The sequence below is a fragment of the Vidua macroura genome, chromosome 2, assembly GCF_024509145.1.
Source record: "Vidua macroura isolate BioBank_ID:100142 chromosome 2, ASM2450914v1, whole genome shotgun sequence".
Classification (NCBI taxonomy): Eukaryota; Metazoa; Chordata; class Aves; order Passeriformes; family Viduidae; genus Vidua; species Vidua macroura.
Genome location: NC_071572.1, coordinates 59,852,502 through 59,924,590, shown reverse-complemented (window position 1 = coordinate 59,924,590; position 72,089 = coordinate 59,852,502). Strand labels below are relative to the sequence as shown.

At 41.3% G+C, this 72,089-nt stretch overlaps 1 protein-coding gene and 1 long non-coding RNA gene across 2 annotated transcripts; both read left to right on the top strand.

Annotated features, from left to right (window-relative positions):
- The first annotated feature begins 1,489 nt into the window (after positions 1-1,489).
- Positions 1,490-5,264, top strand: LOC128804287 (uncharacterized). Its single transcript, XR_008435999.1, has 2 exons — positions 1,490-1,874; positions 5,098-5,264. It is a non-coding gene; the product is annotated as an uncharacterized LOC128804287 (long non-coding RNA).
- Positions 5,265-30,262: 24,998 nt separating this feature from the next.
- Positions 30,263-54,069, top strand: OLFM4 (olfactomedin 4). The gene is made up of 6 exons (XM_053970788.1): positions 30,263-30,343; positions 32,602-32,679; positions 36,264-36,416; positions 42,391-42,603; positions 43,494-43,647; positions 51,852-54,069. Exons 1-6 carry the CDS (start codon positions 30,263-30,265, stop codon positions 52,643-52,645), a joined length of 1,473 nt encoding a protein of 490 aa, XP_053826763.1. The 3' UTR covers positions 52,646-54,069.
- Positions 54,070-72,089: the final 18,020 nt, after the last annotated feature.

Here is a 72,089-nt window from a genome sequence, read left to right as displayed (position 1 = left end):
TTAGTTAGTCTGGCTCTTATTTAGTTGAAGAAAGACCTGAGATGGGACTGTTATGAGTAAGAAATTGCTTATTTCTCAAAAGTTATAAAGTGTTACCTTATGGCTGGTCATTCATCCCCTGTTAATTACCTATTGCTCATCTCCTGTTAGAAATCCCTTTCTGTCGGGTTGGGTTTCACCCCTACTGCTTCCTAGAAAATGGTACCTGGGACTGTGAGGAGGAAGTGATATGAATGCAGCACTAAAACCCCCTAAAACAGCAAGCCACAATGAAATTGAAGGATTCAAACTACTGCAAAGGGTGAGCAATTAGTCCTAGTGTCCACAGGAACCTTTCTAATGTCTCACTCTAACCAGATGCCGGCTAGAATGAGGACCCCTGACCACAAGTCAGACTGTGGAATTCTGCCGCTCCCGTGAGGATGGAATCCCCAGCTCTGCCTGTGTGCAAAGCGGACAAAGCTGCACTCCTCCTCCTCCATGCCACTCTGGGAAGCAGCGTCAGCGTGCGTGTGACCTGTTGGGCCCCCACCCGAGCTGGTCACTTTCTAATACAGGCATTTTAAAGGAGTACGATCTCTTGCTCTTTTTATATCAGGACAGCATGAACAAAACCATCCATGCATACCCTCTTTACAAGATATGAAGGTTGAAGAAGGTCTGTCATATATGCTCCCTTTGGCTGCTTATTTCTTCCCTGGTCTAATGAGAAAGTGCTCAGGAGGCAAAGAAGGATTAGTTCCCTGTGGCAGCTGCCTGCTATACAACCTCAAGCAGTTGAAAAGCACTGGTTAGCGCTGCCTATGTGGTCGAATGGCCGCCACGTGAGCGGGCACTCCAGGGTTATGTAAGCATCTGCCTCCCTGATAGTGCTGAGCATTGCAGCATGGGTAACGCAGCTTTGGTAGCTTCATGCTGAGAGGGAGCGAAGGGATGAGAGAAGGACACTTGTTTGCTGGTCCAAGGAACTTTTATTCCCCCATGTGTGGTGGGATGCTATCTGGATTGAACGCAGTGCAAAGGCTGCTGGACAAAGACCTTGCAACAGATTAAGTAAGGGGTGGGTGGACAGGGGTGGAAACCTGGTTTGCCCAATAGGGACAAATGACAGGGGAGTGACGTGGATTATGACAACCTATGGTAACATAACAGAGGTGGGTATTGTAATAAAAAGGTCTTTGTTCATCAAAACGAACATTGAAAGAAAATAAGAATTTAAACTGAATAGAGAATTTCAGACTGTGAGAAGAGAAAGAGGAGAAAAAAAAAAGGGGGGGGTTTGATAAACAACAAGTATTCTGCTTAAGAATTGTGCAAATGCAGCTAGCACAGAAGACTGTGTAACTAACTATATACAAGCTAACTTTTAGACCAAGGACAACCGGCAAAGAAGATAAGGAGCCTTCATCCCTATGATCACCAAGGGCAGAGAGAAAAAGGACCCCCCTAGCAACCAATTGCACCGGCGCAGAGTGCATCGAGAGAAAATACGTCAACCGAAAAAGAGGGGGGACTATAAAAACAAAAAGGTCAAAGGGGGAAGGTGCGCCGTGGCAGAGTGGAAACTCCCCGGCCGCCCAGCGCTGTTTTTTGCTTAATACCGCTTGCTTAATAAATTCTTGTTAATTGATTTATCTATAATTAGCCTCCCCAATTGACTTTGTCCATAACAAATTTGGTGCCGTGACTCGGATAAGGGCAAACGGGCAGGAATTCCTAATCAGGGAGGCGCCCCGCTGCCTTTTCAGCGGCCCTGGTGCAGGCTTTTCCTTCTCGGGCCCTTACCGACGAACCTAAATTCGGTATTAAGCAAAAGGGATACCGGTAACCCCGTAATCTTTGTGCACGAAGCCCGGGCGAAGACGCAGGACAGCGTGAGTATAAAAGTGGGATCCGCTCGGTTGGGGTTGGGATCCCAGGACATAACGTACGAGACGTCCTTTTAGGATGAGGCAAGTGTGGACCTCTAAGTAGTGCGGTTTCCAGACCCCGAGAGGGGCTGGGCCACGAACAGGGGGCCGCGAGTGTGTGTGTGTGTGAAGGTGTCCTGGAAGATGGGACAGAGGAAAAGCAAGCCCTCTGATTCCATGGGGACGGGGACCCCAGTAAAGTTTCCCCAGATACCACCTGACAGTCCGTTAGGTTTAATAATAAAATCTTGGGATGAATACCCTTCAAGAAAAGGGAAGGATAGGGCAAAAATGATACATTATTGTATGGAAGTATGGGGAGGGAAACAAATCTGTGGTGATAATTTATTTTGGCCAGTGTTTGGAAGATTCGAGGACTGGATTTGCCAGGCATTAAACATTTATGTAAATTCTAAAGAACCTTTTGATATGGAAGAGCGCAAGTACGCTGCTCTCTGGATAGTGGGGGAAACAAGAGCAAAACTTTTTGCCTTAAGCACCCAGGGAGAAAAAAAAAAAGAAGAAAAATAAAAAGCCTGAGGAGGTTCCAACTGCACCCCCTCTACCATACATACCTCCCCCTCCTCTACTTCCACCAGCACCACCAGTAGTCTACCCCAATTTAGATCAAGGGGGGGATCTTGAAAACCAGGAAGTAGAAGTCCTGGAACCGATCCCTGAGGAAAATCGTCGTGTTACTCGTAGCCTAACAAGGGGGAAAAGCGAGAGGGAAAGGCAAGCTCTATATCCATTAAGGGAAGTAGCTTTGGGAATGATCCCTAATCCTAATGCTGGTCAGCAGGGACAACCAGCCCAAATTCCGGGAATAGGTTATGTGGAGGTACCTCTTAATTCAGGAGATGTGAGGGAGCTCAAGAAAGAAATGGGACATCTATTGGAAGACCCCCTCGGAGTTGCAGAGCGGGTGGATCAGTTTCTGGGGCCCAATGTGTATACGTGGGACAAAATGCAGTCAATACTGGGGATTTTATTCACATCTGAGGAGCGAGGGATGATCAGGACGGCCGGTCTGAGGATTTGGGATAGAGACCATCAGGCAGGACCCCAAGCAGATACTAAATGGCCTTTACAGCGTCCTAATTGGGATAAGTAGGATCCCCTGCATAGGACACATATGGCAGACTTAAGAACAATTCTTATCCAGGGGATCAGAGAATCAGTCCCTAAGGGGCAGAATGTGAATAAAGCTTTTTGTGAGAGTCAAAAGAAAGATGAGGACCCCACGGAATGGTTAGGACGGCTCCGGAGATCTTTTCAGCTGTACTCCGGAGCAAACCCTGACACTCCGGAAGGACAGATGTTGTTAAAGACCCAGTTTGTGGCCAGAGCCTGGCCTGATATTAGGAGAAAATTGGAAAAGATTGAGGATTGGCATGGTAGAGGCCTGGATGAATTGTTGCGGGAAGCTCAGAAAGTGTATGTACGGAGAGAGGAGGAAGGACATAGGAAACAAGCAAGAGTGATGATGGCTGTGGTACGTGAAGGGCAGAGGGGAACGTTTAGTCAGTTCCAGGGAAGTAAGCTGAAGGGCCAGAAGGTAGAAGAAGGGAGAAGAGAAAAGGAGAGTGGACAAGGAAGCTGCTTTTATTGTGGTAAGAGAGGGCATTTTCGGCGGGAATGCAGAAAAAGGTTGGCAGATGAAAAGCAATTCAAGGAAGATTGAGGGGGTCAGGGGCTCTATTTGCTGGGGACCCAGGAAAAAACAGAGCCCCTGGTAAAACTAAAAATTGGTCCCCAGCAGCAAGAATATGAGTTTCTTGTGGACTCAGGAGCTGAGAGATCAACGGTTCAAACCCTTCCCTCAGGGTGTAAATTATCAAGAGAAACAATACAGGTAGTTGGGGCAAAAGGGGAAGCCTTTAAAGTGCCTGTAATCAAAGACGTGATTTTTGAAACCAGCTCCAAAATAGGTATAGGGTCACTGTTGTTAGTTCCAGAGGCTGACTATAACTTACTGGGACGAGATTTGATGATTGAATTAGGAATTGGAATCGACATAAATGACAAGAAGCTAAATATTAAATTATGTCCTCTTCGGGTAGAGGACGAACAGAAAATTAACCCTGAAGTGTGGTATACCCCAGAAAAAGCTGGCCGATTGGACATAAAACCTTTTGAGATAATATTAAGAAATCCTGAAGTCCCAGTTAGAGTTAAGCAGTACCCAATTCCAAATGAAGGAAGGAAAGGGGTCAAACCTGAAATTGAAAGATTAAAAGCACAAGGGTTATTAGAACCCTGCATGTCCCCTTTTAATACTCCTATCCTTCCTGTTAAAAAACCCGATGGGAAATACCGTTTGGTACATGACTTACGAGAAATTAACAAAAGGACTGTAGAAAGATTCCCTGTAGTAACTAACCCTCATACTTTATTAAGTCAGTTAGGCCCCGAAAATCAGTGGTATAGTGTTATAGATTTAAAGGATGCATTTTGGGCATGTCCCCTTAAAGAAAGTTGTAGGGACTATTTTGCCTTTGAATGGGAAGACCCAGACACCCACAGGAAACAACAACTCCGTTGGACGGTACTCCCACAAGGGTTTACAGAGTCCCCTAATTTATTTGGCCAGGCACTGGAGCAGCTGCTTACAGATTTTCAGTTGAGAGAAGGGGCTGTCCTGATTCAGTATGTAGATGACTTGTTAGTAGCTGGGAAAGAAGAGGAAATTGTCAGGGAAGAGAGTAAAAGATTACTCAATTTTCTAAGCCTGAAAGGACTCAAAGTGTCAAAATCCAAATTACAATTTGTGGAAAAAGAGGTGAAGTATCTCGGACATAGACTGAATCAAGGAACGAAGAAACTAGACCCAGAAAGGGTTAAGGGAATCTTAGCTATGCCAGGGCCAAGGACAAAGCGGGAGGTTAGACAGCTGTTAGGACTGTTTGGGTACTGTAGACAATGGATAGAGGGATTTAGCGGGAAAGTAAAATTCCTATATGAGAAACTAACAAAAGAAGGCTTGCTTAAGTGGACTTGGGAAGATGAGGAAAAACTACAGGACCTCAAGGCAGAATTAGTAAATGCACCGGTTCTCAGTCTTCCTGATTTAAAAAGGCCCTTTTATAATATAAAACCAGGTGATAAGGTGTTAATAAAAAAACCTGGAAAGAAACCTCACTAATCCCAAACTGGGAAGGCCCCTATGTTGTTTTACTTACTACAGAAACTGCAGTCAGAACCGCCGAGAAGGGATGGACACATGCGAGCCGAATAAAGGGACCGATTACTGCTGCTGCTGCCGAAGACCCCTGGAGAATAACCAGCCAACCCGGAGATCTTAAGGTCACATTTAAACGGACTTAATGGACTCAGTAAAAATTGTACAAACCAGCTGGTATAGTGAGATATTGGATTATGGATATCCTGTAACTGATGATTTTAGAGTCTATTGTACAAATAAGGATTGTGATTGTTACCCTTTTGTATGCTATATTTGTAAAATCTGCCAGGAACGGTGGTGGGTCCATAGTTATAGAGGTACCCCTCCTAGGGGTATTTGTAAAGGGTGTTACCAATTAGAAAGAGAACTGACAAAGTCAGTCCTAAAGATTGGAGAAGAGAACGGGACCCTACCAAGGGAATCCCAAGAGTGGTGGGAGGTGTTTACTAAGGGGGCTAGGCCTGAAAATTGTTGTTACCACTCTAATGAACCAATTCCCCTAATTGTTCAAATTATAAAAGGGAATTGCCTGAAGACTTTACCTGGAATTCAGTGTAATTCACCGCAAGTGAAGGATAAGAATTGGGAATCATTCAAAAAGAGGCAGCAAAAAACAGAGTAAGGGTCCTCCTGAAGAATATCCTTGCTGCCGAGAAGATGGTACACCTCGCGGCTCGAAGCAACCGGGTCGGCGAGCGAGGCAGAGGGATAAGAAGCAGTGGAGGAAAAAGCCCTCAAACTGGGACAATTCAAAGGTATTTCAAGAACTGCCTCAAGGGTACTGATCTCCCAAGGGTAAAGGTGAGCCCGGCAATAACATGTCAAACCAAACAGCGGGAAGGGGGAAATAATGATAATCAAGTTCTGGGGCGGTTTGGACTCCACCCTTGCTGGCAAATTCTGTACATATTAGTTATATGTTGTACCTGGCCTGTACAAGGGGACTATGCACACCAGCCATTTAATTGGACTCTGACCAAAATAGACCAAGGGAAAGTTGTTAAGCAAAATGCCACCACTGTAGCTCCTACTTTTTTAGTTACTAATGAGGACTTGGTGAACTCTGTGTGGGGATGGAGTAAACCTGACTTCCACGCTATCTATTGGTGTCCTAGCTCCAATCCTGGGAGGGGATATTGTAATTACCCTGGGGAATATCTATGTGGATATTGGGGCTGTGAAACCATAGCAACTGCCTGGGCTGTCACCCATCCAGATAAATTTTTACAGGTCTCATGGTATCCTAAAGGATGCAAAGTTCCATGGTATGGCACTCAAGGAGAAATTCTGTATATGGGGAATTGTAGGTCCTTGAAAAATACAGGTGCTCAACCCCCTGGACCCAGGATGGCTGGTAGGAAAAACTTGGGGAGTAAGGTGTTGGGAACCGGGTAAGGATCGTGGAGGGTACATTCAAATAAAAAAGGAAATCCTACCACATGATCCTCTACCCATAGGCCCTAACTCTGTAATTGCTGAGGAGAAGTTAACCGAGACAGCTATAGGGACCAGTGACACCACAATGCCCGGAAACGGGACCCTCATACTCCCGACCCCGGATCCCCAGCAAAGTACCCTTTGGAAACTTATGCAGGCAGCGTACCAAGTCCTCAATGTAACACGACCTAACGTTACTGAACAATGCTGGCTGTGCTTTGATATTAAACCTCCTTTCTATGAGGCAGTAGGGCTCAATGAGAAACCCAAGCGAGTTAATGGGAGCAATCCGCCACAATTTAACTGGAAAGACCCCCAAACCCAAGGGATAACGTTAGCAGCAGTAACTGGAAAGGGACGATGCATAGGGAGAGTCCCGTGGCAAAAGAAACATTTGTGTAAAACAGTCAGTAAAGCACAGCATAGGAGTAACCCGGCAGAATGGTTGATTCCAGCCAAAAATACTAAATGGATATGCTCCAGAGGGGGGCTTACACCCTGTATTGCTCTTGACCTATTCAACGAAGTCTCTGAGTTTTGCATACAAGTGGTAATAGTCCCTAAAATCATTTATCATCCTGAGGAATATGTGTTTAATGCTCAAGTCACTTCTGAACATCACTTATCAAAAAGGGAACCCTTCACAGCCTTGACAGTGGCTACCCTAATGATTGTAGGTGGAACAGGTGTTGGCACCGGGGTGGCATCATTAGTAAAACAGAATCAAGAATTTAATTCCTTGAGGATTGCTGTAGATGAAGACTTAGCCCGTATTGAACAGTCGATCTCAGCCCTTGAAAAGTCTGTAAGATCCCTGTCAGAGGTAGTATTATAAAATCGTAGAGGATTGGACTTAATATTCTTGCAACAGGGAGGATTATGTGCTGCCCTTAGGGAGGAATGCTGTGTGTATGCAGACCACACGGGAATTGTGAGAGATACAATGACTAAACTAAGGGAAGGCCTCGAACGGAGAAAGAGGGAGAGAGAGTCACAGCAAAGCTGGTATGAGACTTGGTTCAACAGCTCCCCTTGGCTTACCACGCTACTATCAACACTTGCAGGTCCTGTGATATTGTTGTTACTAGGTTTAACTTTCGGACCTTGCATTTTTAATAAAATCATAGACATTGTAAAAGGAAGACTAGAGGCAGCTCATCTAATGCTTATTAGGGAGAGGTACGAAGCATTGCCCAGGGACTCAGAAGTAGATGAAACCCTGGTCTTAAGCCACCAAGAGTTAAAGCATTTTAATGAACAAATTGGTAAAGAGAAAGAGGAGGGATTGTAATAAAAAGGTCTTTGTTCATCAAAACGAACATTGAAAGAAAATAAGAATTTAAACTGAATAGAGAATTTCAGACTGTGAGAAGAGAAAGAGGAGAAAAAAAAAAGGGGGGGTTTGATAAACAACAAGTATTCTGCTTAAGAATTGTGCAAATGCAGCTAGCACAGAAGACTGTGTAACTAACTATATACAAGCTAACTTTTAGACCAAGGACAACCGGCAAAGAAGATAAGGAGCCTTCATCCCTATGATCACCAAGGGCAGAGAGAAAAAGGACCCCCTAGCAACCAATTGCACCGGCGCAGAGTGCATCGAGAGAAAATACGTCAACCGAAAAAGAGGGGGGACTATAAAAACAAAAAGGTCAAAGGGGGAAGGTGTGCCGTGGCAGAGTGGAAACTCCCCGGCTGCCCAGCGCTGTTTTTTTGCTTAATACCGCTTGCTTAATAAATTCTTGTTAATTGATTTATCTATAATTAGCCTCCCCAATTGACTTTGTCCATAACAGGTATAGTGTTCTGGGACAAATAGCAGGTGGGGTGATTGATGCAGAACTCTCATGAAGAAGCAGGGAGTGGTTATTACAAGATTGACACCCCTACAAGGAGTGAACAAACCTTGACTGACAGAACCATGTAAGGAGAAAACTGGGAGAGGTGAGGAGATTGACAGGTCTGAGTTACAGGAACTCCTGTGGTAAACAACTTGGAGCAAACCACTGTGAGGGAAGAATAGGGGTACAGGGAACAACCTAACTAACATTGATAAAATCCCTGACTAAATCAATCCAACCTACAACATTTCCCCTTTGGCATTGGTAGTGAGAATATGTGGTGGAACTGTAAGTCGCTGAAAAGCATCACTTATTTTGTGAACCATCTTCTCTGCTCTGTAGAGATAAGGTCAAGTGTTCAGTCTTTTCAGTTTCCTACTGAATTCCTTACAGTGACATCTTTTTGGAATCTTTTATGAAGGTTAACTGTCCCTTAAGAATACTATAAACTTCTAGACTCATTGCAATAGAAGATCTCCAAGTTTACTGTCTTTTGGTATTTTATACCCCCTAAATCCTAGAAGCTTTTTGTGTGACCCAAACTGCAGATATGTAGCAAGTAAAGGGTGGGACACACAGGCCCGAAGAATGTTGGTAGCCGAAGATGCAAGGCTTCCCCTTGAGGGCTAGTTGAGTAGCATCTGCTTGAGAAGGGCTAGAAAGCTACCTGGTCAAGGAAGGTTTAAAAGGATGAAAGAACAATTTAAAAGAAGTTAAATTTAAAAGAAGTATTATGAAATGCCCAGGAGAAAAGAAGACTCATACACTTATGGGCCTTTAAGGCTCTGTGGAGCAAGGGCCAGTCATCTTACACACTCTTCAGGAGGCACAATATACAGCCTTGTACATGGAAACACACATAACAAATCTTACCATTTTTATATGAGTACTTTGATTATTTGTTGTATCATGGATGAGAATAAGCAATTAAGATGAAATCTAAATGTAGGTTTTATTTGCACAGATACTGAAAAGTATCTATCTTCAGCAAAGCCTTTTACTATTGCTCTTTGCACCCTAGGGAGTCTTCAGATGCCTGATTATTTCCCTTGGCTCCCTATCTCTGGGGAAATCGTATCTTTTTGTTGGTTCTCTTGGCTTCCCAGGCAATGTGAGGAGCTGGTGCAATGTGGGATGTGAATGACAATTCATTGCCAGAAAGAAATTATTTTTCAGGCCTTCTCCCCTTTTTTTCTTTCTGTGAATGTAATAGTACACTCTGGAAACATTACTGTGGTAATCTGAAAACAGCAATGCTGTGAGAATTCAGACAATGCCTGATAGAACTGATCATTCACTTAGCTATGATGTTTAGAATTGCTGTACATATTTTATTCTTCACTAGCAGTATAAGAGCACTATAGGCTGGATGTTATTTTTCTTCTTCTTCCTTCCTGTCTGCTTTTTTTTTTTTTTTTTTTTTTCCTCCTTTTGTCTGTTTTCCAAAAAGCTGCTTTGTGTTGCAAAGATCATCAGATGAAATGAATGCAGCCCAGCTGGGCTTTGCTGGAAATCTGTTCAGCTTGGCAACACCTCTCACAGAGTAGCTGGGTCCCTAAAAGTTTTGTTTAAAATGATGAAATGAAAACAAAGGAGACATAATTAGCTGCTGTGTAATAATAGAAAAGGCTTATATCCAGTTACTGTAAAAGTCATTTAATGAAGGGTAATCTGGACATAAGCCTGCACACTATAGCTGTAAAATATTTAAGCTTTTCAATGAGAGGGAAAATGGAGAGAAGGGTTTGCTAACATGATTAAGAAAAATGACTTTCATAACCATTTTTACAGGGGTTTGCATTTCCTAAACTGAGGTTTGAAGCTTTCTTCAAGCCAAAGCAGCAATAAAACTTTTATGCTGCACCAACACTTAAAAGTTACATGCATGATATTGGTTTTATATGTCTGAGTAGGAACATCAGTGTACTGCTTTTTATGTCTGCTAAGGGCTACACTGGCTATTGAGTAGCAGCTCCAGTTTCTTCCACTTACTTCAGATTGTGGAGTGCCTGTGGATGAGCAGCCATTAATCTTAAACTGCAGTAAAAGTTACTTTCAGTGATGCTCTTTCTCATCTCCCCCTCCTTGTTCTGTTTTTGCTGTCTCTGTCCCCTCTCTTCCCCTTTCTCCTTCCTGCAAAGCTTCCTTTTTTCATACTCACTCCACTACTGAAAGCAAAACAGATGCTCCTTGGTCTGAGGTGGACCAGCTGCCCTGATGTGATGAATACATAGTATTATTTTTAGTCTATTGATAGGTTACTAGGCAAAATGCAGGAATCAGCTGGGGATTTTCTGTGATGGGACAATCATAAATGATTCTCCTTTCATGAATGATGTAATAAAACATTATTGTATCCCTGTTTCCATATTGTATCCATGTATCCTATTTAGAGGTGGGATTTACTATTACTATGGTATTTACCTAACCTGAGTGCAAACGTGTCTGTCTGTTTTTGCGACCTATACCTGGGAGGAAGGGATAATCCTGTCACCTGCAGGGGACCCCTTCTTTCTAATCAATGGAGAAAGGTGGGCACATCTGTAAACCCCCTGGATTATAGATGTTCCTCTCTTTGTTCACGCAAATGAATGGAGTCTCACAGTGGTACACCAGATTTCACTGTCTTTTGTAAGATACAGGAATGGCTGAGAAGGGCCACGTGATATTGAGGCACTGTGAAGAGCTATCCATGGCTATCTGACATCTAGGGGAGAAATAACCTGGAGACAGGATGGTTTCCACCCTAAACCTCTCCATGGTAAGTCTGATGGTTGTTGATAGCAAAGTGCACAGTGGTAGAGCCTTCCCTATGGTCCTCATGACAGTGACTGGCAAGGGGAAAGGAGGGCTTGGCAGTGAGGAAGAGCTGCTGGACAGTGGTTGGAAGTTTTGCCACTGAAAATTTGAAGGGTGGTGTCATGGTTGGACACTGGCGTAATGCCAGCGTCCCCATGAAAATGCATCGTCCCTAAATAAATGCTGTGAGATGTTATCAGGAACAGAGCAGAGCAGGCCTAAGCTTAATAACAAAGGAAAAAAACTTTATTAAACTACTACTACTACAGAAAACACATAAACTAAATCCAGAATGAAGACTTTTTAAACCACCCCTCCTCCTCCCAATTCCAAAAACACCCAGCCATGAAACATCACCCGGGATTCCTGATCAAATTACCACCCTTCAGGTAATCTATACTCAAACTATCAAGGGAGAGAGAAGTCTCTCTTGCACCACCGACCCCCCAGGAAACACAGCTGCCCCCCTGTGTTTCCCTGTCACACATGGCAACCGCCCGGAAAAAAAAATCTGCCAGTGTGACACTCTCCATTCCATGTCACAGTGCTCTCACCACCGTGCATGGACAGACTGCTCATAGGGTTCCTTTAAGGATGCTTTGCCACGGACCCAAAAATACAACAGTTCAGTTTCTCATCCTGGGACTACAGTCCCCCCTATTTCCCCCTGGGGCCGAGGGGTCCAAAAACAGGACTCATCTTCTTCCCGAAGACAGAGGGTATCACCATTCCCTCTTCAGCTTTCTTCGTTTCTCGCCGTTCTTGTGCTGTTCGAAGCTGAAACATGTCTCCCTGGGTCATCACTGCATCCCCCTAAAATGCTGTCTCTATTGCAGGAGATTTTAGTTCAGTCCATGGCTAACAAGAAGAGTCCAGCCAAAAGCTACTTCATCATCTCCTCCCACTTAAATATTTCTTCTTCTAACATCTCAAGTCCCGGACTATCTCTCTTCCACTACAAATCAAGGAGGAGTAATACTTTTAAAAAGCCCTCATTTCCTGGAAAGGGTTAAACGTTCAGACTCCTTGGACGGCTGATATCTCGGTCCGGTGTTCCGCCTCCCACGCTGGGCACCATCCCCCCCCTCTTCTCCTTCTCCTCTGCCGGCAAATTTCCAGGTGCCGCCAGGCTCTCTGTCTCTTTCCCTCTTGGTGGGGGGGGAACAAAGGCATCTCCGCTCCTCTCCACCCTTCTGTCCACAGGAGCTGGCTGGGTTCCAGACCCTCAGCCCCCTCGGCCTACCTGGACAAGGCCGCGTGGCTTCCCCTCCCCCACCCAGCCCGTAGCTGGGCAGGGGAGCGTCTGCACTCTCTGACGACCGGAACCAAAAGAGAAAGTTCTCCTCGGAGTTCTTGCTTTTAACCCCCTGTGTTCTCAGAGGCATGTCCATACTTTCAGTGGTCACTCCAGGTGCCAATATCCAAACCTGACCACTGATTGGTTTGACCCAACTTCCTGGAAAAAATTCACTTCCATGTCAAACCACGACAGGTGGAAAGGAGAAAGGACTGGGAATTCATGTGCTCTCACTGTGCCAAAATATCGCCTGGCTTATGTGCACTGCCATAGATCAGCTGCCTTCAGCTGTGCTCTTCCCCTGGTTTCCTAGCTGCCTATTTTCAAGGGCTCCATGAATTGTACTCATTGTCAGTGCAGCCAATTAGAGTAATTGTTGCCATTATTTCAGTGATATCTCACAGACATAACACGCTCACAGACACAGCTTTTTCACTCCTTCAAAGTCATTATTGTACCATCAGAATTTCAGCTCAAAGGTTTTGCTTCAACATATAAATATTTGTAGGTCTGCCCCTCATATTCTTGCAAATTCTTCATTTAGTCTTCCTTGTAGAAATGGAGATAATAATAAATATTCATGCATTTCTTCCTACCTTGATATGCTAATTCTGGTATGAATGGTAATCTAGAAGCAACTGAAAAAGTTGGCTTGATTCTGGTATTATTTATGAATCCTGCACTGAAGTATTTGGCTGGGGGTGTGACGATGCCAGTTAAGAGTGATTTAACAAGAATTGTTCTCCGGAGATACTGTCTTTGCTTTATCCATTGCCTAAAATCACTTAATATTATTGAATTCCCTATTTATTACCTTATTACATTGGTGAATTGTCTCAAATTAAGTCAAATTGATTATTTTTTCTCATCTCTTTCACAGCCTTCTAAATAAGGTGCTGAACTCAAGCGCTTTGAGGTATGCACCTAATAGTCCCTTTGACTTCAATGAGCTAGTTTAATGAAATCAAAATACTTGTAGGAGATGGAGCTTCTATAGTTACCGGCTATATAGTATAAAATGAAGAGTTTGTTTCTGGGCAAGATGAATGAATGTTCATGTTGGCTCATTTAGTGTTAGAAACAGTCACAAAAATATTTTCATACTATTGGAGAATTAAGGATGTGTCTCAAATGAATCTCAAGCACTAAGACTCCCAGACTTTGTTTTAAAAGCTTTGCATATATTGGGCAGGGATCCAGGCAGTTGCACTATACTTGATATTGGTGGATATTAGGATGAAAATATAGAATCATGACTGTCTCTCAGCCAATTATTTGTAGTACAGAAGTCAGGACTCTGCTATTGCCTTCAGTGGCAGCAGAGACCTACTTTCATCTGTGCCAGAACCTAACGGAGTTAGAAAAGCAGCAGTGGCTCAAATCAAACCAGTTACTTCAAGCTAACATCTATGACAGATGCTTGAAAGAAAGACAAAAGACCACTGGATCTACTTCTAAATTGGTAACTCTGATCAGTATGTAACCTCTCATGCACATTGCAAGTTTACTAGAAGAGGTGTTATGCAAATTGTCCGAATTTTTTATTATTATTTTTAGCATTTCAATGTAATTGCAAATAACAGGAAGGATCAGAAAAACATATAATCCTGTGATGGTTAATTTTACATGTCACTAACTTGTCTCCATTTTTAATAAATATGAAATGTTAGTTGTATCAGCAAACCTTAACTAGTAAAAGATCAAATGACCTTTGAATGTAAGGTGTTAAAAAGACCAGATGCTTGGAATTGAGCTAAGTGTAGATTTGAAGTGCATAAAGCTAAAAGCTGAAAGACTGAACTTGTGTTTTCTCATTTAATGCTACAGGTCACTGGGGTTACATACTCTTAATGATGTGAAGGCTTATAAGTATGAAGGCTTCTTCCTTTACATCCCAGTGAATTGGCAGCAGAATAACTCATTATGGTTAGAAATTACAATTTCCTTTTTAAATGTCTGGAAAGACAAGAAGGACAAAAACTTAAAACCCTGATTCAAATATGCCCAGTTGCAAGCTCTTTAGCATGGGAACTGTGAGGATTGTATTTAACTGGTGGTAGATGACACTCAAATAAAGAATATCAATTTGGCTCATGAGCTGCAGCATTACCAGATGTAGCCATAAACTGAAAACATCCTCTTTATTTTGTTTTCCCATCAACACTGAGTAGGTTAAAGAAGAATATTTGCCTTTGTAAGTGGTCAAAAATTTAAGTCCATAAAAATGACAAAAGATAGTAAAATATTGTTTAAAACACTTAGAATAATTAAATTTTACTTCTTTATGCTTTTGGTAAAAGAGTTACTGTGAAATGTCACTACAGTTTTCAAACAATGTTTTCTGTTTGTAAGATCAATTGTTTATCATATTGATTTTATCATGGAAAGGATGGTTTGGATATTTTCATCCTAATTAGACACAAAATTTTTGTCCCAGACCTAGCTTAGCTGAACTCAAATAATGAGATTTATGGAGGCTTCAGATGTAAAACTATCTTTTGTGTTTTCTCTAGACCCTATCAGTCCTAAGAAAAGTGAAATTCACTGCATCAGATTTATTCAGTCTCACTATTGCTATTTCGCCCTGATGCATGGAGGGCCCTAGTGGGAAGGACTCTGAGGATGTGGGAGTTTAATAATTCTCATCATAGATGTGCAAGACAATGGAGATAAGAGTGGGACCTCTGCCAGAGGTGTCAGTCAGAGGAGGTGGGTCATTGATGCCTTCTATCAAAATGACAACACCCAGTAGGAGTTCCTCATCAGAGGCTGCTTGGGAGCACTGGAAAAGTAGTCAGTTTTGTTCTGACAAGGTGATCAGGAACTGGCATTGTATCCATGGCACCCTCCCCACTGTACTGCTGTATGACCTGCTGGTGGGAAATGCACTGTGCAAAGAGGCTCTGCTGGCATGGGAGGAGTCCTGCAGAAGTTGAGGTGTCAGGAAAGTTCTGGCAGCTTGTGCTTTTCTGATTTGGTCACTAGCTGATGCATGGCTTGTTTAGCTGTGCTGTGAGGGTAGCAGGCCTTTACATGTCGTTTTGTGGTGGTGTGAGGAGTGTGTGCTTCTCATCTATTGTTTTGCTCTGCTACTGCTTGAGGTTTGCTTGTTTTTATTACTTGTTTCAGAAAGCAGATTATGAGAATGACTTTTTTCAGCAAAACATACCCTTAATATACTCTATTCTTCAATTTAAAGTTGCTGTGGGCTATTTTCTGTATTGGTTTTACCTAAATATTACTGTCTAAAAATTAGGTGTCTAGCCTATAATTAGATAGCTTGCCTCTAGACTCCACTGCCAGTGGGGGGAGAGAGAGAGTTAATCCAGCTAGCCTGTTGTTGCATCCCAGGTTTGGGTTCAGATTAGGGGTTCTGATCTTTGTTAGCAGAGTCCTGCATACCTTCATGCATCCCCTGTGTTTCCCCCCACCCCGCGGTGGTTAGCTCCAGGCTGCCTCCCATTGGAGTTTCCCCCTGCCACTCCTGTAGCCACTCCCTGCCCACTCCTGAAGATTCTGTGTCTGTCACCCTGTTTCTGTGATACCGCTCGCCCTGAAACGTCTGCCCCTGCCACATTCCCATTGGCCACGTCATCGCCGCAGCACCTGCATTCATTGGGTGGGAGGGCCTTCGCTCTCCCTGTCCCACCCCCTGTATCATCCTGCTTCCCCACCCCGGTCCCATCGCCATTTTCACCCACGTGAGGTTGGGAGCGGTCTGTAGCTTCTCCATCGCGGCTCCAGCTGCCATTAAAGCATCCAGCCGCCACACGGTTGGATTTGGACGTTTTCCCTGCCTCTTTATTTCCTCCCTCGCACCGATGGCAAAGCGCAGCTGGCCTGCCCTGGAGTGCGGCAACAGAAGCTCCTGGGAATTGTGGCAAGTGCCGGCCCCGATGAGAAGCCGAGGCGCCCAAAGCCGGGCACTCGGGAGCTGACGGGGGCCGAGAAAAATAACGCACTGCTGCTAGCCTGTTTTATACAGACTTGATCCTCTCTGGACCAGCTCATGCTTCCCCCCTTCATGAGAGGATTTGGTGGCCACATCATTGATAGTTAACAGATTCCTGAGCCTCAGTTTTGCTGTATGTACTGACTGAAAATGTGTTCTGTCCAATGCTGCAACACTCCACAAGAAATGAAGTGTCACTGATGAAGGTAGACTTAAGAGGGCTGCCATTGTCATCTCAGGGAGTGGTAGCAAGAGGGGAACTTGATTCTGTAAACATTTCTTCTTGTCTATAATTGAGCTGTGCACATTTAAAGTGCTTTCCAGGTTCTTGCCTCGTTACTGTCTTCATGGGAAATTTTTACACTGCAACTGTTTTGTCCCTAGACACAAAAGGCATGAGTTCTCTGTAACATACAGTGACACATTTTGCTACAGGGATAGAAGTGAGTGTTTTACTGACAAAAAGACCCTGTTAAACAGCATCCATCTTCCTCTTTGCAAAATGGGCAGTTTTTATTAAGTTATTTCTGTGAGGTGCCCCTTCTGTAATGCATTTTCTTTTGCATTTAGACTTTTTCAGTACCTCTTCATTAGTGCTGTTAGATCCTTAGGAAGAGCAATCCATTGTACTAACTGGCTGGGATGCCAGACACAGAAGCTGGCACAGAGTGAAACTCAAATGGTCACTGTCTGTCAGGAGTGGGATTCACCAGGAATGTGAGTTGTTTTAACACATCTTTAAATAGGAGTGCATCTTTTCTTGGTGTTTGTACCTTCTCCCCTCTGTTCAAGTGAACATTTGCTTTTTGCTTTGTCAAGAGTGTGACTGGTCCAATTGAAAAAGTTTGACACTTATAAAGTCTCTACTAAAATACTTTATTCTTGGCCTTGAGAGATCATGGATTTTTATGCAAAACCATAGTATTTTTGGGTACTGAATATTCCTAAATTTCAGCATCTAGAAATGCTGGGGTTTTTGCATGCTTCAATCCAAAAGAAGTAAATCTTTGTAAAAGAATATCAGCTTTGATGTAGGCACCAATAAAAGGATTTATTTCATGTCTGAAAGTCAGAAGTCCAGTTGAAACTAGCTGTCTTTCTTCCTCTCTGATTAACAGAAGGAGAGTCATATCATAAATCTTTCCAAGACACTTGCCTTAGTGTTATGTATGTCATTCCTTGGAATTACTTTGCTGTCTACTTATTTTAGAGATTAATCCCATCCCTGTTTCCCATTGTTTATCCCTTGATATCAAGGTGAATCTGGATGTTGACATAGAAATTGAGCATCTAAATATTATTATGGATATAGGTCAAAGCTGGAAAATTTTGTTTTATGAAGTTTAAGTTCACAAGTATTATCTTACCTTTTCAAAGGGCAGAGAAGAAAAATCTCTATTTAAATCCTTTCCTTTGAAAAATACTACAATCAGCTGAACACCAGTAATTGTGTTCTAAATCTTTATAGCCTTAGTTCTAGCCTTTAAAGTATATTTAGCATAACATATTTAGCTGTATTTCTTCTCTTGCCTTTAGAATGCCAGGCACACCAATAGAACTATATGAATAATAAATTATAATACTGTTTATCATCTGAATTGTTATCATTTAGAATTTTTCTCTCAAGTGTTTCTTCTGGAAATCTATTCAACCCTCCCCGATGACACATTTGGATGAACGTTTTTCAACTGTGAATACCTAAAGTTAATCATCTAGATCTAAATTTAGGCAGAAAACTGAATGACCTGATTTTCAGAACTGCTGATTACTTATTTTGATGCATTAATATTAATTTAATAGCTTTGCTATAGGGCCAAAGTCTTAAGAATGTTGGGTTTTCCCATGCACAACTTGTCTATCAAACTGCAGAACACATGCAGAATTAAATTACTAATGAACGATGACAATATGCCCTATAAAAACAATGTTACATTGATTCATTTATTTATTTACATGGTTGGGCAGGCTAATATTGTGCAGAAAATTCATGATGAAAGCTGATTTATAGTGATTTGAACAGAAAAGCAGGCATTTCTCCCACTTGGAGAGAGACAATGGCGAATTCTGTGTGAAGAAAGCGCATCCTCTGTTTGTTCTTTGTTGTATGCCAAAATGAAATAGTCTGAACACGCTTTGTTCATTCTATAGAAAAGCAAAATTAGTTTTTCCTGATGACTTTCATTGTGCTAAAAATTGTGGAAAACTGGATGCTGCACAATAAATTGATGCGTATTGTGAAACAAAAGCCTTTCAGAAAACATTAAGAGCCATATGCTCATTTTAGAGATATGTGGTGCTGCTTTAAAATGTGGCTTCCTTGCTGTTTGAAGACTTGAATTGTCAAAGATCTTGGCTACTTACATTAAGGTGCCATAAGGATTTACTTAAAGACATTGCTGAATTGGGGCCTAATAATCTGCTTGATATACCTTGTCTGGCTTAGTTTGAGAAGGTCCCTAAACTACTTTAACAATGCCCGGGACTCCAAGCAGAGTCTACTGCACTGTCGAGCTGTAGCGTGAGTGGCAGGATCTAGACTTCAATGGTAAGGGTAATAAATACCCTTTGCTCAGCGTGTTCTCTGTTTTTTCATTGAGTTATTTTTGGTGGACACAAGGGCGTTTTGCAAAGGTAGTGAAAGAGGACCAGATGCTAATTTTCTTTGTCTTTAAGAGTTGGTCTTTGGGCCCTGATCAAACCAGGGGAGAGATTCTTATGAGCCACAGGGAAAGTGGGTGCAGGATCCCACCTACTGCACTTAATTTGCTTGCAGAAGCTTTCAGGAGAATGTCTTGAATAGAAGTAAGCTTAGTGAGAGTGGCACAGCTCCACCTGATATTATATTGACAGCAGGTGGCAAATGTGGATGGAAGTGCCTGACTATTGCTGAATTAAGCATACAGTCCCTTCAGCATCAGCAGCTGTGTGATCACTGGGGAGTTGTTTGCTTACATGTGCTTTTTTCACATCTGTCAATTTAACTAAATTGGTGGTTTAAATGAATAGTGTCATGCACAGGAACATTACATGGATTTATAACAGCTGAAATGTATAGCACATAGAGGTTTTGGGGTCCATGAAGCAGTGAATGGATTTCAGAAAAAGCATGATTTTCATCTGTGGTAGACATAAACTTGATCCATTTTCAACATGCTATGCAAAAAAGAATTGCAGATTGGATTCACAGGGCAGTCTTATGGCATTTCAAAAAGAAGAAAAAGGAATTTGAGAGAAAGATTTATATGTTTGTTGCCTCTTTTTATGATGCTAGCAAAGGAAGTCCAATTTCCTTCTAATTAGATTATAACAGGTGTAAGCAAATCCAATGGAAGGGAAGCTGCTTTTATAGTATCTATAGTGCATTTAGAGTGAGTGTAGCAGGGAAACAGGAAGCATCTCTCAGCTTTGGTTTTCCCATGGTACTGTCTGAGACCTGTCACATGCACTGCCATCAGATAATCCTGTTACTGGGCTTGGAGAGATGACCTTACCCTCAGGTCAGGTGGCTGAGTTCAGTTGAACCAACTGGAGAAACGAGTCCCCTTCTGACACTTGTTTCACACTATGCTTTGTTCCTCTGAGAGCTGTGTTGCCTCAGGTTCTCCTGTTCCATCTTGCACACTCTGTTTCTTGGAAGCTTGGAGCTGCTGCTTTCAGATGTGTGGGAGGTGCTGCAGTCCTCACCAGTTATTCACTGCTGATCCTGCCTCAGGTTCTCCTTCCCCTCTCCAAACCAAAGAGGCAGCAGGAAAAGGATAACACATCCTGCATGCAGACTTTGCCTCCTCCAGCTGTTTAAGCTGAGGTGCTGAGGTATGAGCAGAGAAGGCTTGAAGAGGGTCACATTTTCTGCTGTGTTGCCATGTTGGTTCTGCCAGCACAGTGGGAGGCAGAAACTTGTAGAAATGTCATGCCAAGAATGGCCACAACTTGCTTCTCAGAGATTTCAGGTTGTCTTGGTGTGTAAAGATGGTAGAGTTTTTCTCCTTTCTCCTCAGGTTTGCACTGAGGAAGCTCTATTGACATGCCTCTGATAATGAGAATGGAGTCCACATGGGCAGAAACTGAACAAGTGGTGTAAGAAGATGGATGGATGTTTCACTCCTGTTTTTAAGCAACCCAGGGAGCAATGTTTCTTCAATTAAAATGAAAACTAATGAGTTGAGAAACTTTAATTGCATTTTAAAGGAGGGGCAGATTTTCTTTCATTTTGAGTCAATAACTTAATATATAAGAAGGGTGAAGATCTACTTTTTAATTAAACAACTGAAGAGATCAGAACTGAGATCCTAGTTGACTAGGATGCTAATGCTGTTATAATAAATATATAAATATATAAAATGTAATAAATATAGAGGATTAATTTATGATTATTATAAAGGAATGCACAGAATTGTTCATGATGGAGGATTTAATAATTTTCTTGTGGGCAAATTTAACTATTCTGATAAAATATGTATTTTTGAGGAAACAAGGTAAAGTCTGTTTCTGTGTAAATACATTTTACTATTGCTTCAGACTCCTGGTGAGATCATAATGATAAAGCTGCATAACTACTGTCACAAACTGGCAGAAACTAGCCTAGCAGAAAATTTCAAACCCAATGGCAAACTTCCACAGGCTATAGGAAATTAGTAGCTGTACTGCTAAAACAGCCATTGCAAATCTAATGGGAAGAGGACTGAATTTTAATACATAGACATGCAGATGAGTCCTTTTCAGGTTTATGGTGTGACACTCTTTTACCTTCAGGGAGAAGCTGAAATCCAGACTGTAAAGAAAAAATAGGTTCCAGAGGCTGGATCTGTGGGGGAAAAAACCCAACTTTTTTTTTTTTCAGATTTCTTTTAACTGTTCAGAATGGTATGTGAAGTGCATTTCTAGAAATTAATGGCTAAATAACTGAACATTATAATTCCTTTTTTAAATCAACTTTGATTTTCCCCTACTTCTCTTTCCCTTTGGCCATAATTTCATCTGGTGCTACATTCTTACCTGTTTTTGATATGTGTTTTGAGGAATTTCTTCAGGCTTGTCTATGTCTATTAACAGCAATGTATTCTCTCAGCAGATGCACTAATTCCACTGACTGGGTGTCGTCTTTTTGAGTTAGCTTAACTCCACTTGGTGTGGATTTAAACTATTTCAGACTAAGCCTATTTTGAAGTAAGAGAACCTATCCAAATATTGAGGAAAACTTATTTTTCTTTAAAGCTGACACCAACTCAGTTTAAACACACTTTGTGGCATAAACAAGCCTGGGAGAGCATACCATATGTTTTGAATTACATTTGCAAGCTCCTGTGAGTACTCCAACCCATGTTCATGTGCAATTCAACCTATAGCAATTCAAGATGCTATCACTTCTCCACCATCTCTGCTATTTATCACAGTTGGTCCGTCAGAAGTTCCTGCCAGAGTGGCAGATAGCAGACTGGAGCACCAGCTCATTCAAGTTCCAGTGAGAAGTGTACTGTCTTAGCACAAACGTGGATTCAGTCATGAGTTACACTGGACTATGAAGTGGAATGTGATTGAGGATGCAGTTCTGGTGTTTTGACTCTTGTTTTGGGGTTGCTAAGCTGTTGCATGGCAGCAGATAGATGCAACATAGGCACTGCTGGAGTGAGATTAACAAGGCGCAACACTTTGTCAAGATGCCTGAGAGGTGGTGTGGCTCAGTACCTCACCTGGGGTCTGGGCATTATAGACTCATATTCTTTCTCCTTCCTTGTAGAAGTGGTCTTTCATGGCGTCTTTGATATTTTTCTATAAAGGAATCAGGTTTTTCTTGGGGTCAACAAGCAAGGTTTTTCAACCCCTGCTCTAGGTTCATTTGAATATCAGATTCCTCTGCATGCCAGTGAGGCTGTTCAGAATTCTGCCAAAAATAGTATTCAGAATGGCCTGTTCTCCTTTAACCTTGTTCTCAAAGCAACAGCAACAAAAAATTGTTCCGGAGTCTTAAAAAAATCATTAGGGCAGGCACTGAGCTCAGACACTTGAAATTTGGCTGTATTACAAAGGACTGAAAATAAGACATTTGCCCTAGTAAATATCTTAATAGAGGGGTCATTATCTGTGCTCTCACTGTGACTGGATTAAGCCCACTGCAGCTGAGGATGGATTGGACTAATAAACTCTGGAGCCCACAGAAAGTCTGTGGTAGTCAACAGCAGGGAAAGCAATCAGGGTGTGCGTTACAGTTTGAGCATTATTGGAGGAAAGCTTGCCTTGCTCCAGGGTCCCCAGGGCTGCTTGGGCAACTCTATTTCCTTCAGTTGTCTGAGAAGTTGAGAGCTGGTATGTTAATTTGTTCTGAGACGCAGTCTGAGTTGCATAAGAGCAGCGGTAGGTGACACAGTGCCTATCCCATCCTGAGGTTTGCAGAAATCTAGCATGCCACTATATATACAGTTCAAGTCAATAAGCTGCAGAGAATATCTCTGAGCATGACGCCTCTTTGTGCTGCCCAAGAAGCATGTTCTTGTGTGGTTCATCTATTTATTTCTGGGAGACCAGGGCTGCTTTGGCATTGCTTGCAGTTACCATTATGCAAATTATGTACCTAGTCAGAATGGATCATTGTGTCCATTGCAAAGCCCAAAGCACACATGTCCATGTCTACAGGTACTGCAAAACAGAACATTTGAACAGCTTATAAAACCAAATGATGACTTTCTTTTCCAGTGTCAAATGTTATTTGGGTGTGAGCTTTCTTTTTTCTGAGTGATGAATGTCGCTGAAATGTAGGGATTAGTCAAGAGAATAGCTGCTGGTCTGGTCTATTTGTACAGTCAAGCCCCTATACAGCCTGTCTGACATGAATAGATCAGGTCTGTGCCACAAAGTGTTGGGCAATTTGAAGATAAAATGGTCACATCTTGATCCTGGATGTAATGATGCAATGTTCCAAGGAGGCTGAGTGAGTAGGATTGGTTTAATTTTTGTGTGCATGCCACAGGAAAGGGATGGGAATATTCTCCTTGCCTGGGATCAATGAGGCCTTTGAAATGCATGCTACAGGCCTCTTTAGGGATATCTAATATTAATGTGAAAATATTCACAATGCTAAAGGCTAAACAAAGCTGCAGCTGTATCCAGCTGATAGGCTATAGGTTTCCTCATCTCTTATTTCAGCTCAGATATTTTCCATGTCATCTTCATTGGGATATCTGTCTGAAGATGAAAACCTGAAGGAGGACCTTTTTTTGCCAGCATGCCAAGCCCAGAAGGTTTTGTCAATTGAAGAGAAAGTGTTCATTAATGTTTTTGGTGTGACTGAACACTTTGTTATTTGGCCTATAGAGAGGAAAGATATTCTCTTTGTATCTGTGAGAAGGAAAGTATTCATAGAACTATTATGAAAACACATTTCTCTCATTACCTCCTTAAGCTGGTCAAGACAACCCTGATCTGAGATTCAAAATGGGTATGAAGAGTAAAAAGGCAAGTGACACAGCTCTCAGACATGGGGTTATCATGGGGAAGAGGATTCTTTTTCTTTCTTGTCCCTTAGCTCTGCATATTGAGGTGCACTTTTAATCAAGGGGTTGCTAACACTTGCTACCTCTAGGCTGGGCTGGAGCCATATTTCCTGTTCACAGAGCAGCCAGGGCTGCTGGTGCATAAGGCTTGTGCTGCTCTGCAACTTGCCAGAGGCAGCAGTTTGCCTGAAATGTGCAGAGCCATACAAAGCATCTGGGAGCCTTTTCCCTCTGGTCAAGTGGCTACATTTATATTCACCAGCCACAGGCATGTACAGGCATTAGAGAAATGGCTTTTGATTTTTTTTAATAAAGAACTTATTTTTGTTGGGACTTGTGGTATGTGGAACAGATGTTTCAAGGACCTTTCTGTATTAAGTCTTCATTATATAGGTGCCAGTAAGTGTTTGGGTTCATATTGGTGACTCAGATTACATCTAGGCCATATTCTTGTGTTCCTTGGGACTGTGACATACGTATGAAGGACAAATTTTTTTGAGGGAGTAAGATTTCTATTCGCTGGATACACTTTCAGGGGGAAGAGACGGAAATAAGTGCAAGACTCAGAGTTTGAACTGCAGAGTACTGAAATGCTAAGCAAGTAGCTGCTCAGGTGAGAAGAAAACCATTATTAGTTTGAGGTCTTTTCTAATGGTGTGTCAACTTTTACTTTTGAAAATTATTTATCCACAACATAATACCAAAGTAAATTTCTTTCAATGCCATGCTGGGTTTGTTTCTAAGATGCCTTTTGAAGGAGCAGTTTTCTGTTGTCAGCAATAACATGTCCCCTGCCTTGTCATTGCCCCAGGCTGTTGTTAAGCAATTATTCCTTCTTCTTTAAAAAAAATTGCATGCAGGTTTCTCCTGCCTTGATACATATGGCTAGCTGTCCATGAAAATCTATCATAATCTCAAGGCAGCTGTATACTTCTTTCATAACCAAAATGTCCTCTAACATTCCTTCTCCTGGATGTTTTCTTCTGCCTTCCTTTGCCATGCTCTATGAATATACACTCTGGGTTTACTCTCATTTATTTTAAGGAATTAGTTATTTCTTCTTAAGCATTCTTGAATAGGAATTGATTCTCATTCACCACCCCAGCATATTCTGATACTGCTGTCAGTGTCTCATATACACACCCTTGTACTCCTCTTCTAGATTTTGCTTTTCATGCATTTTGATGTTCTTTAACAAAATATGCCAGTTTTCACGTATGCTCTTACCATTTTGCCATCCACTCTCCCTTCTGCTTGTTGTCTTTCTGTTCTTCCAGACCAGGACTATACTTTCTTGGTTTTGGCTTTGAACTCGGGCAGATTATGGTTAGACTCAATTCATTTATCCAAGAGTCTCTGGATTGCTTTGTTTCAGGGTCACAGGCTCTTTTGCCAAGCCACAGAATCTGTGGTCAATAATCTCTCATTGTTCTGGCTGGTGGCACCTCAGCTGCTGTTTTCCTGGTCTTATGTCTTTCTTAGTGAAGGTCTTTCTTTTTTGACATTATGGATAATTTTTTTTTCTTTGTGTTTTTGTGGATGAATCAGCCCAGTTGGTGTCTGTGGCATTTTTAAAGGTGTAAAGGAAATTTCACCCTTTCTGCAACTTCTACTCAGTTTCTCATTCTGCTCCAGGAAGATGCCCCTTTCCTACAACCTCAGAAAACTAAGGCTCACCCTTACTAACATAATTTTTAAACTAGGTGTTAATATTTTCCATACACTTTCTTATTTTGAACATGGCCCAGAGGGATGTTTTTTAAAACACTAACCTGGCATTCTACTGATAAAGGGATTAAATGCAAGTATTTGCATAATGTCTTCCAAATAGATGAGCTTTATGATAGATGGCACCAAAATATATTGCATAAAAATGTGAGTCGCTTGGAGAGGAAAAAAAGAGCAAGCAGTTTGTAAAGAGATTAGCAGAGTAAAACAGGTCTGTGTAGAACATTGGTATCATGAAATAGATGGGATTTCATGACAACAATTGTTCCACAGCACCTTAGTGAACAAAGCTGACCCCCCTAAACTCCTTATTTCACTACAGGATGATCCTATAATCAAAGATGACCAGACTCATTATTTTCAGAAAAAAAAAAAAAAACACCTTCAGAAAATAAAAAGAAATATTAGCTGCTATGTTCCTGTATCATAGGATGAATTTGAATTAATATTTTCTCCATATTTTTGGCTTTACTTCAGGAATACGTAGTTTGGTGGGGGGAGGGATTTAGCAAGCTTTAGGCAAGCTTTGCTGAATCCACAGTATAGAAGCTACTGGACGACATGCACTGAAATGCTGATTCTACAAGGCTCAGAGTCTTATCATGTCTGCAGGCAAACAGTACATTAGACTTGCAAAACATAATGTGTAGCACAGTACTTTCTGTCTGAACTATTCTGGCAAGTTAGCACAGGGAGGTACTATATCCCACTTTGGATTCAGCAATTTTTATTTTCTTGTTTTAAGGAAGTGCAGGTCATATACCTGTCCTAGGAATGTACTGAACAATTCAGAGAGAATTTGAAATTGTGACTTCAGCTAGGATAAATATGTGTGGGTGCTTACTTGATAGATAGAACCACCAAGATACATAACCTACAGTCAATTCATCCTGTTTTTGGCTTAATAAACCAAGACAAGTTTTATCTTTTTTTTGACCTGCACTTTTGCATGTTTAATGTCCCTGTTCTCTAACAGTTGAATGCCTCTTAGTCTTGTTAATGCATATAGTTGCAAAATGTGGCTCTGAGGCAGGGAAATACTATCTTTTCCAAATGTTGATGGGAAACTGAGATGTAAAAGGTTTTGTTCATACCACCAAGCATGATCAAGTAATACTTGACTCCCGTGACTTTGGATTGAGCTTTAGAGAGCAGATGATATGAATCACCTATCTCTCTATTAAATAATAATCATTATAATCTCTGCTGTAATAAAATCAGTGATAAGTTAAGCTGGTTTGAGAAGGTTCTGCTGAACAGGTGTCTGAGAAACATAAGTGTGCTTTTTGAGAAGGCATTTTTTGTATAGCTCCCACAGAAATCAAAGACAAGGTCTGTTGCAAAAGAAGGGACTTTGCCCTGAATTGCCCACTAGGACTGTTGCAAACAAGGAAGTACTGGTGAGGGTGCAGCTCTACCAAAAGAAAATCCTTGTATTTCCCTGTTTTCCCCAGTGGAAATTCCGAAGTAATTGCAACTTTCCTATATGATATATAAATAAAGTTTCTCTTCTCTAAAATGTAGAAAATTAGTCTAAGTTACTTTTTCACATTAAGAGTTCTACATAGAATCAGAGAAAGTATTTTTATTTAGCATTAATTACTCTTCAATTAGGAATAAAAATGTAGGCCCCCCATTGTCTCTGTGAGGTTATGTGCAAACACAAATACTGCGGAAAACGCCAAAGCAATGGATTAACTGTCATTACTTAGCCAATATTTGCTTCCTATCTTGGAACTGCCTTTTAAACATAAAAGAAAATCTATTGAGAAACTTTTATGCTTTGAGGGAGATTTGCAGTCCCAGCCTCTGGAAAGAACAGAAACTCACTGTTATGCTCAGAAAACAGATTTTTCTCCTGATTAGATATCAGGCTCCAAACTCTATGCCGTGTCTATGCTGACAGCACAAAGATGCCTACAAAATTTCACTTGCTTGCTGCACAGTGGAGCATGTGAGTGTGGCCATGTGGGCTGCAAAGCAGCCCTCTCTGTAGCCAGCAGGACTTGTGGTGTCTTAGCAAAGCCAGTGATGTTGTAGGTGCCATGAGCAGCTGCCTTCAGGCAGGTTGCAAGCTGACAAGGAGATGGAGCATGCTGGTAATCTAGAGTCTTCATATACACACGTGCATCTGTACTGTCAGCTTGATTTACCTGTGTCTCTGTGTTGTGCTTTCCCTTGCTGCTTCATCTATTGTGCTAAATGCATTCACCCCTTGGAATAATGTCCAAGCCTCAGGAAAAGTGGCCTGTTTGTATGCTGCTCAGAGCTTGTTCCCTTCCAGCAGCCCAGTGGTTTTCCTTGTATCCACATCATGAAACACTTGTCCTCTTAGATCTCTTCTGGGCCCTTTGGTGCTAAGATGTGATCATTACTTTTCTGTATGTGTTTGTGTGGGTCTTTCTTTTTGTTTGGAGCATCAGAAAGAACCTGAGGCATGGATTGAAGACTACCAGGGTGTCATTTTCACAACAAGTGATGTGATAGAAGGGCTTATGCCAGGAGTTGGAGAGCTGGTTAGGACCAGGCAGGGCCAATAAGGAACAAACCCTCATCTGTGACACCTTTTGGGAGTGATCTGTTTCCAGAGTTTCCCTTGGTTTTGTGTGGAGATCAGTTGGTTCACTCAAAAAAAAAACCCAAAACCAAAAAACAACCAACCTCTGGGAAGGAAATGGCAATTCTTCAATATCAGGCTATCACAACCTGAGAGAAGAGCTACCCTGGTGGGCAGCATAGGCTTACCAGTTGTCCACAACATGTATTTGCTGGTTTGCACCTGAACTCTGCTCTGATGTGGCCAAAGAGTTTTCTTATAGTGCAAAGGCTATTTCACAGGCTTCAGCTGCTCTGACAGGGGCTAATTTGCTTCTCTTGCAGCTCAAGGCTTTATTCCTGACTGTACTTACAGCATCAGTCTTGCCATTCCCTTGACAGCACCATGATTTACACAGGAAAGCACAGCACTGTAACCTGAGAGGAAGAAGCCTGGATTCATTTTCTTGCTCTACCAGCATGGCCCTGGTTCTTTTTGCTTACACATTATCGCATGCCTTCCCAGTCTTGTCGATCTTATATTGAATTATTAGCCATTAAATCCTCCTGTAGAGATGCAGCTTCTGCGGTGAAAAAATGTCTTTGCAAGAAGTTACTATATCCTCACCCTGCAAGATGCTGCTGCCAGCCTTGTGAATATGTCAGGAAGCTTATGCTTAAGCAAAGCTGTGGTTAAAAAACATGTTACTCCAATGGACATGACTTCTCTCAAGAATTTTCTAGTATGGATTTGCCCTAGGCCTCAGCTTTTCCATTGCCACCTGGAGCTGATAGTGCTATGGTAATACAAGGAAGCCTTAAGAGTTCCTCACCAGGTAGATGAGTTTCATATGAGGCAGCACTGCTGCTCCTGCCCTGACCTCTGCCCACCAACTTCGGAAAGGAATAAGAGTCTCCTAACCCCCTTCTTCACTTAGGCACAGCTACAGCCTTTTATTACTGACTCAGTAGAGCAACTAAGCCTGACAGAATGAAGAAGGAAAAGGATGTTTTGTCATGGTCATGTTTTGGTCTAGAGACTTTTTTACAAGTGTATAGATATAGCCATTCCCTTAGTCCCAACTAGAACCTTCCTTCCAGACATCAAACTCATTTTCCCAATGATCCAAAGAACTCAAGAGAGAAATTTTAGTTTCTTCTGCACAGGAGGTTTGCAGCTGACTCTATCAAGGTAGTAGCTTGTTGGAAGTGGAGAATTCCCACGATGGTTTGGGTGCTGTAGAAACTACAGGCAGCTAGCTCTCACAGGGTGGTGTGGCACAGCTGGGGAGTGTGGGGGCCACACTAATTGTGTGTGACCTTTTTTCATCTCTCTGGATCAGTCCTCTAGAGACAGGACAGTGAATTGTTGTGGTTGGGTGGAATGCAGCCACATGGAAAGAGCAGGCAAGTAAGCACAGATGGGTACACAGTGTTAATGCACGAGTAAGCATTAATGGGCACGTAGTGTTAATATGACTCACAAACCTGCTGGGAATTAAATGGGAGGTAATCTGTGTCCCACCTGTGCTATGTGAGAATCAAGGGAACTGAAAAGCTGTGGAGACCTCTGTGTATTTTACTTATTGGCAAAGGTCTGTTGGCCTTTGGGAAAATGGAAACGTGGTTCTGGGGTGTGAGCAGTCTAGCCTGACCTGCTCTTTTCTGTACATGTAAGAAGTAATAAATACCACAATGATGTGTATTGTCTGCACAACTTTAAAGGAATCGTCAAAGAATCTATAAGGATTTTTATATGAGTCACTGTATTTTTTTATGAGTCACTGTAAGGGGAATGTCTGTTGACCTCTTGTAGCAAATAAGCACCTGATGTTCTATAGAATCAAGATTAAGATCAGATGTTGTACCCCATGGAAAAGGTTTCCTGTTAGAAAACTGAATATAGTTAATTTATGATGGTAACTTGTGTTCTTTGTACGTTAATAATTTGCTTATTAGGAGTTTGACATCACTTATCCAAAACCTGTAAAAATATCATACAAGTTCCTTAAGGTTTGGTTGGGGAAATCCCCAGACTGTACTATAAAAGACACCCTTTCTCCTTTTGTTGTCACATCTGCAGGCTGAGAAGATGAAGCACACACTGGTGGCTGTGCTTTTCCTCATGCAGGGCATGAGTGCTCTGCCTGAGATGATGGCAGCAACAGGAGCGGTAAGACACGGGTCCTATAACCTGAGCTTTGGTGCCTTCTTGTCTTCTTATGTAGTTTAGATTGATGAAAATTCTTTTAAGGTTACTGTAAAATTATTAGACAAATGTTGCATGACAACGTTTGCATGACAAATGTCTCTCTGCATGGAGAAAGTTTAAAGTATTCCTCCATCCTCCCCCCAGCTAATGTGTAGGGACTCGGTAAAAGTGAGGCACAGGTTTGAAGTCAGAGTCAAATTCTGCCTTTGGTTAGATGAGTGCAACTCCCAGTGAGGATCTGAGTGGATATTAAATGCTCTGTGTAGCTTCTAATTAATTAGCAAGGGCTTATAGCAGGAACAGATCCACATCTTTGATGTGGTAGGAATTGGGAGGTGGGAGCTTTCCCAGTTGCATGATTGCTGTCATACTCTGTGGCTGGGCACATGAAAGCTATATTGGTTGATTATTGTTGGGTGCTGTCCCTCTTCCCTAAAAAACTGTATCTGGTTGGGCAAGAGAAAAATTCAAAGCAGACCAAATCAATCAGAAAAAAACCCACAATAACCCCCAACCAAAAGCTACATCAAATTCAGGTGGGAAGGAGAAAACTTTGAAAAATGCTTTTTTAAAGCAAAAAAATATATTAGTGAATAATAGATTTGATTTTGTACTAGCCTTTCTTTGGTTTTTTTTTGTTGGGTTTTTTTTTGTTGTTGTTTTTTGTTGCTGTTTTTTTCAAATTTAAAATGGGGCTTCAATTTTCAGGAAAAGTTTGTGAATATCTTAAGAACTTTTTCAAATGAAGCAAAGCATTTTGGTTTTGTTTGACCAAAACTGTGACTGCCATTTTGGCATTTTTTATTTAAAGTTTGAGAAAAAAACATTCTGGCTACCCATAAATCTTTCTAATTTATCTGGTTTATTCACCAACCAGAAAATTCCTTTCTACCCCTAGTTATATTTTTTAAAGTTTGGGAGTGTTGTGTATGCAGGCAGTGAAGTTAGCACCTCCTGGGAAGGTGCTTTTATCTGCTCAAGGAAGGAAAAGCTGCAAAATTCAAGATGGAGGTGTAAATATATGTTGATAAGCTGAGGATAGAAAGCTTAATAGGGGAGAAAGTCCTCCTTAGTCTGTTTAGATTTAAGCTAGTCCTCAGTTTGTGTAGTTTGCACAATTTGAGATGCTCTCTGCCCTAACACTGTTAATTGTTACCAGCTGCCTATCATGCTCAGTGTAACTGTATGAGCATGCAGGTACCTTTTCAAGAGGGTCTAGTTGACAAATTGTCCCACAAAGCTTGTTTACACTGTGCCACTTAATAGACCTGCCCTTTGCTGGCCATTTGGGTATCCCCACCATCCCCTGGGTCAGGAGCAGGGTTCCAGCTGGGATTTGGGAAATGAAGAAAGACACAGCAGTGAGTGTCCTGTTGCAGGGGAAGCCCATTTGATGCTCTGTTACACCATTTGACATTGAGGGTGCCTCTCTCCAGTTCCCAGTTTGGCAGGTTTTGGTAAGCCCATTACGTGTGCATCGTGGGAACGCACTGTGCTCTTCACACTGTGTGGGGCCATGGTAACTCCCAGTATGGTGTCGGGGTGACAGCTGCTGTCCTTGCAGTGGCAGGAAGGCAGGCGTTAGCCACGGATGGAAGTTAAAGGGAATGTACATATTCTTATTGCACAAAAGGCTCCCAAGGTGGATTTGGCTGTATCCTTGGCAGTGTGGTCTCTTCTCCTGGTGCTTCCTCTCCACGGTGGGATGCTGTCACCTCCATGGTGCTAGTAGAAGAGTGGGACATATTTCCCAGCCATCACAGCTCACAGCCTGACAGCTTGGTGTGAAAGGGGCAGTGAGTCCTCTGCTTAGAGGCTGGGGCATGAGCTGGGTGGTGAGGAGGGGGACATTCCTGCTGGGAGGACAGTATTCTCTGAATTTAGGGCAGCGGGGCACGGCACTGTCCTTTTAGACTGCCATGCAATCTGCCACGGCTGCCTGTTGCATCCTCAGCTCACACCTCCTGGACAGGCGGTGCATCCCCTGCCTTGCTCTGGTCACACAGAGCCTTTCTTCAGGAAGAGGTGTCTGTGAAGTGACGCTGTGCCCTGGGAAACTGTTGCCTCAGTAGCAGATCAGAAATTTTACAGTTGCTCAGGATAGCTCCCATAATAAAATCAAAGTGCTTTCGAGCTGCAGGATGGGGGCTATCTGTTGGGGAAGGGATGGTGCCATATGCAGAAAATCCACACTAAAAAATCTTTCCTTTGCTTTTCAGACTGCTCATCTCAGTACAATGCTTCCATATCTGACTCAGCCTAGGAATACGAACGGCAAATTGCTCATTTCCCCAAAGGTATAACCATTACTATTCTTCAATATAGTCCAGAAAAGACAAAATTTAGGAACTTGTGTCCTTTTCTTTAAATGCTACAGAGTTATTTAGTGATTTAACTCTGACACAGGTAAGCCAGTTGTGCTGCCTGGAAGAAGCATTTATGTGTTGTGTATCCAGTACTTTAGGAAGTAGTGAATCTCCAAAATCATCACTACTGTTACCATGTTATTCAATGCCTCAAGTCAGATCCAAAACTTTGGCTTTAACCTTGTAACTACTGAACTGGACCACAGACATGAAACAGATGAGGCCCTGGGGATTTAATGCCAATGTGGCAAACAGTTTGGTGATTACAGTCTCCCTGAGGAAGTCTTCTCTCATAAGCTAGAACAGGGCCTTGAAAGCATCTTCTGAGGAGCATCCACTTGTGGTTGCTGGGAGTGAGAAAACATTGATTCTCCCTGTTCTACCTAGTTAAAATATTATCAGCTTTTTGGTGATGGAGGGACCTGAATCTTACTTCCATGCCTTCTGTTACAGTGCTTAAGTTGGTGGTCTGCAGATTTCAGAGTTCATTTTCTTTCCCTCTTTCTATCAGTGACTGTTTAATAACACATTCACTTTGGAGCAGATTCAGTGGGTCACAATTGCTCTGTATGGTCCTGCAAATTGTTGTCAAAAACAGAATTCATCCAAAGCACATGTTCAGCTTCACATCAGATCTTTTGTCCAGGCAAGCCCAGTGTGGCATATGGGATGTGTGGAGGGACCTCTTCTGAGACAGAGTTGAGTCTCTGGCTCCAGCAGAGCATTTAGAAAGTTAAATGGAGTCAGGGCTCTCTTTCAGAGCCTGATTTGCAGGACCCACGATTCCTTGCCCAGCTGAGGTGGCTTCTGTCCCTACTGTGGCCCTGCTATGTGCTTTCTGTGGATCCCATTCTTTGTCTTAGGATGGGCAAACAGCTGGTTTAGAGCTGTGAATGTCACTAGGTGACAAATTTCCTGATTTTCAGAAAATGGAGTAACTGCTCGCTCCTACTCCCTTTCTTAATTTGAAGGGATGTGGAGAAGGAACGTTTCTCATAGCTTCAAATACATAGATGTAACAATTTTTCAGAGTGAAGTGTTGCTGTCAAGTCCTTGCTGTAGGCTAGGACAGTTTCCTCTCTTTTAAGCATTCTGTATAAATTATTAAACTTTAAAAACTGTACAGCTTCATCGAAAGTAGCAGTCTATCTCATGTATTTTTCTACAGGATGAGGAAAGACATTTTTGTTACATGGTTGTCATTTGGCTGGTATTATACTTGGATTGAAGCACTTTTTGACCCAAGGGGCTTTTAACTAAACAATGCTTCTTGGTCTTGTCAACATCATGATCCCAATGTTTGTAATGTCAATGGAAGAATGGAAGCAGTTCTGTCTGCCCGGGCTGTTTCCACTCTTTTGGGGAAACTGTTGGCTTCAATATAAGCAGCACTTACTGCAATGAAGCTCTGCCTTCAACTCAAAGCTCCCTCTTTACTCAGATGTTAAAATATAATGATTGTTTTTCACAGGGAGGTTAAAAGCACATGTTCAAGGTTTTTTTGAGATATCTGAATACATTTATGAATGTTTTTTTTAGCACATGAAATAGGCAGGGTAAGTCTAGAAAACTAATTAGTATAATACAGTTGAGACTGTGGTTTACAGCAGGGTGTGTAATGCATACAAAAGAATAGCACACACTATTGCTATACAATGTATAGCATACTCTCTCTTGTAGACATATACTCATATTTGTGTTACACACAGAGGGAACAGAACACAATACTTTCCACACAAAAATTAGCATGCTAGTATGCAACAGTCTCAAAGAAGCTCCCATATAATCTCTCAGTCACATTTATTTCTTCTTTTGGTCTTTCCCATCTGTTCCTTTTTTATTGCTGAGCAACTTTCCTGCCATCCCAACCATGCCAATGCACTGAGGACTCAGAGATGTAGAAATACCTAAGTGACTTAGGAACTAATTTTTCATACTAATTTACATACTGATAGCCATATCTTCAAAAATATGTGGAAACTTAGATAAAATGTGTTCTCAGTGGGACTTTCAGAAGTGCTTTGGTAACCTGGCTGGCAGAGAAATCAATGCAAGTTATGTGCTGGGACATTCTGGAATGCCATGAGATAGTTCTCTGCTTCCTTTCATGTTAAATCTCTTTAGGAATCTGAGTGAAGTTTTAAGACCCATGGTGCTTAAATAACACAGATAAAACGTCTTTCCACACTTTCTTTCAAAATGAGATGCATGTTGTTTGTTGTGGCTGCAGTAAAGAGGTTGCCAGAAATGTGAACTGGGATCATTCCTGCTTGCTGCTCTTCTCTTTTTGGGCTCACAGATCAAGACAACTTTGGTGCTGGTCATCACTGTGTGTTCTGGGCTGGTTTTTCAGTGAGGACATTAGTTGAAAGCACTGTGAAAAAGCCAGGGAAGAATTGCTGAAACATCAGCTCTGAGGACATAGTTTTGTTGTTTGCTTTTTTATTTTTAAGAGGGAAAGAAAAGGAGAAAACACATGAATAACACTGGAATTTCTGCAAGGCAGAAGAGATTATAGAAAGAAGTGTTTTTAAAGAACAAGTCTGTAGCTTTAAAATATACAGCTGCATTGAAGTATGTGCCAGAATATTTTAAAGTAACATCAAATATCTTTATTAATAAATTTGTGATAGGTTTATGAATTGGAAACATTTTGTGTACAAACAAAAAGAACTGATCTGATCACACTCAGTATTCAGCCTGGTGTTTATAGACCACAGTGTGCCTTGGCTGTAAATTATGGCAAGATCGGGGGTGCCAGCCCTGACCTTTCTGTCCGTCATGCGCATTGCTCGGTGATGATGCTGTGAGTGTGCAGACAGCTGGGATAAGGCAGTTCATGGGCAATAGCTTTGCCAGCTATCCACAAGGATGGATGGGTGGGCTATGATGTGTGGGTGTTATGAGCAATATTTTGTAGCAAAATAAGAATCTCTACCGTAGGCCAAACCTGCATATTTAATTCATCACCTTTCAGTGGTGTATAATTAAATGCGCTTGTCTGTTTGCTGTGGCTGGCTGCAAATCTTCAAATGAAAGTTTTTTTAATCAAAACATTCCCTGTTACTAGTTTAATTTTAGTGCTTTTCTCTCTTTGGGTGTAAATGACTAAATTATTAGTCCAATTTATATGAACAGAATAGTAGCTGTAAGACCTAACTTATTACATTATTTTCCTGCTGTTGCCTGCTTTTCTCTCTGCTGGAAAAGTTATTTCTTTATCTTAGGAACATTGTCCACAAGATTGGGAAAGTAAGGACTATTATATGTCTCCATTTTTCCAATGGTAAAATCTATAAAGCAATATTTAACTATTTTTAGAGATATTTGTAAGGATGAGTAATAAAAATTGCTAGATATTTTGAGTTACTTGGAAGAAAAAGGTGAAAGATGACTAGTAAAGAAATTGTTGATCGTGTGATTTGCACAACTCATGTTATTGCCAAACATTATTAGGTACTGCTTCTAGAGAAGAATGTTAACACTTTTTTTTTCTTACCAATTTGTTTTTGCAGCTCTTTACCAACGTGTCTGGCTCTGTGAATAATGAGGGAACTTGTCAGTGCACTGTGTACCTGCCAGATACCACCTTTCCAGTGCAGAAGGCTGAGCAACTGGAAATTACAGCCACAACACTCTCGGAGAAGTTTGAGGCAGAGCTTTCTAAAGTAAGGTGTTCTTTTGTCTTAAAAATAACTGTTGTATCTCTTCTGAAGAATGGCTGCCTACAAAAAAGTACAGCAGTGGGCGTTTTTCTGTGGTGTGCCTTTGAGTGGGAAAGAGAGCTCTGTAAGAACACGGAGAAAGGTGATTAAATCTCTAATATTTGACATTGTAACATGTCATACATTTGAATATTTCCAGGTCTCTTTTCTAGGCCTTTTCAGCTAGAGACATATGGGATGTTTTGGAAGAATGATTATATTTTTCCTCTTTTGGCTCACTTTTATTAATTTGTGATTGCTACACGATGCTATAGGAAGCCAAGCCTCCTGCTCTTTCACGTGTTATTATTTGTATCAAGCCAGCCAGATTGTGAGAAGGCAGTTAAGGGAAAGAGGAGAAAGGTCACCACAGTCCAGAGTGAAGAAGTAGGTGAATAATTGCCCCTTCACTGCTTCTGCGCTCACAGGGAAAAATAAATAAATAAAAATCATTCTTTTCAACATCTAAAGCTGTGGCAGTGAGACTGCTGAATTATGCATTTCTGTTGAAGACAAACACTGCTTTGGTTGCTTGTTGCATGAATTGAGATCCATTTTTTGAGGAACTCAGGCAAACCTACACACGATGAAGTGCACTGGGTGAAGCTGCCTGTGAAGACAGGGGTCTGCCTTTGACTTCTTATGATGGATAAATAATCAGGATTCAGATTGAGTGTCCAGCAGACAGTGTTTTCTTTGGAAACCAAGCATCTTAAGAAACAAAGTGTCCTTGAATTAATCAGCAGAAAAGGCAAAGCATTAAATTATAAATTCTAATCATAAATATTCATAACCCTCCTCTGGTATAATCAAGAACAGATAAGAAGTTGTGCATAAAACCCACAACAACAGGCGTAGGATCCTGTGGTAAGTTCTTTCAGTTCAAATAGTTTGTTTTGAAAGAGCTGGAGCTAACAGTGAAACACATTCAGCTGTCAGCAGGCATGTGAAGGACAAATTGACATAAGTCCTGCTACCTCCAAGTGCAGGAGTTACCTGATCCCTTGGCACATCCAAGTGCAGCTCAGGGTTAATGAGCCATGAAAATCCCTGAGATTTCAGGTCCCCATACTGTTCCCACTGTGATCAGTGCCAGCATTTGAAAGTAGCTGTGCTGGGATGGGATGAGGGGCATGATTCCTAGCCAAATATTGGCATGATTCTTTGAGGTGATTGTGTACCACCTTTCCCAGTCTCTTGTGCTGGTGTAACCTATCTCTTACTGGTATTTTACTCAGAATGGTACATGTTCCCTTTAGGCTAGTGCCAGGCAGGTATGGGAGCATCTCAAGTGCTACTTGACCCCTCTGTGAGGAAAACCTCAGATCTCCAATGAGTTCAGACATCTTGCTCATATAAAAACATAGGTTAGTGCTATAGATACCTAAAATTAGGTGTCCAGATTTGTACCTGAAACTCACCTCTAAATTCAGGGCAAGTCCCCACCCTAGACTTTAATGTCTAGGTTGCCAGCTGGTGTCAGCTGCTGTGACTGTTGTCACCCTTCTGTGCCCAGCAGTGTACCACAGTGTAGACACTGACCTCGACTTGCAATTCTTGCTGCAGACAGTGAAAATTCCTGACCTAACTCAGGCTTCACTGAATTTCATCCTGCCGAGATCAATCAGCCAAGCAGAGTTACAATGCATCTAGATGAAGTGTGACATATACTTTGGCGTGATATGGGCAAAGAGACACTTTAGGTCAGAAATTGAAATTAACAGATTGAATTTTGGTGTAAATTGATGTAAGATTTCTCAGTTATAATTTTCTATTTTTAATAGACAGAAAAGAGTTTTTGAGCATTACCTTATTGATATCTGAACTTAAGTATTCTGAGATCCTGCCATGCATAAATTTCCATGTTCAAAAATACTTTGTCTTTCAAGTTGTAGAAAAAAATGCTTCTTGTGCAATCCTGTATCTTAATTCAGTCATGATAATACTCATAGAGGCCAGGAAATAATGAAATTGAGGAAACCCAAGCTTTCAATATTGATCATTATTAGAAATGATCCTGAGCAAAATCCTAGGGAATTGCATTCAGACATAACCTAGTCTTACTACAGAAGTGAGACTTTCTACTGAATGCTTCCTTTTTTGGCTCTGAGAATCCATGCTTTTGTTGCTCTTCTAAAACACCTCTGAAGCTCATGGGAACTTTTCCTGGATTAGAGCTGCAGGATTGGACCCTCTTAAGGATGCTTTCCATGTGCTAAAAGTCCAGATAAACAACCTGATTGAATCTTTAACCTTCTGCCTGATTGTTGGCTAATTCAAAAAGCAAGGGGGTCCTTTTATAGAATCAGCAGGCAAGGAAGCTTGCAGATAAAGAGATGCTCTCATGGGCCAAGTGAGTACAAACTGTAGGCTGAAAATACCAGACTAATTTTTCCTCTGTAACATCAACCTTTGCCAGCATAATTATGATTACAGAAGAAAATTAACCTTTTAAAGCAAAGTGGCAATTGGCTGTTCCTCTCAATAGGAAGGGGGAGAGGACAATTCTATAACGGTGGTGGATCAGCACACAATCACAAGGAGAGAAAGTGACTTTCAGAACACACCTCAGGATGACCACAACATTCTCACTGAACAGGAGCAAAAAAGCCCCTGCTTTTCAAAACAGGTTATCCTGCAATGGAATTCTTCTTCATCTCAGAAGGCAGACTGCCAGCCTTGCTCCTTATGGATCTGTAGAGGTCAACCTGCTTGAAGCCAGTGTCCTGGACTGAGTGATTTTAGAAAGTTGCTGGGTTTGTAATTTCTCATCTGCTCTCATTCCTCCCACTTTTTTTCTTTGACATCTTCATCTTGCACCTTTGTTCCCCCTTCTGTACTCTACATATATGTGCTGGAGAAGTGTCTGCTTGCATGCTGCAAAACCTGTTTTGATAAATACCAGTTGCAGGTAAATGACACACTAAATGAGCACTGCAGGTTTTTCCTGCCCTTTTCATTAAACAAAGGTGACAATGCTTGGAATGAGGAGATACTGAGGATTTCCCCCTTACATATGCCTCATATGGTTCCATTTTCCTCCCATAAAGGGCTAATCCAGGCCCTATGCACTCATCATACCCTAATTTAGGCTTTTATGACAAATGCAGCAGCAATTGGTACTAGTTATTGATCTCTATCCCTAAAAATAGGATATGCACAGAATTTCTGTGCCAGCCTGTCAAGAGACTACACAGTCCCTAGCAGGTAGATGCAGTAGAAGAGCAGGGATTACAAGCTGCTTAAATCTATCTGCCAATCAACAGAGCAATATAGTGTTCTTTTTTCAACTGATATTTCTAACTCAAAGAAACTCCTAAACCAGATCTGAGCAGGTGGGGATCTCCACACAGAGCATTGCAGTGTTTAACGTATGTGCTGGATTTATCTGCAAAAGCAGTATTGACCTGGAGTGCAGCACTGCTGAGAAAATTTTATTTGTCCAATAATTTGCCAGGGGAGCTATTAGCTTAAGTTCTCTGTGATGCTCGTGTGGCTGTGCAGAGCACTGCAGAGTGATGGTGCTAGTTCAGGCTCAGCTATACTCTGCTGGATGGTGTTGATGTGTCCTTAAATGACCTAGATGCTTGACTGAGTGAAAATCCTCTAATATGGGAGGAGAACTCCAGGTCTGCATTCTGTAGTCAGGGCTGAAATAACTATGTACGCCTTGTTCCAGCCCTCAGCATTTTGTCCAGGCTCTGAAAACCCTGGAGAAAATGTCAGATTCACAGGTTACTCACTAATGAGTAGCCATCATTAATTCCAGCAGCCTGTTTATTTCAGTGGTTTGTAGATTTGGTCTGTATTGCATTATTATTAGCAGTATTAACATGAAAAAGTTCATTAATTATTTCCAGTATTATTGTAAGAAAGGTTATTAATACGTAGACAGATTTCCAGATACCTCTGTGACAGACATAACTTCACACAGGAGTGCAATTTTGATCAAAAATGGACTTGCTTCATACTTCTCAGGCTGTAATAATTTTTTGTTGCTGTTCTTGAACAAACTCTAGACACACAGTTTAAACATTTGCTTTTCAATAATTTTTCCAGATGATTTTTCAGAGGTTCTCTTTCAATGCCAAACTGATTTTGGTGATCACTGAAAGTGTGAGGTCCAAGTAGCTCTGACTTTTCCAAATGGATTGGTTCTTCCTGTGTTCCCTACCAGATGATGGTGGCACCTAGGGCAAGGGGTCGCAGCTATCACTGTTGCTAGCCAGTTACAAGGAACTAGGTCTAGGTCTTTTAGGCTGGTTTTTTTTGGTGTTTTTTTTTTTTTTTTTTTTTTTTTTTTTAATTCTTAATTGTATAACTTTAATTATATAACTTTTGATTCTTAATTCAATAACTTGAAGTTATCCTGGCTTGATCAGGGAGATCTAGAGCATCCAGTGCTGTGAGCCAGGGTGCTTCTGTTACAGCTTATGGAAACTTGACAGTTTTGAGCAGCTTGAAGTCTGGCTGCACACATTTAGAACAGAAGATCTGTTTCAAAATCAGATTTAAATACATGGAACTGAGCATCCTGGTTTTGGTGTATACAATGTATGTCCATGCAGGGTTTTTGTAGTGGCTTAAGATTTATAGTGTAGTTGTGCCATTATTGATAATTATGCTTCTGAATAGAGTATCTACTCTTATGCTTCTCTTCCTTAATCCACATCATACATAACTTATAAATTTCCATGCCATGAACTCCCATACCTCCTCCTTGATACACAAGGGTTTCAATCAAGATTGAAATTTGATAAATGTGGTGTTTTTTTCTGGATCCCTGTCTCAAGGGCTGCTGCCAGAGCAGAAAAACAGGGAGTCCATGGTCTTCATATCATGGCAGGATTTCAGACAATGGGAAAAAAGTATTGACTTTTTTTAATGTTAAGATAATGCAAATGCTTGAGAAGATGTAGGCTGTCTTTCAGCTGAAGAAATAATAGTAATGGAAATTACAGTGCTGTAGATAGAGGCACAAATACCATCTGACGGTATAAATATGAAGTTACTAGTGCAACAAACTATTTATTTGTACTTATCTTTTGTGATATAATGATATATGAAGTGTATGGGAGAGAAATTATGCCCCTTTACCAAAGCATTAAGTTTCAAGGAACTAACATTTCTAAGGAAAGTCCCAAATCCTTACAATATTCTTAACATTCTGCTTCACAATGCTTGTGCTGTGACCTTTATCTCAGCAGATATATGTGTGAAAATATATTTATCTGGACAACTATTTAATGCTTCAAAGACTGAAAAGGCTGCTATATAAATCATTCCAGCTAACTCTTGCCATATATTTAACGCTTTCATTTAAACCAGATTTGATTTTTAACACTGTATTTAAATATTTCCTCCCTGCCCAAAGACAAGCATCAAATCAGTTCTGCCAATGTTTGACACAATTCAAATGTACACAGGGTAAAGTCCTATTTGGATTCAGAGTTAATAGGAAATGAAGTTGAAAAACTTGGAGACCCTTTGTTGCATTTTGCAGCCTTCTCTGGTTGATTTTGAGAGATAATACACTGCAGATTTCCTAGTAAAATTTTCACTAATGTAAGTTCTTGGTATACTGAGGATAAAATTAGCTCACAGAGACAATATTGGCAATGAATTCTAAAAATGGAAGACTGTGAGTAAAATTCTGTCTTTAGTTATCTCCAGGCATTTCTGAGGCGATTTTGTGAAACTGCCAACAAAAAAAGAGGGTTACATTTTATATTTTTTAATGGATGTGATGAGAATTACATTTATGCAGTTTATGTGAAGAATATATATGGCAAGTATGTGGAAGATATGCATAGGGTACTCAGAAATAAATACATTTTATATATATATATTTCTGAGAAATACAATAAGGATGTCAGACAGCCTTGTCTTATTTCCTAACCTGGACTTGTATATGTATCTCTTTTTTTCTTTCTTTCAGGTTAAGGAGTACTCAAAAAGAATTGAACTGTATCAGCAGCAAATCGTCAATCTAACCATCAGAGTGCAGCAAATGGAGATGGGCAGTGTCTCTTACACAGAGCTGGACTTCCAGTTACTGAAAGTGGAAATCAGTGACCTAGAGAGACTGGTCACCCAGCTGAAACCCAGCCTTGTTGGAAGCAATGCCATTGTTGAGCAAATATATTTGGAGGTATTGCCAAGGTCTGAATTAACCACAGGGGGTTTAAGTACACAGATAGTCCATTCTCTAGTGTTTAGGTTGAGGAAATGTAGTCTGTCTCTACTGTAGCTAGCAGAATTATTTTAGCATTTCATCAGCATAAGTTAAAAGAAAGCTTGACCTTAAATGTATTAACATCTTATTCCTTAATATAGAACACAGAAAAGTAAAGAAACCCCAAAGCAAATTGAGTCCACTCTGGTTTTACCAAATATCTGCCTGAAAGTTGAAAGTTTTGCATAGTGTTAAACACATAAGCTGATTAAATTATTATAATAAATATTAATTTACAGACCCCCATGCTTGAAAGCCTCTGTGCTTTAATTTAGGTAATTAAAAAATTAGCTTCTGGTTGCTAGGGCAATGGCTCAATCAATAAGAAATCAAGAAGTGGGAAAGACTATCACCTTCCTAGCAGACTATAAATCACATTTTCAAAATTGTAGCTAATCACTCACCTAGAGAAAATAATTACTTAAGATGGAAAGTGAAATCTCATTTGCTCCAATGTCCTCTATATCATCAAGCAGGTGATTAAAAAAACTATTTATCTTTGCAAATAAAATTTGCAGATACTTTTGTAAGGCTGGAATAAGTACTTTTTATGTTCAACATAAAAAGTCTTAGGCAACAGCTACTTGTCTAAGACTCTCTGGATAGTTTTATGCTACAAATAAAATAACACTGTTTTTGCATACTGTTACACAACTTAGTCCTAAAGCATATCCTTGTGGTTATGTACTCTACTGGAAATGTCAAGCTGTGGCTACAAGGATAAGGCCTATTTCTTAGAACCATTTTCTGTAGTGTCCTCTATGGTCAGCTCTGCCTGCAAATTGCTGTCTTTTTTTCCCCTCTAGATCACTAATCTGACTATACTGGTAGATGAACTAGAGTCACTGGACAAAAACAATGTCCTTGCAATTCGTCGACAAATTGCATCTCTGCAGAAGCGGTTGAAAGAGTGTGAAGAGAATGCAACCAAAACTACATCACCCCCTTATTTCCCACCAGGTAAGCATTTCTGTTGGGTAACACATAAGAGATAAGAATACATGGTTAGAACTGTAAATGCAGAGACATCCCTTTGTTAATATTAAATACAATTGTAATGATACTCCTTAGCTCTTGAAAAATTGAGCTGACAGCTCCTAATGTTTCATCAATGGTACAAAAGGAAAATGGAGGCAGGAATCAAATTCTTACAAACATAGTAGCTGTTTTCAGCTAGAAGAAGTTGCAGTCTTCCTCTTACCTATAGTTTGAAAAGTGGATCTTCTTTTTTTTTTTTTTTTTTTTTTTTTTTTTTTTTTTTTTTTTTTTCAGAACAATTACCTGTGGGAAACAATGTCTTTTTACTAACTAGCTTTGATTTTCAGTAGTTCCTGTGAAAGTGACCTGTGTTCGTGGCAATATTGCTCTAATGCTGCTTGGAAAATGTATGAGCAACTACTGATGTACTAAAGCTGTAGATATGTAAGCTCCAGAGGGGAGCTTTGCATGAAGATTACTTTTGCTTGACAATCAAAAGATGCTTCTAAAACAGGTGGTCAAAGGAGCTGGGGAAAATTCTGGTCTCAGGAAGATAAGGAGGAGCTGTATTACTGATTTCAGTGGAACTAAGATTTTATAGTTTTCTTAACTAGGAAAGGTTATATTCTGGGGCCTGGATCAATGGCTCTCAGAGTGCAGTTCATATAATGGTGTTGAGTTACAGGGTGTGTGGTAATTAGTTTATAACTGAAAGAACTTTTGTCTGGACATTGTATTCAGTTTGAAAAAATCACATTGTGATTGAATCATAATCTGAGAGATTTAGAGAGTCATGTATGACATACTGGAGCAAAAACATTTAGGAAACACCAGATGAGATATGCCAAGTCAAGTATCCCAGTTACTAACAGACAGGAGGATTTCTAAAACCATGTTGGTCCCCTGAGTGTTTTATACAGAGGGATTTCCTTTAGCCAGAGTATTGTAAGAGCAAAAGTGCTGTGTTGTATACAATACCCAGGGGAAGATTCTTGCTTTTTCACACAAGCTGGTTAACAGTCAGCTAGAGGAGCCTATAGTAAAGGAGGAGCCGTGTCCTGTTTTCAAGGAGCACAAATTTGCACCTACCAGCATTTAGCTCTCATCACCTTGAGGTCAGCTAATTCATTTGAAAGGTGAGAGGCAGAAATACAAGCTTCCCTTAGGGTGAGCAGTCTTTCCTTAGAACTTCATGGCAATGCAAGCAGTTGCTGTGTTTCTCTGACAGAATATATGAGTAACATCTTGTCTGGGAATCAGACAGGAGAGAAATCTGAAACAAAAACCTGCAGTAAAAAAATCTCAAGGCCTTTCTCTGCTCCTTAAGGAAAGCCTTAAAATATTTCATTGAAAAAAACTCCACAATGTTTTAGAAGAATGTTTGAGGGTGATGGTGTGTGGAAAGAAACAATCTTGTTCTCTTCAAGCCTACAGCAAGCTTTTCTTTTGGCAAGAAAGTACTGAACAAGAATACTGTGTCCTTCCATGAGTGATGGACGAGAGGGCTGCTTTTATCACCTGGGTGGTGGTTGTGTCTGTGGGACATAGCAGCTTTCACTGTGTAGGAAAAGGGAAACCACTTGGAGTGCAACTCCATACAGGGATAGGCAAGTCATGGTCTAAAGCAGGATGGTAGCTCTGGGGTAAATGGAACTGCATGGAATTGTGACTGTAATAGACTTATTCAGCATTGTTTCCCAGGGCACAGTAGGGAGATAGGTAGACTTTATCTGTACCCAAAATGGTATTGCTTCAGCATTGTCTTATTCCTGACTGGTTGGACAGCTCAGGCACCTTTGCATAAGGCAACACTGCATTGTAGCAGAAAAGAATGAAGGAGGTAAAAACAACTTGGTATAACAACTTCCAGAGAGTTACCAGCACTGAAATCAGCTGAGGACAACCTCTGGTGTTATCTGTGAGTTTTTCTGTCCAGAGTTAGGTATCTGGGAGGAGTTGGAGGATGTGTGTGAGTGTATTTGCACATAGCCTCCTTTAGGGTGAGTGTGGTCTCTGAGGATGGCACAAAGGACTGGCAGAGAAACATGTACGCTGGCAAGTTTTCTTCGTGTTGGGAAACTCTAACTCTACAGATAACCCAGGTGTTGTGTAGGCTCAGATCCCTGCTAATCCACACAGGACTAGCATATTATGATTTATGTGACTCATGGGAAGCAACTATCATCTGTGCAGAGGACTTTGTAGAGCAGCTACATGTCCTGCAGACTGTATCTGAAAGCACTTAAAACCAGGAAGATATTTGCGGGGATTGCTGGACTCCAGGACGGTTTGGGTGGGTGGTAACGAAGGATCTCTGAGGCCCGGTCTTTAGAGCATAGGGTTTATTATAAAGGATGAAGGGCCCTGCTTAGAGTTGCTAGCTGCAACTCGTGGCAGGCCCGGGGAGAGCGGGGGGAGAGAGAGAGATGGTGCCAGGTGGGTGTCCCAGCAGGAAGGTCCGAGAGAGAGAGCGTCCGGTCCCTCGGCCACACCTTATCAGGGGGCTTCAAGGTGGGCTGGGACAGGACTTGGGCCAATGGGGTTACAGACATCGGATACTTCAGGGGAGGGTTACAGGTATGGGATGAACCATACATTGGGGGGTGAGACAGGACATTCCATTTGACCTTAGGATCTATCAGAAAGGGGGGATTGCATTATTGTTTTCGGGATGCTCAGTAATGAAGGTTTGGTATTTCAAACCTCGTTTTCATCTCGATATCTGTATTCTCTGATTCTTTTGCCAGGCCCTCATATTTATAGGGCCTTGCTATTTCATCTTCCCCAACAATATTTTTGCTTGGGAAGATGGAGTAAGTATGTGAGAAAGCTGCATCTCCTGGCTGGTCATTTTGGGGGTGCTGCATGGATGCTCACAGCTAAGCCTCTGGAGCTTTCTAACACCCATTTGTGCGTTTGAATACAATTTCATTATGTTTTCTCTGCAAGCTTGAATGTCTTGAATTCCTGCCAAACCTCTTGGCCTTGACCTGATTTTAGTTCATATTATATTTATAATGTTTGTATTAAACTGACTCTTTGTCCTGTTTTCAGGTTGCTTTTTCTTTCCCCCTTCATCCTCCTCCTGCATATTTTGGGTAGGCAGCATGAACTAGAGAGAGATTGGCTAATACCCAAGCTGTCTAAGATCATGAGTCTAAATGCAAGTTTAATTAAAGCTTCTTGCTTCACATTGCTGTAGTATGCAGCCCCTCTGACTCTGTCCCCCAAGGCTTTTGCTGCTGTATTTCTTCAAGTGAGCAGGCTTGTTCTCAAATAACAGAGCAGAAAGAAATCACTGGTTTACATTTGCCTTACCCTGACTGGAGTGTTGTGTGTCTGAGTATCTGATATATAGGTAATCATCCCCATCATTGCCACTGGCTCTCCTATCTGCAATGGTTCATGGCATTTCTCTCCTCACCACTCCAGTGGGAAGAAATATTTATCCATTAGTTTTCCTTTGGGCTGATCTCCTGTGGCTGCATTGGGTAGGTATAGACAGAAAAGACCCCAGGATGGTCTTTTGAGGACTCTGCAGCACATGCTGTGTTGCATCTCACTGAAATGATCTGAGAGAGGAAGCAGGGAGAAGTGAGTTAGGTGAAATTCAAAGGCAAAATAGAAAGAAAGGAAAAAAGGAGTAGCGTTGTGTTTTTTTTTATTCCTGGATTTTATATACTCAGAAATTAAGGATTTTGAGCTACTGGTGAGTAGGTCTTGGCAGGAGGAATACCTGGATTAGCCTAATGCTGAAACTCAGGCAATCCTATTGGAGTCTTACAGTGATTTCACTCTTAGTTTATGTTTTACCTCCTATGAACCTAAGCTGTCTGTGTTTTTTGAGTATTTGGGGTTGTGTTTTGAACTGAATGCATCCATACACAAAGAGAGAGAAGCACCTGAAAAGGACTGGCCAGTTGTCCTCCCCAGGACTTCCTGAACTGCCTCTGGAGACACATGCATTTATTCACGGGCATTGGAAGGAGCTGAGTTGAAGGACCTTAGCTGCTTAGTTGCCTTAAGGTGTGTCAGATGAAACCCAGCCTTCCCTTCACCCGATCCCCTGTTAGATATTGCCGACACAGGTCTTTTTTTACGCTGCTGCAAGCGTGTGTCTGTCCCCCATGATACTGGTGAAAGACTGGAATGTCTTTGTGGGTCTTCCTGTGTCAGTGAGATAGTAGGAGCCTTTAGAGGTCAGTCCTTTAGAGCTCTTTCCTTTAGAGCTCAGTCTTTTGTGTCTCAAGCCCTAGTAAGGCTAGGAAACAGCTCCTACATCTGGATGCAGTGGTTGATCTGATGGGAGGGGAGGGTGCATATCTAGTGCTTGGGAGCCTGTGTGAGAATGTAGCACCAGCCTGCTTCTGGTGTCGGTGCCCCTCATGGGAGTTCCTTCCAGTGTGGGTCCCACCTTGTCTTGTGATCTTTGTCTGCATAGGCCAAGGGTGGTCCCTTCTCTTCTGCAATCAGATGCAGCTGGCTGGAGGCAGCTGGCAGCTGCCAGAGGCTTCTGGAATGTTTTCTTGTATTGCTGGAGTAAGAAGCTGATGTGTTCTGTCAGTGCTTCAGAGTGAAGTGGGTAAAGGGAGACCCAGCAGCATGTGCCTCATGCTCAGTTCTGCAGCCTGTTAGCCAAGCAAGTCAGGCTCTCTTCAGTCCTGACAACTAGATGTCAGCTCTTTTTCTGATGAATCAGAAGGATAAGTATATAATCTATAAAGCTGAGATACTGGTTCTTTATGTGGGGACAAGTATGTATGTATGTACCTTTACTAGACCTTCCCTTGTCTGTTTGCTACATAAACATGAGACAAAGGAAGGCAGAAATACCAGGATGTCATTTATCTGTGGCCCAAAACAATGGAGAAAGGAGTTAAAAACTTGAAAGTTTGAATAATGCATATGGATTTATTTCAAGTACCTTCTAATATTTACAAAATTACATGACACTTTGTTTCCTTTGTGCATTTTTTCCCCCCAAGATCTAGACAGGGAGGCAAGTTTAGATTAAATAAATGACAATGAATTCTTCTGAACCTGTGTGAAAGACAGATCACCCCCTACTACCACAGAGGATTTTTGTAAAAAAAATAATTATGGGAGAATTTTCAAGGAAATAAAAATCAAGCACATACTCTATAGAAACCTCAGACAATTTTTGATGTCATTAAAACAGAACAGACTTCTAACTTTATTTTAATAATTCATTGTTTCATCAATAAAAACCAAATAAGTGTTCAGCAGAGAGATCTCTTTAAGGGAAGAAATAATAATTTATTATTTCTTTTGTAAAAAAAGGTCTCTCTGCTGAACACACATTTGTTTTTTATTTATGAAACAATGTATAAATTAGTAAAATAAACCTGGAACTGTGTTTTGCTTAATGACATGAAAAATTATTTAAGGTCGCATATAGATGAGCTTAGTAGTGCTTCACTACCTGCAAGCTTCAGTGCTACATTTTTTTAAACAAATGAAGAGTTTTAGAGCATTTAATAACCAATTAATTCTGAGATAAGTTTATTGTTATTTAAGCACAGTAATATATTCAATATGTCACCAGATTTAAAGAAGTCCTCATGCCAGAGTTAACAATACATAATAGAGATATGAGAAAAAAAACAGTTCAAATTGATTTATGAAGTTGGCAGGCTGCAAGCCATTTTGCACTGGCTGCCTTAGCTTTCTTCCTTTGCATGAGCTGAGGTGTAACCACCTCCAAATGCTGGTAGCTGTGCCAAGTGCTGAGGCCGTGTTACTAGACATGCTATGTGCCATTTCCAGAGATCCAGCCTGGCCATACAGCAGGGCCTGCCTTGTGTGCTATATTTGGAAATGAGGTTTCTGCTCCAGGGCCTCATCCTTTGTAAAGCACTTAAGTGCATGCTTAAATGCTCATCTGCTCTGAGCCCGGAATGCTGATTTGAATGGATTCTTGGTGGCAGGAAGGAAAGCAGCATTCAACCAGGGTCATGCCATGTTTCAGCTGCAAGAAACCCAGGACACAAAAGTGTCTGGGGGAGGAGACTGGAGTGTTTGCAATTTCTGCCACCTTCTCTGCCATCAGATGGAGACTCAGTGATGAAGAGCTACTCCCATGGGCAATACTGCCCCCAAGGAAGTTGCCAACATGGCCTGGGGACATAGGGATTTATCTCATTATTGTGATTTATATTTAATATAAAACTGCCCCCCCACCTTCCTCACAGATGATGTGAGAAGGCTGCAGGTGAATCACATGTCCTCCAGGTCACACTCACTAGCATAAGACAGTACAAAACTGTGAGGAGTGAAGGTGTTAAGCAGCAGAAGCAGAGGAATAGTACATTTTGAGAGAGGGGGAGGCACGCAGAGCTTCACTGCCCAAACCAACTTTACACATTGGCACAAATGTCAGTGCTTGGACACTACTAATGTTCAGGACACAGGTTTTCTAGTCCCATAGGTAGAGCACCTTTCTCCTAGGCAAAGCAGATCAGAAAAAGATTTCTCTGCTTTTGTAACTGTGCATTTTTTTTCACCAATTATGTTGTTTCCCAGACTTTTTCCAAGTAGAGTACTTCAGATTGGTCTGCCTCTAATTTTACTTCTTTCTGTGAGATAGACTGCAAAGCCTTTGAGAACAAAATGTCTCCTAGACTTTTCCTGTCTGTGGTTTCAGGAGTTTCCAATTCATCTCCATAAGTATTGTCTGGCCATGCTTAGGAATGGTCAGCTTTGAGGGCAAAAGAAAAAATCTTTCTCTGTTATTCCTCTTTCTTCTTTGTGCTAAGACAGAGGTTATGCCAGACATCGCTTCATATGACTGAGCTTACAAGCCATTCTTGTCATAGAAGCTGCAAGAAATTGTGACATGATTCCCAGTCAAAGTATTAAAACCTCAAAAGTTAGTTTTGACTTTCATCAGCACCATAGCTGTTAGAGCACAGAGTTCCTGTTTTGAGGGAGGTGTTATCAACACCAAAATTTGTGGCCATTATTTATTCACTAATTGATGTGTGAGACTTGGGTCTATTCATATTATACTCCATCTTTAATAAGGAAGGCTGTCCTGTGGCTAGAGCACCCTGGTGAACTGGGAAACATTGGAGTACCACTAAACTTGTAAGCTGCTGCCAGCCACTTGATATCTCTGTCTCTGTTACCTCAGGTGAAGATAACCTTACAGAGAAAAATCTGGGACGCTTGTGGCAGTAATACAAAAAGCTAATGTTAACACTTGGAAAAGTGCATGCTAGTGTTTGCCAGTGGCAGCTTCACACTCATCAGAAGGCCAGGGACATTTTTGAGTGGAGTTTTTTTTCCTACCAGTGACTTATAAATATTAAGAATTTATCAGGAAACAGGAATGTCACTAATTTAGCATGAGTAAAATAAAACTGTTTCTTATATTTAAATTATTTTTTCCATGATGCTGAAAATGGTTTTACAGTTGATATGTGTAAAACAGAGCTGTTCTGGTTCAGCTTGAAATCATATTTTCTTTAGCGTTGCCTCACATGAAAAGTCACAGTAATATCAGTGTACATTTCCTGGGCTGTGGTTGTTACTGTCTGCAGATTTCTTTGAGGGCCTGAGGTGGAAGGCACCATGTGACTGTGACAAACAGTTGTAAAGCTGTGATTCTGACAGCAGAATGCTAATCTGAAATGTGACTCTGGAATTACTGCTGCTTCTGCTCCTTTCTTCCCCTTCACAGTGAAATACACAAAAAATCAGATGCTCCTCAGTCTTTTTTTTTTCCCCCAACTCCCATGCTTTCAGTTCCACTGAGGTAGAAAATAACCTAAAATGCTTCTGAAATTGTATTTTCCAAGGGATTTCCTAATGCATTAGGCTGGCCTGCCTCAAATGGGTAGAAACAGAAATCTCTCCCTTGTATGGAACAGCACAGCGAACACTTTCTGTGAATTAATCCCCCACCTTCTCTTTAAAATAAGTGTAATAATATGTACTCTATTTTTTTTCTGAGGTTTTGAGTCAACATGGAACACTGGCTGCCATCCAGTTGCTGACCTTGGCCCAAAATGAGCCTTTTACACATGAAGCTGTGCATTTGTGTGCGCTTGGTCACAAAACTATTCTTACTAAGCACAGTCTAGAGGCTACGGTCTGCAAAACCTCTCCCCTAATAATGACATTTGGAAAAGCTGTTGGTTTTGTTTTTTTTTTTTTACTTACAGGTACCTGCGTTCACCATGGACCAATGAATGTTAGCCAGCCTTATGTTGCCAAGCTGAACTGGAGAGGATTTTCTTACAAATACGGTTCCTGGGGTAGAGATTACGATCCCTCTAACCCAGACAAGGAAGTCTATTGGGTTGCACCACTGAACACCGATGGGAGATACTTAGAATACTTCAGAATTTATAATTCCTTTGATGATTTGTTGCTGTTTAAATACACATATGAAAGGAGAATAACATATGGGGAAGGAAGTGGTGCTGCCCTTTATAAAAATTACTTGTACTATCATCTTTATGGTTCAAGATATATGGTGAAGCACAATATAAAAACAAACACAGAGGTTTTGAGGAAGCAGCTTCCAAATGCTGCTATTGGTAACCGCTTCTCTTATGCAGGTGTTGCGTGGCAGGACATAGATTTTGCCGTGGATGAAAGTGGGTTATGGGTAATATATTCAACTGAAAATAACATGGGCAACATTGTGATTAGCAAGCTCAATGAAACCACACTTGATGTGCTAAATACTTGGCAGACGAGACAGTACAAGCCATCTGTTTCCAATGCTTTCATGTTATGTGGTGTTCTTTACGCCACAAGGCCGTTGAACACTAAGAAAGAGGAGATCTTCTACATGTATGACACAAGAACTGGCCAAGAAAATAGAGTTAGTATCATCATGGATAAAAAGTTAGATACAATCCAGAGTATTGATTATAGCCCCACAGATCAGAAACTTTATGTTTACAGTGACGGTTACCTTGTAAGATATGATGTGACTTTTCAGCCTTAGTACCTCAGGGACATATGCATATGATAAAACTGGCAGCAGCCAATATGAGAGATCCAATGGACCTTTAGACAATGCTACTGCCAGTTCAGAGTTCATCTGGCTTGATGACCTGTATGTGGGGGTGTCATACAGGTACTTATACTCTTTAAAGGGATTGCCCACTCTGACCACTAATATTGCTGGCAGCAGTTGGCACTATGGGTTTTTTTAGGTTTTTCTTGGTGTTTATTGGTGCTCAGTGCTTTGCAATTGTCCTGTCTCTGGGGGTAGATTCAGTACCTAGATTTAGTGCTTTTTGTTTGCAGAAATAGCTGGGCACAGACTATCTGGTGACCGAGTAGATAATTACCCACTGATTTGCATTTGTCAGAGTAACACAAGCAAGGCACTCAGAAACAGAATGATTTTCCACTGATCTTCATCAGAGTGAAATGAGACCTCAGAGAAATTAATTAAAGGATTAAAATAGATTAGGAAGTAGACTTGGTCGGAAGACAGCAATCCATTTATTAGTTGGAAGCAGTGGTATCTGGCTCAAGACTTCAGGAGGGAGGGTAAAAATGCACTTTGCTGTGTAAGTGCTACCACAGGAAGGGAAGGCATTGTGGAAGGGACAGGACTTACTGCCCTTGATAGCAGTGATGCAGTAGGACACTGGCCCCTGGCCCCCAGCTCTAGCTGCCTCCGAGCAGTTCAACACTCCCAAGCTGCCACACTAGTAGGCTGCCTTACTGGAGTGCTTGTGGAGGCAAAAGTGGCAGTATGGTTTTCATCAATGTTCCCTTCTGTCCCACTCTGCTTCCCTTATTAATTCTGTGTGTCTAAACCTGGACCTGCAAATGGTCTTACTATAATCTAGCTATATACTTCATTTTCCAGCCAGTACAGTGCAAAGAACAGTGTTTTCCTTTTCTTTATGTTCTTCTAAGTTTATGCAAATCCTCCCATTGACTTTATTGGCCACGAGTGGCTCCTGTGTACATAATGTATTGCCATAGAATAACAGACGCGTTATTTGACGTGCCTCTTTTCAAGATTTTTGCCATTCTGTAATTAGATTCATGAGCGCCTCATTAATCTAGGCTCCTATTTGTTCCCAGGGTAATTCTGTCTTACAGCAAGGTAAGAGGTCTTGTGGAAAACATGAGTCTGGTCAAACTAGTTGAATATATAATATGGTTTTCATTTTTTTTAATGGTTATTGTGTGATAGTTTCTGAATATGTGCACTGTAACAATGTCTTATTTTCACCATGTCAGAAAGCAAGCTAAAACACTGAAATTTAGAGCTCTGAGATGACAAAGAAAGCAGTTCATGTGGTTTGTTTTCTTCTGTTACATATGCAACCGTGTCTGTGTCCTCTGATAATCAAAATCAACATGCAAATGATTGCTTTTGTTTTAATAAAGAACTGTTTCAAAGAATCTCAGCTGTCCTATAGAGCCATTTAAAACTATTTGTGACAAATATATAACTTCCGGGATGCAATGGGAGCCCTGGACACCAAAATATTTGAAGTAGGATCACTACACTCACTTCTTCTCTGTGTGCTTAAGTAGGAGCAATGAAAGGTGTGAATCTGTATGTCAACAAGTATGGAAGGGGAGCTTCTTTTTCCCTGCACGGAAATATGTTAGCTGGTTAAGGTAACACTTCTTCACCAAGTTGAGATGTCACTCAAGATATTGGAGGCAGATGAACTGATAACGTGTTTTGAATCCAGGTGCTGCCACTTATCAGGTATCAGCATCTGTTTCTTGGAAACCTGTGAAATGAATTTGAAAGCCATAGAGGCGTTGGTGCAGTAATCAGATCAGGCAGTACAGGCAGGGCTGCTGTGTGAATAATCTGCAACAGACCAAATAAAGATTTGGCTGAGAAAGGAAGAAGAAAATACTTCAAAAAAAATTTTCCCCCCCTTCATCTGTGTGTGTGTCAAGGAAGGTGAATAGCTCTCCACTTATCAGGAAATGCCATCAAGCATGGGCCTTGAGGCTCCTCAGCTCATCACCTTTTAGGGAGGGAGTTGATGTTAGCATGCATAGATTCTAGTGAATTGGTTGTGGTTCTCAAGTGTCTTTAATGTTTCAACGGCTTTCAGCTGAAGAAGCGTAGCTTTAGGTTAGGTATTAGGAAGAAATTCTTTATGTGAGAGTGGTGAGATGCTGGAACAGGTTGCCCAGAGAAGCTGTGGATGCCCCATCTCTGGAAGTGTTAAAAGCCAGGTTGGATGGGTCAGGTGGAAGGTGTCCTTGTCTATGGCAGAGGGGTTGGGGCTAGAAGATCTTTAAGGTCTCTTCCAACCCAAACCATTCTATGATTCTCTTGTTCTCTGATTCCGGGGGACAGCTTTCTCCCCTTTGAAACCCACATTTGGCCTGGACTGGAGATTTCTATGGCGATCTGGAGGTGTGGGGATGCTCTAGCTGCACACAATGTTCAGTTGCATTGTGGCCCAGACCCTGTGTGTTTTGGCACCAGGCTCCAACTGTGACCACTGAGGGGGGAAGATTGTGACTTCAGGATGCTATTCAACATCACTGCAGAGTAGATAAAGCACAACTGGGCTGGCCCTTGGTAGTTCAGTACCAGAAGGAAAGCAGAAACATTCCCCGCACTTTCAAAATTTCAAAATATCTTGTGCAGAGGGGCTAGGTTGGGATGTTTCAGAGCTTGCAAGTCTGAGCTTATCCTTTGATTTTTGTCCTGCGCTAATATTTCTCAGATGGCAGGTGCCAGGGTGCAGTGGGGACTCCCCATGGGTATGTCAGGGCAGGCCAGGCAGCCAGGAACCATCCCACTGCCCCTGCCAAAATCAAGGCAGCTGGGGGGCACCAGGGCAGCCCCAGGCACTGGGCATCCCTCTGGGGACAGTCTAAGGCTGGGCAGGGCTGTGGGGAACTGGATGTGGCATCACTGGTTGGGGGCTGATGGCCCTTGGGCTGATATGGGGTCCTGGGCAGGATGGAGGGAGCCACAACGGGTGGGCATGGTGGAAAGTGCCCCTGGGACACTGGCAGTGCTCTGTTAATAAGGGCCTTTGCAGAATTTAAAAAGATCACTGTCCTTTTAAAAGCAGAAAAAAATAAAAGCATACAATGACTTTATTTCAGCTCTTAGCCTATTGACTTGGCATTTCCACATGGAGATTTTGGGGTCTATAAACAATATTGAACATAAATATTTCTTGCAACCGAGGTAGGTGGAGAGGACATCTGTCTGCATGGTGACACAGGGACTTAGAGGCAAGTTCACTGATGAGTGGTTTTCACACCATCTATCTTAAGACACCTAAGATGGGAGACTTGGCTCTGATCCATGCATTGATGGCATGTGGGGAGAGGGGATCTTCTGCAAAGGAGCACTTCAAGAAGTGGGAGTAATACATCTTTTCACTTATTCTCTTAGAATAAGACCTTTCAGGTCTTGGCTGAAGGTGGCTGAAGGTGGTTTAGTAGACATGGCTGTGAAAATTAAAGCATTTTCTTGAGCTGGCCATGGCACACAGCCTTGGGCAGGCCTCACTCACTCTCCCTGTTGTCTCCTCTCCCGTTGCCAGTGCTACCTCTGCTTTTGCTTGAGGAGTGTTCCCTCCTTTCCTTCTTCCTTGGATGTGGAGAAGACCCTACCCCATACTTCCCAGCATGGACTCTTACTGGTTTGGTGGCTCTACACTGTTTCTTAAGAAGGCTTTTTCCTGCAATGACATGAGTTGTAGTCTGACCCTTTTCACTCAGACATTCCTAGAACAAGCTCACTGACCTTGTTCTGCCTGGTCTATTCAAAGTGCAGTGACATCCTTTTTTTGCCTTTTGCAGTCCTCCTCGGTCCCACTATTTTTTTAATGGATTAGATATAAACTCTCTATTCTTTGATCCAGGACTTCTACATCCTTTCCTCTCAGCACCTGGGCCTCCTTCCTTTGCTGTCTAAACAATGCAACAATGCCAACCTCCTTCATCTTCCTGCTCCCTTGTTAGATGCCCTTCTGTTTATCCCACCTGACACTTTTCTCTGGGATGCCCTTGCCTGGACTCCTTCAAATTTCTCATTAATTTCTCTGTGAAGCTCCTGATAAATTGCTAACTGGCTACAATTTACTTGTTGCCTTCAATATACTCGTATTTATATGCATCATGTATTCAATTAGCTGGCACATGAGCACATAAAGCTGGCACGCAAACTCTCTTATTATTCATTCCCGTATGTCACTCCCTCACTCTGTGTTGCATTTAATTGTTATATCTTGTCTTAAACAGAGACTGCATGTTCCTCAAGTGAAATACCTGTTTTTGAGTTTGGAGTAGTACAGCACGCAGCATAATGGGCTACTACCTTCCTCCTCTTTCCTGGGTACTTCTGAGAAACAAGCAATAAGGAACAACAAGAGCTGGCCAGGGATTGTTGCATTCATCTGTGTTTTTGTCTGAATTTTCGTGCATGCTGCGATGTGTGCTGCATATAAATATTCTTCCAGACAACAGTGTAAACATTCTGTTGGAAACTGTTTCAGTAGCTATAGCATGTGATGTAGCTACAATGCATCCCTAAATTTGTACCATGTGGATAGAATCACTTTTTCTCCTGTAAATATTTGGTTTTTTTCCCTTCTTTCTTTGTGTTTTTGTCACTGCCCAACAGTTGCTCCCTGAAAGCCCCAGACAAATGACACAAATGCAAGCCATGTGCAGAGTCTGCAGCCACAACCTGTTTCATACTGCCAAACAACCTGTCGTTTCGCAGGACTAGGAGTTCTCCTAATAGGACAAAATGCTTGCTTTGTTGACGAGTTGGGTTTTGGAGAGATGAAAATTAAGGACTTGCAACGTGACGGTTTGTAAAAGTGAGCATGTGCGAGGCTGAATGTGTGTGTCTTCCCCTCTGCTTTCTGGGTTGCTGCCAGTTTGCAAGCTATCAGCCATGTACAGGGAAGCAAATGGAAGGAGGGAGGATGCATGGGCAACCTTTCTTTCAGGCCATGGCTCATGCCACTGGCCTACATTCTCCAGTATGTTCGGCCAGTGAATAATCTGCAATCCAAGGCTGTACTTGTCCTTGGAACACACGTGAAGGCAAATCTGGCTTTAAATCATTGCTCTTCCTCAGCAATGAGGTTGGAAATCGGTGGCCCAACCCCCAACTCAGCAGCTCCTAAACTTCATTAACTTCTGCCTGCTAAGTGTGATTTCTGTGGAGTAACTGGACGCAGCCATATCCCAAGTACATCTCTCTGCCTTGGGTCCATGTGTTATGCTGGAGAGAGAAGGTGTTGGACAGCAGTGCTATACAGCTAGTGGATCTGCTGATGGCAGGAAGTGTCACTAGAAGAAGACATCCAAGTGTACTGCTTTTGGCTAGAGCTGTGCGAAAGAAGGCAGAATCCTAGACCCAGGTCCCAGGAGGTCTCCTAGTCGACCCCTCTGCTCGGAGGTAGGAGTATGTTATGTCTGAGTTGCCTTTGACAGCTGTTTGTGTAATCTGTTCTTTAAAATCTCTAATGATGGAGATCTCACAGTCTCCCTAGTGGCCTCTTTTGGCACTTAACTACCCTCACAAGCAGGACATTTTTCATAAACCTCTGCTGAAAATTAAGTGGATTTAAGGCAATAAGCATGACTATGTTGCTGAGTCCAAAGGCTCAGCTGCCTCAGCATCTCTACACAGTAGTGGCCAATAACAGAGGCTATACAGAAGTGTATAGCAACAGGACAAGCAAGGATGCAGTGATAATTCTGCCACTGGACTTCTGTAGCCTGAAGTTTGGGAATGTTTTGTTGGCCTGTATGCAAGAGGTTCAAAGAACAGCTCTCTTAACTCTCTTCTGTGTAAGAATCATTGTGTAGTGGATAATGCTTTTCATAAAGCCACAATATCTTCTATTTTCTAGATAAAGTATGTCCTGATTCCTGCCTCTTCCACTTTGGTCAAGTTTTCTAAACCTTATAAAATGTGTGTCGATTCTCATTTCAGTTGACCTACAACTCCTTTAATCATCTTTTAGGAGAATGGCCCAATTACCTGTAATCTCATAGTTTATAACACTTTGAACTGGCACCATCTTTTCTATTGCTGATGAGTTTTGGCCCAATCTGGTTTGAAAGGAAAGGATTAAGGACAGAATCCATAAAGAGAAAAAAACAAGAAAATAGGGATAATACCCTAGCCCAAGCAATATCCTGACCATGGAGAGTCCCATGGCCTGCCTCCTGCACTGGATGTTCATGAATGGTGTGCGTGAGAGAACACAGAAGCTGCCCTGTAGAGGAACCAGCCTAGCACTTTTTCCTCAGAGAAGTGCAGAAGAATTGGGCAGTCATTATCCCTTAGGGCCCAGGGATATTGCATTCCTGCACGGTAATACAGTTTTCAGAGGGGGAATGGAGAATTTGCACCCAAACCCCAGCACCTGTATTATTCCCTGCTGTGCTGTAATGGGAGTTGAAGGAGATGTGGATTTGTATGGGGTTTGGCTCTGACTCTTAGTGTTGCAGTGCCAACTTACTGGGAGATTTCATTCTTTGGCATTTCCTTCTGGCTGGCTCAGTGTGTTTGTTGGTTGTTCTGCGTCCTCCTGTGAGAAGCTCAGGTCTCTCACAGTATTATGTGGGGAGCTGCAGACATGTCTATGCCCTGCAGTGCAAGTCTTTACAGTGAGACTTCAGTCACTCAGCTGTGATGATGCAAAGTTGCCAGTGCCTTTTGGACCAAGGACAGAATCCTCTTTACTGTCTTTCATTTGGCAGTATAGACAGATTCTTGAAGCTGAAGAGCAGGATAGCTGTTTTTGCAGATGCTAACATGAGCACTTGACTAGCAAGCTATGCTATTGTGGCTAAGTGGCTTCCAGAGTGCAAGCACTCTGCCACAGAAATGACCCAGCTAGTTTAGAAATTCCTGACGAGCCCCTCAGTGCAGTGTGGCGTGGGTTCATTGACAGGAGACTTCCTCAGTGCCAAACACTCTGCAGCAGGGGGTGGGAATAAATTTTGTGCCTTTACCTAGTGAGCTGTAGTTTGGTTAACTTACTGGGTCCTTGGCTCATTTTACATGCATCTATGTGACTCAATTAATTAGCTCCTGACCTGTAATCACGGAGGGCCAAAGTATACTCTGGAAAGACTGAGGTGATGGAAGATTGCTGCCATTGCCCGTGTGATGGAAGATCATTGTTGGAAAGATTGATGAAAAGAGTTCAGGTTTATGTGGGAAGCACATACACAAGCTGCTCAAATCATTATCATCTGTATTATGAACAGACCCCAGAGCATTAACCTGTTCTATTAGTTGCCTATGCTGGAAATACTGTTTTATGTTAGCAAAGCTGAGGTACAAATCCTTCTTATGCATAATGCAGGACATTTTATACATTTGACAGGAATGCAATTTGAAATATTTTGAATGGAAACATTCTCTGCAGAATTGTTTTATTGTAATGAAAAGTACCCCCAAGAAACAGTGATGTTAAAGATGCCGAGTCTATGGAGCTCAGGAAAGTTTGGAGTGATAAAGTGCAGCTTGATTTAAGATTTTCTGCATCTCCATTTTGCTCTATTTTAAAGATTAGGAAAAAGGAAAATATTAGTTTGGCTTTTAAAATGGGAATAATAATGGTTAGCTCTTCATAAAGTGGTTTTCCTCTGTGGGCCACCCAGCCTTTCACTAGGAGTAATTTAACTTGGAAACCTCAATGTGAGGAAGGGAAGATATAACAATAATCCTCATATTCATGCAAAATTCCATACCTTTAAAAATGGGGAAGGAGGAAAAGTCAGCTGGAAGTTGTGAAAGATCTCTTTATCTGCAAAACATTCCTTTTATAGCTTCTCTTCCTTTGAAGAATCTGCAGCTTTCCAGAATGGGGGACAGTCAGGTTTCTGTAGGACAAAAGAAGTGTGTGCACCTGGGCTTTTGTCTGCGAACTACGGAGACTTTTTTCTCTTTTGACCAGTATGACTTCCTTAAAGACTTGGGGGTGCAGTCTGTGCAGCTTTACACCATGCCCTCTCATGAAGGACAGGATCCAGAATGGGGAATGGTACTGTTCCTGGCATCACCAGCTCCTGGGTATTTCTTAGTGCAAATCTTTGGCAACCGGATTATGTTTTGCAAGTGATTCTTTGATGTCTTCTTATTGAGGGCCTGGGGGCTTTAACTGTGTGTCTGTTCTCTGCTGGAGATGGGAAGTATTTTCTCTTTTCCGTAGCTCAGAATAATTCCTGCTTTTCCCTTTGTATCAGCTGTAAGTGAAGTGGCCCAGAGAGATTCAGATGTGCATCTATAGCACAGAAAAGGCTCAAGGAGGTTGGCAATTATTTTTCTTATTCTGATCCCTGAAGTAATGTCTGGAATCTGGGATGATAGTCATGGCATATGAGCCTTAAGACAAAAAAATGATCTGTTGATTTTTATTTTTATCCAGTGTTAATTCTTCGTGTTTCTATATGGAGAAGTATGTCCAAGGAACATCTTTCTGTTACAAAACAACCTTTCTAAAAGCATTTGAATGTAGTTAGATTCATAAATAAATGACTTTTTAAGTGCACTTAAGCCTCCTGGGAATTGAGGTGGATTAATAAGCAGATCACAGAAATCCATTGTTGCAACCGGTTGTGGCACTATGTATATTGCAAGAAGAATACAGCTGAGTTCAAGTGACACAGTCTGACATACTGGTGAGAGATCTCAGCTCTTTCATAACTAATTCTTGAAGAAATCTGCTTGGAGAGCAGAGACAGTGAGTGAAGAAACACTGTGTGGATGATCAGCAGTGCAGCATGGTTCCTCATCCTTGAATATTTATGAGTAGAGATCTTCTGTTAGTACATAGCTTCAGCTTCCAGCATTGGGATTTCTATGCCTTACAGGATATCATATGGATATACTTTTTTTTTTTTATTTTTTATTTCAGCTTGGGAAACAGACTTCTGTATGAAATGTGTCTGTAAAACATTAGCAAGAAGGTTTTCTGCTGCCAGCCTATGGTGGGTTTTGGGCTGAGTGTCCTAAGTGGTGTGCCCAAAGTAGTCTAAAGATGTTATTTACAGGATAAAGGTGAAAGTGGTAGGTAGAGGTTTGTTATCAAAATGGGAAGGAAGAGTTTGAATTATTTGTCTTTGAAAAGCTTTTGGGGGTGAACAAATAACAAGGACAGACCACAAGGTTTCTGGACTTTCAGTTTTCAAGAGAAATAAGGCTTTACCAAATTTTCCTGGAAGTTAAGCACTTTATTAAGTCAGCTTTTACAATTTTTTACCTTTAAATAGTGTGTGTTTATAGCTTGTTCACAACATTCACGATGTACTTTTGGCCAAGAGTTATTTTGTACCCCTAAATCACACAAGTTTATTTCATACAGTGAAAAATACTGTTTGTTAATTGAGCAATGCACTAAACAGGATTTAGCAGCAGCACCTGTGGAGCATTCCCAGGAGTTAATCCTTCACATATCTTAGTAAGGAATTATTAGCAACCTGCAAAAGGATGAAAAGCATCCTGCATCAATCCACACTGTAAAATTCTTTCTACTTTGGGGAATGAATTACAAGATAGGTGTTACCATAGGTACTAGTGGCTGTATTGACGAGGTCTCAGTTTTACTGCTGAATTAGGGGACTCTAAAGAGCTCCACTTAGTTTTAGACATTTCAGACATGATCAGCAGAAAAGTGGTTAATGTGCTGAGAGCTGGAAAAGAGATTATGGTTAAATGGAGCAAAAATTGCCATTTTGTACCTGACTCTTCACAATCCTGCCTTCGTTTGCAGCTGCATCGTGTCATCAAACCATGAGCAATCCATGGGGTTTCAGCTGCATGACTCCCATTAATTTTAATCAGAGTCAGGAGAATAAACTGCTGAGCAAAGCACTCTGAAAATTTACCCCTCCATTCTTAACAATTATATTACTCTGCTTTGTGTGGTGGGCAATCTTTAGGAGGCAGAGCCTGAATGCTGAACCATTTCAATACTTGCTCTTTGTGCATAATGAAATCAGCACCGTTTGCAGCCTGCTCACTACTACAGTTGACAACTGATTTCACTACACAAATGCCCAAATGATTGACTTCAGCATTTCTCTCCATGAAACAGGTACAAATCTTTCTGGGATATATCAGCCGTGTTTTACAGGATGGAAAGACTGTTTAGGATATTTGGTGATGTCATCCATTAATTGAAATAGTTGCCAGGATACTGTCAAATTACAGAGGATAACTGTGACTGTGACAGTTCTAATGTTAAAGAGATGAACAAATAACAGCAGTCAGAACCAGTGCCATGTGTTTAAAGCTAGAGTAGAAGTCCAGGTGCAAGCTGATATATCCCCACTGACATATTTCCATGAACTATAGCAGGCATGCACACTCTGGAATGGTCCATCCAAACAGCCCTGCAGCAGCCAAGAGCCTGTGAGATGCTGAAAATCCTCATCCCTCATTAGTGTCACTGACTGGGAGATACTCAGTGCTGCTCAGAACCACAGGTAGGCAGTGAGCAAGTAAAGCTGGCATCTAGCCCTCTCACTGTATATGTGTATCCTGGCTTTTATGCCCTGGCTTAATTGTTCTGAGTAAATAACCACCCTAGTTTACAAATCTGCATTCTGAATAATTTCTTCAGCATTCAAACATGCCCCAACCTTTTACATGACCCTCCAAGTGCAGATAAAAACGCAGAGATTTCCTGTGGGAACTTTAAAAAAACAATAACCACAAACTCATCTGAAGGACATAAAAGTGTGGTGAAAGTTTAATTAGCAGCAAACTCTAGCCCTTTTAGTTGCACTAGCAGCCATATTTTTTGTTCGATGGGACAGTTTTTGCACAGATGTCAAGTTCTGCTACTTGAAGATTGTGAAAATGAGAACAGTTTTCAATGCATTCGGATCAGTAGGCATAATCAGGACTTAAGACTACCCTTCCTTATCCAGATAAACAGTAATTCTTTACAATGATTTCTGAAGTGTACCATGTTCCCATTTACTCAGACACACAGTACTTATAGTGGGAAGCATTGAAAAGCATTTTCCTGCATTATCTGAGGGATTTTGAAGGAAATGAAGCCAATCTGCTTTACAATACATTGTTCCTGCAAGGAAGGATCTCACAGAATCTAATCTTTTTTTCATTCATTTTTTTAGTGTAGTCTGCACAAGAGTCAGGCTCTTCAGCATAATTTGTATGATAATAGCATTTTTTTGTCCCAAATATGGTGCACATCTCAAGGACCTCCATAGTTACATCATGGGGATTTTTCAGTCCAGACAAGGGGGAGGCAATTATGGAGGGAACAAGTCTAAACACAGTGAAGTGAATTTCAAATATTACCGTTAAATCGTTACATACCTTTTTCATCTGCCACCAAAGAGCCTTTTCAGCAAGAGGGATATTTGGCTTCCTGTGGAATTTCTGCCAGGCCAGTACACACTGATCTTTTCCAAGAGACTTAGTCTCCTGAATGTCACCTGTCTGCCTAATCCTGCACTGCAAGAGAGCTTTAGGCAGTCAATAAATACTTAGCCTCAAGACAGAGTTCCCTTTTAGTGTGCATGGGTAATTAAGGACAAATTTCTGGGAATTTTGAGGTGAAGTGGGAAGTCACTTAGACCTTAATGTAGTTTAGGTCTAGAGCTGTCTGAGGTGCTGTGCCTGGTCCCCACATCAATTCCAGAGGAGTTTGTGCTTCCTATCTGATAGCCATGATACCTCAGGGTATGTTGCAAGGTCCTAAATACCCACATGAGAGCAGCCACAAACTAATTTATTAATGATTTTAGTAATCTATAGGGCTAGGAGGGCTCTAAAACCTACAGAATGGATTGGTGTTTGAGACTGAGGCATTCTACAGGGAGATTGGTTCCATTTGTTTTCTCCCTGTGGATTTTGCCATTCTCGCTGTGGATTCAGCCTAGGGAAACTGGACTCCTAATTTAGGCACTTCTCTGGGATGCCTAAAGCTGGCAACATGAATCCCCCAAGTGCTATTTAGAACAGTGCCAGGGCTTCCACAAGTGAAACTAAGTGCTGTTATGACTCTATAATGAGTAGTTTTCTTATAATACAGCAAATTATTTGGCATGGATGCTTTAATTATAAAACTGAACCCACTTTTCTTCTTTGCAAAATATTAATGAATAGCTTATGAAGTGCTTGTTGTGACTGGTTGTGTAACATTCATGGTCCTCTCAGTGTGACGAGTTTGCTGTGAATATTCAAAGTTCACACTCGTTATTGTACTGCAAAGCCACATGAATCAAATGGAATGAAATTTATTTTATACACCTTTATCAATCTAAAATACATATTGCTCTAAGCTAGTTGAATAGGCACTATCCATGGAAAAAGTTAGACACTGCCCAGCTGATTCACCTTCTCCTGAAGGAAAACATGAAATAGTTAAAATAGGTAGGCGAGATAACACTCTGGAGTGTTTTTGCATGTTAGTGGGGTTAGATTAAACATGTGGGGTTTGCTTCTGTGTCCCGCCCTGATATTTTTAGGGCTGTTTGAGGTGCCCTAGAAGAGGTACTTGTGACAGGGGCTACAGGAAATGTATGTCCCTAGACCAGACAGAGGCAAGGCAATGTACCCTAGGGCACTTCAAATGGCTTAGATGCTTACATATTGTAGATGCTTACAGTGTGTGGCAACTGAATACCTAAACAAACATCCCTCATTTGTCATGGTTGCTGAAATTGGAGATTTCCTTAATAATCAGGTGTACATATTTATTCTAGGTTGTGCCCAGTACCTTTGTAGTTTCTGTTGGTTCTATTTTCTTTTCCTCTTGGATGAAACCCAATTCAGATGCAGAGACTGGCACCCTGAAAATCTGCACATAAATATCTGAATTCCACTGGTGCATTTGGGGGAAATTAAGTTGAATGAGATGAATGTTACCCAAGGCTGAGACAAAAAAACTGTGAGGAAAAAAAAGCTAGCTCAACTGACATGAAACTAGAGCATGTCTCCTTTTTTGGGGGGAGATGCAGGACCCCAAAACAATATGACTTGCTTCATAGTGGCGTAACTAAATTATGTAGCTAACTAAAACCACCCATTCCCTATATAGTTGAATCCTCTTATTTTTAAATAAGGTCAATTTTGATATGAAAAAACCATTTCCAAATAAAAAAATGCAAAAGATTCCTTTTGAAAGTGTTGAAATGAAATGTGCCATTTTGAAAGTTTCACTCCTGTTTTTTTCAAATGAAATGTCAAATAAATGCAAATCAAATTTACACAGTTTCTATCATGTGAAAACAACATATTTTATCAAAACTATTGTTCACCTATATTTTCAGGATAGATCCATGTCTGATGTGTGATATTATAAAACCAGCACAGTGTGAATTCAGTTGTAAGAGGAAGATGACAACTCATTCCATATGACTCTCTATGTTGTAAAAGAACAACTGAAAATTCAGCTCCCATGGTATTTGTGTTAAAAAGGTTGGTTGTACGATGGTTTTTACTGAATAGATTATGAATGGAAAATAATTTTGATTTCTAAGGAAATAATTTTGACTTCTAAGAAAAAAATTTTGACAGTGTTTTTATTTGAATGGAAAACCAAAACAAACTGAACTTGGCATACAAAATGAAGATAAGGTCTAGTTCTCCTACTTTATGTATTTAGCTTGTATTTTAAGCTGCTGTTTAAATAATCTTTCCATAGTAATTATCTAAGTATTTATAAGACTGACTTCTATGTAAATATTTGGGAATTATAAAGGTTTTTGAAAAAACTCTAAAAAGTTATGTAGTCCATCTATATTTGGCCAGTTGATTTGAGTACATAACCTCTCTATTGAAGTCTTCACTATTCCATATTTGCTATTTAGGGACTAAAACACAATTGAGGAGTTCTGCCTCATTATAAGCCTAGCATTCAAAGTTCAACATTCAAGCCAAGATGATTGAGTGAATTCTGTTCTAATTGTCTAATGACATTGTTTCCAGACCACTGGTGAGGGTTAGGTATAGTAGAACTATAGACGCCTCTAGGAGGAAAAGAAAATGAAATTAAGTTTCTGCTGATGTGCACATCACTTTCTTAAGTGTGGCCTAAAACTTCAGCTGGCAGGGACCTGTGCAGGAATTAGGTTCTTATTTTTGGTAGTGATTTCTTAAATTATGATGCCATAAGATTCAGATTTTGTGTCTCTCCTTCAAAAGCAGCCTGACAGCCAAATAATAGGTCAGACTTTCTGGGCAGTGGAACTGCAAGACTGGGGACTCAGATGGAGCGAATCCACACACCTCACTGCACAGACAGAGAGTGTCTCTGATGAACATGCTCACAGTAGCCATAGCCTCCAGCATCCTTAAGACACGACGGATTTCTGGAGTGAGTTTCCTATATGACTTTGGACAAGTCACGCTTTAGTTCCTCATCTATAGGCTGGGGATTATGTTGCTGGAGTGAATGGAGGCTAAAATCACTGATGTTTGTAATTTGTGTTGATATTCTCTGAGGGGAGGCAGGCACAATAGAAGTACAAATAAATTGTTGTGACTGGTTAGTATTTCAGTAAATGGAAAAACTCTTCAAAGCAGAGTTCAGAGCAAGTACAGTAGAGTGGAAAATTACATGTGCGGAGATAAGAAAGACAAAGACATGAACAAGTAATTTCATTTCAGTCATTCTAGTAATCAATGCGATGTGTACATTTATTTGCCAGTGTGGATTATAATATTAGTGATGAGCATTTCAAGAAAAACAGTATTGCATTTGGGCCGGCAAGACAAATTTGAAACAGGTCCAAGTTTGGTCACAAATGTTTCCACTTCCCTTTCCCCACCTGTTGATTATAATTAGGAAGCAGAGCTACACATTTCTCTAGGAAGGGAGCTGAGCAGAAGCAGAACCAGCTGAGCAGGCTTCTGACTTTAAGATGGACCTGCACCTTCCTAATGAGTCTGGCTACAGTGGGACCAGGCATATGACAGCTTGGAGAAACAGGGCATGGTGGTGGACCTGGTGAGCTGAGACCATCTCTATGTGCGTGGGTGGAGGGCACATGGATCATGGAACTTGTCATGACCATCTCAGATTTACCCATCTCACGGTGGGTAAACACAAGCTTTGTAGACACTGAAGGGGTGAGCATAACTCTGTTGAGTGGGAAAAGGGAGCCAGCTTCTGCTTGGCTGTGACATTAGAAGTCATTGCCATTTGGTGAGGAGGGACTGGTCTGGTGACAATGCAGGAGGCAGTTTCAGGGAGTGAATTAGGAGAACCAATTCCTTATGGACAGGTTACTCACATTTGTTGTCATCATCATGGTTCCTCTCCTTAAGAGAGTATGTATTCCTAACAGGGCTGAGCAGGGTGTCTGCAAGTGCAGTTTGATACAAAAGCCTCCATCTACATACCATGGACTGTGACTGTGGAAATGGCCATTTGGCAGCCAGTGGAAAAGGAATTATTTTTCAGCCTGGCTCTTAACAGAAAGGTTATCCCCACATCAGCATTGTCACTGTAATGCTTTTCATTGTTGGGCATATCAGCAAACACATCAGAGAAGAATGAATGTCTTTTACTTCTATGGGTATGTTTCCTCAAACTCAAGCATTGACACATACCATGAACTAAAGTCCTTGTCCTGTTCTTACATATCCTACATAATTTCTGTCCCTGAGCAAGTCTCCTAAATTCCCAGACTGTCATTCTTTCTCTTCTAGTGAGCAGTTACAGAGCAGTTACATCTCCCTTACAGAGAGGTATGGCACTGAACCAGACCCCAGAGAGGAGTTTAAGCTAACAGGATCTTAGAGTTTGCAATTGGTCTATATATCTGGCAAGCTGCCCTTCCTCAGTTCAAGTGCTCCTGACCTTTGATCTCAAAGAAGTATTGGTTATAAGCAATGACTGAAAACTGGCATCTCTCCTATATAAAAGATATGAGAAAGTATTCTGATCTGTGGTAGGTTATAACAGCTCTAGGGCAGTGGGAAGATGATGGTGCACAGCAGGTCACAATAAGCACTAATTTTTAACACTTATGTTTCACACAAATGACAAGAGAGAGAAACCTTGAGTGAAGAAAAGATGTGAAGAGGTAAAGAATAGAAAGAATAAAGTGAATCCTAAACCCCTAAATGGCTCATACCTGAAATTATATGAAAGGGCAGAGGAGGTTAGCTAAGCTGAAGAATGAGGACAGACATAATCTGAGCTGTGATAATACAGTATTAGGTTATTTAAATAATCTGTTTAATTCTTTTTAATTTGTGGGATCTTGTTCTTGGAAACTGGGATCCTTTTGACACTAAAGGAGTGCTAGCCGTCCTTAAAAAGCTGACCCTGCCACAAAAGGGACTGCTAAGAAAAATTGAAAACAGCTCCTTAACAATGGATGCTTCAGTTATAGTGTGGAAGTGTTGGAAAAGCATGTCTCAGAACTTCCAGAGAGCTGCTGCATAGAGCTGAAAAGCGATTAAAGCTGGCAAATCACTGTATAGTTTTGCACAGCCAGTCTTGAGACTGCCTGAGTAATGGTGTGACTTACTCAATTCAATATAGCCTTGAAAAGGGACCTCTTGAGCTCAGAAATGCTGTTGTGTAGACCACTCATTTGCCTTGAGGGGATTGTCACAACATTTCCATGGCAATTGCTCTTGTAAGCTGAGAAATGTTCAGGAGGCTGCCATAATATAGGAGCTGGATAGTATGTCCTGACTTGTGTGCATGTATGTGTGTAAGAGAGAATGACTGTCTAGTGGAAGATCTATCTATCTGACCTACCAATGGAGCTGAGCTGGCTGAGGGTTTTCTATCTGTGCTGAAAAGATCTGGTTTTAGACCACTTGCTAAGCTTTGAGTGGGTACGTTTACAGAAATTTGGATTGTTTTGTGAATTATTTGTCATCAGAAAAAGCAATCAAAATCCATGAGATAATGTATTCTTAATGCATAATTTGACTATTTTAGTAGCAATTATGTTTTTGAAGCCACCAGTGTAAGCTTAATGCAGACAAAAAGGAGCTCTTAGTGCCACCCCTAAAGCCCTCTTTGTTTCCTCTGCCACTGGGCATCATACTTCTCTCACCTGGATCCTTTCTCCAAATCCCAATATACAGGCCATGTTAAAATCTTCCTGTGAAGTAATAGTGGTCCTTTCCCCTCCTCCCTGCCACTAATTATTTGCCACCCATGCCACCTCTCATTTCACAAACCATCATTGTGTTTAGACACCTCAGGAAGATTTCTGAAAATTTAGTGTAAAATAGGTGCTGGATTGGAATTTTGGGTCATATTCTCAGCAAAACCTTAGCCATGGTTCCAGTCAGCAGCTGTGTACATTGAATAGCAGGATTTCTGGAATGTTGTAGGACTTAGTTCTGCCCACCAACTGACCTGAACTGGAATCACCAACAGTTTGTGGCTGCAGAGAGGTGAGGCAACATGGATTTTGCTACATCCTGAATATACCAGCCAGGTCCTTGGAGCAGGCTCCTACAGCAGTGCAAAAGGAGTCTGGTTGAGTTTGTGGCTGCAGTTCAGCTACAAAGGCAGGGAAAAGAATGAAGTCTTATCTGGTGGTGCTATCTGTTTCTATGCTGCTTTTTATTGTGTGTACCATATACTTGTCACTTTATTGCTGCTATTGCCATGTGCAAAGGCTACCGTCACCTGGCTGTGGTTTGTTGCATATCAAATCCCTTTCCTTTTGATCTGATGACCAGTTGTATGTGTGGCAAGGAAAAAAATAGCTGGGGTGTTTGGCTATCTTTGAGATACTGCTTTGCTATTATTTTCTTAGCTCTATGTTTGGTGCTTCTTTCTGTGTCACCATGCAAAAGTGTTGCTTATCGTGGTCCACCTGGACAACTTCAAAATGACTTAACTGTGAAAATGTGTGAAAAAAACCCTATTCTATCAGTGCTTTTCTTTCTGGTGGTAGATGGTGCTGAAAGGAGGCAAAGGGCTATGCCATCTGAGAAAGGAATGAGCTGTTTTACACATATGTGCAGGACATAGCACAAGGAGTCACAGCCTTCAGTTACAGCAAGCAACCAGTATGATCAGGAGTTAGGAAGATTTTCTAACTGGAAGGACTGAGGATAAAAGCATCTTTAAGGCTGCACAAGTATCTGTGAAGAATAACAGGAACTTGATTGTTTGTGGTGTGCTGCTGGTTCTAGTCTGAACAGTCTCTTGTCATGCCAGAAGTCCTGTTCTTGTGTTTGTGTATCCATTTCATGTCTGGTAGCTAATAAATTTTTCCTTTTTCTAACTTACATCAATTTCCAGAATTAGATTTAATACTGAGCTCCAGCTTCAACCCTGAATTTTGCTAATTGCCACTTACTTTCTTACATACATTCACAAGACATCTTGGTTTGGTTTTTAATCAATTTATAAAGGATCTAAACAGTAGCAGCCTGACTAGTTGTGATGCTTTTTATAGTGATCTATCTTTGTGTTCTATATTTCTAATCTTGAATCTGTCCCAACTGGCTTTACATAGTTTCCCAAGGCTTTTTAGGGTATTTCAGAATTGACCCAAGCAATCAGATGTGTCATGTAGAGCTCAAATTGTTAAAAGCGCATTGACAGTTGAAAGGTATTTCACCTCTCCTTGATGACTGCAAAGAAAATTCTTCAGAAAGGGAGTCCTGAAATATTTGTAAAACTCTTTAGGAAAAGAGTGTGTTCCTATTATTTACCCAGTCACTGTAGATGACCCGATATCCCATATCAGGGAGCAGCATAGAATTTCTGCTTTCTCTCTTGACATTTGCTTAATTTTCCTTCTAACTCTCCAAATCCCCATGATTTTAAAACGCTTTTACTGTCACCATTTTACCTCCAATCAGTGTACCTTGCGTGTTTGATGGCACTCAGAGATTGTCTGCTCTGAATGCACCTTCTAGCTAAGTCTGTCAATGGACACAGACTGAGATATTCAGAATTTATATTTATAGGATCAGTTATGAATAGTTTTGCTTCATCTCTTTCCCTTTTGTGCTAAACAATTTATCACATCTTTGTGTGTAATCACTGTAGTGCTCTTAGGAGCGATACACTGATAATTAGCAATAATTGCTAGACATATTCAGCCTAATTTTTTCATTGTTCTGGTTGTGCATCCTTCTCCATATGTAGTTGTCATGTCATCTATTGATGGAAGAGTTTTGTTTTATTCTTTCTATCTAAAGCTGTTCTGCACACTTTAGACTTGTTTGCTGTCATGTCTTTCTTTGCTCAGACCATTCTGCTTCTCTGCATCAATCATACTTCTTTTATTACCTTCAGCATTTCCCCCTTTCCTTTCTGTTCTGTCTCGGCTTTGATTCTGTCCCCCGCCATATTTTACTGACTGAGCAGAACGAATTTTCAGTCGTCATTCACACATATTTTCCCTGCTAAACCTATTTTACAGTTTGCATTTGCTGTGTCTAGGAAAAATAGCCAACAGCATGGTCCAAGAGACTTGATGAT

Excerpts from the sequence above, each read along its gene's own strand:
- OLFM4 (XM_053970788.1), top strand. The coding sequence starts at position 30,263 with ATGAAGCACACACTGGTGGCTGTGCTTTTCCTCATGCAGGGCATGAGT. Across the intron at positions 30,344-32,601 it reads TGATGGCAGCAACAGGAGCG|ACTGCTCATCTCAGTACAAT; the intron begins GTAAGACACGGG and ends TTTGCTTTTCAG. Across the intron at positions 36,417-42,390 it reads TTGAGGCAGAGCTTTCTAAA|GTTAAGGAGTACTCAAAAAG; the intron begins GTAAGGTGTTCT and ends TCTTTCTTTCAG.